The sequence below is a fragment of the Lepidochelys olivacea genome, assembly GCF_965140295.1.
Source record: "Lepidochelys olivacea isolate rLepOli2 genome assembly, chromosome: 28".
NCBI classification, from domain to species: domain Eukaryota; kingdom Metazoa; phylum Chordata; order Testudines; family Cheloniidae; genus Lepidochelys; species Lepidochelys olivacea.
Genome location: NC_140438.1, coordinates 4,385,854 through 4,457,566, shown reverse-complemented (window position 1 = coordinate 4,457,566; position 71,713 = coordinate 4,385,854). Strand labels below are relative to the sequence as shown.

The 71,713-nt window shown below is 48.4% G+C and overlaps 1 protein-coding gene across 1 annotated transcript; it reads right to left on the bottom strand.

Annotated features, from left to right (window-relative positions):
* Window positions 1-35,029: 35,029 nt before the first annotated feature.
* LOC311514002 (uncharacterized protein) lies at window positions 35,030-70,317 on the bottom strand. Its single transcript, XM_084616258.1, has 6 exons — window positions 70,156-70,317; window positions 46,932-47,013; window positions 43,990-44,116; window positions 41,797-41,910; window positions 36,416-41,389; window positions 35,030-35,712 (listed from the first exon to the last, which is right to left on the bottom strand). Exons 2-5 carry the CDS (start codon window positions 46,953-46,955, stop codon window positions 40,314-40,316), a joined length of 1,341 nt encoding a protein of 446 aa, XP_084472384.1. The 5' UTR covers window positions 46,956-47,013; window positions 70,156-70,317; the 3' UTR covers window positions 35,030-35,712; window positions 36,416-40,313.
* Between the last annotated feature and the right edge of the window lie 1,396 nt (window positions 70,318-71,713).

The following is a 71,713-nucleotide window of genomic DNA, read 5'->3' as shown; positions in this document are numbered from 1 at the left end:
GACTCTTCTGACACCAGCCATGGTCATACAGTGTTTAGAACTCTGTGTTGTGGCTTCAACATCCACAGATGCAAGTTCAGTTATGGGGACATTTTTCTTGTCTCCACATTTGTCTAGTGCCTCCCTTCAATACTTGTCACCAAAAAGACTGTTTCTTTTGCAAGCAATGTACAGCTAGACAAAGGCAGTCTTCTCCGTTTCCTTAAATGATCACCAAGCTGTGGGGAAAGGAGACACATTCAGCCAGGCATCACTGGGTGCTGGATCCTGAATCTCCTCTTTACTTAGCAGGTGTCTGCTTTCCTTTCACCTCCTCTCCTGGTTCTTGTCATGCAGGCAGATCATGAGACCAGAAGTCTGAAGTGCAGGCAATGTAATGTTTATTGGGTTAGTTTCAAGCAAGCATATCCATAGCTCCACATGCCAGCAGAGTCTGTTTCCCAGTGTTCTGTTCACAGCTCTGACACCGCAGAGCCTTTACCCATGTCCCCGTTCCCCCCTACCTCTTTCTTAGCAGGCGCAAATATACCTGCAGTGCATGCCCCTGGTCCCACCACTTACAATTTATGGTCATGTTCCACTTTGGAGGGTCACGAGTCTGGGGGCTCAGTGTCACCTCTTTTGGGAGAGGTAAGAAGTGAGGTTGTGTACCGGTCAAGGCCAGGCTGTTCTTTGGCTTTTAGTGTGTCTTATGCCTCCCCTATCCCCCCTCCTTGCCCCTCCCAACTGGTTGCTTGACCTTGGCTTGAGAGAGGAGCCAGGCAGCCTTCCAGCGTATGCTCGTATATTACATTCCCACCATACCTAGTAACACTTTAGCTCTATCACTTAACTTTTCCATTATGACAACAAACACATCTGGCTGGGCAGAAGCAACATACAATTTCTTTGTTCTTTTTTCACATATATTAGTATGGCTATCAGAGTAACAGAAATCAAATGCAAAATTCTATCTCCGGGTAACAAACAGGCCTGCATATTAACAGGGCCTTGGCCAGATTAGCCACATTGCCGGTCTCTGGGACTTTTCTTCTAACTGCTCCATTTTTCATCTATGGGTATGTCTACACTTCGAAATTAGGTTTAATTTATAGAAGTCGGTTTTGTAGAAAGCGGTTTTATACAGTTGATTGTGTGTGTCCCCACACAAATGCTCTAAGTGCATGTAATCGGCGGAGTGTGTCCACAGTACTGAGGCAACTGTCAACTTCCGGAGCGTTGCACTGTGGGTGGCTATCCCATAGTTCCCGCAGTCTCCGCCGCCCATTTGAATTCTGGGTAGAAATCCCAGTGCCTGATGGGGCTAAAACATTGTCGCGGGTGGTTCTGGATACATATTGTCAGGCCCCGTTCCCTCCCTCCCTCCCTCCATGAAAGCAAGGGCAGACAATCGTTTTGCTCCTTTTTTCTTGAGTTACCTGTGCAGACGCCATACCGCGGCAAGCATGGAGCCCGCTCAGCTCACCGTCACCGTATGTCTCCTGGGTGCTGGCAGACGTGTCACTGCATTGTTACACAGCAGCAGTTAATTGCCTTTTGGCAGCAGACAGTGCAGTATGACTGGTAGCCGTCATCGACGTAGTCCTGGGTGCTCTTTTAACTGGGCGCCTGGGCAAACATGGGAGTGACTCAGCCAGGTCATTTCCCTTGTTTCGTCTCATGGCGATTGGGTCCTACCGGCAGTGCAGTCTTTTAACCTGCAGCTAGCAGAAGATGATGGCTAGTTGTCATACTGCACCATCTTCTGCCGAGCACCCAGGAGATGACGATGGCTAGCGGTCGTACTGCAGTCTGCTGCCAGCAAGATGTATAAAGATAGATGAAGTGACTCAAAACAAGAAATAGACCAGATTTGTTTTGTATTCATTTTCTCCTCCCTCCCTCCTTCCCTCTGTGAAATCAACAGCCTGCTAAACCCAGTTTTGAGTTCTATCCTTGAGGTTTTGAGTTCTATCCTTGCGGGGGCCATTCAGTTTCTTGCAAAGCCACCCCCTTTGTTGATTTTAATTCCCTATAAGCCAACCCTGTAAGCCATGTCGTCAGTCGCCCCTCCCTCCGTCAGGGCAACGGCAGACAATCGTTCTGCGCCTTTTTTCTGTGCAGACGCCATGCCACAGCAAGCATGGAGCCCGCTCAGATCACTTTGGCAATTAGGAGCACATTAAACACCACGCACATTATCCAGCAGTATATGCAGCACCAGAATCTGGCAAAGCTATACCGGGTGAGTAGGCAACGTCAACGCGGTGACATGAGTGATGAGGACATGGACACAGACTTCTCTCAAAGAACGGGCCCTGGCAGTGTGGGCATCATGGTACTAATGGGGCAGGTTCATGTGGTGGAACGCTGATTCTGGGCTCGGGAAAGAAGCAGAGACTGGTGGGACCGCATAGTGTTGCAGGTCTGGGACGATTCCCAGTGGCTGCGAAACTTTCGCATGCATAAGGGCACTTCATGGAACTTTGTGACTTGCTTTCCCCTGCCCTGAGGTGCAAGAATACTAAGATGAGAGCAGCCCTCACAGTTGAGAAGTGAGTGGCAATAACTCTGTGGAAGCTTGCAACGCCAGACAGCTACCGGTCAGTTGGGAATCAATTTGGAGTGGGCAAATCTACTGTGGGGGCTGCTGTGATGCAAGTAGCCCACACAATCAAAGATCTGCTGATATCAAGGGTAGTGACCCTGGGAAATGTGCAGGTCATAGTGGATGGCTTTGCTGCAATGGGATTCCCTAACTGTGGTGGGGCCATAGACGGAACCCATATCGCTATCTTGGCACCGGAGCACCAAGCCGGCAAGTACATAAACCGCAAGGGGTACTTTTCAATAGTGCGGCAAGCGCTGGTGGATCACAAGGGGCGTTTCACCAACGTCAACGTGGGATAGCTGGGAAAGGTGCATGACGCTCGCATCTTCAGGAACTCTGGTCTGTTTCAACAGCTACCACAAGGGACTTTCTTCCCAGACCAGAAAATAACCATTGGGGATGTTGAAATGCCTATAGTTATCCTTGGGGACCCAGCCTACCCCTTAATGCCATGGCTCATGAAGCCGTACACAGGCAGCCTGGACAGTGGTCAGGAGCTGTTCAACTACAGGCTGAGCAAGTGCAGAATGGTGGTAGAATGTGCATTTGGACGTTTAAAGGCGCGCTGGCGCAGTTTACTGACTCGGTTAGACCTCAGCAAAACCAATATTCCCACTGTTATTACTGCTTGCTGTGTGCTCCACAATATCTGTGAGAGTAAGGGGGAGACGTTTATGGCAGGGTGGAAGGTTGAGGCAAATTGCCTGGCTGCTGGTTACGTACAGCCAGACACCAGGGCAGTTAGAAGAGCACAGGAGGGCACGGTGCGCATCAGAGAAACTTTGAAAACCAGTTTCATGACTGGACAGGCTACGGTGTGAAAGTTCTGTTTGTTTCTCCTTGATGAAACCCCCCGCCCCTTGGTTCACTCTACTTCCCTGTAAGCTAACCATATTCCCCTCCTCCCTTCGATCACCACTTGCAGAGGCAATAAAGTCATTGTTGCTTCACATTCATGCATTCTTTATTCATTCATCACACAAATAGGGGGATAACTACCAAGGTAGCCCAGGAGGGGTGGTGGAGGAGGGAAGGACAAGGCCACACAGCACTTTAAAAGTTTAAAACTTTAAAACTTATTGAATGCCAGCCTTCTGTTGCTTGGACAATCCTCTGTGGTGGAGTGGCCGGGTGGCCGGAGGCCCCCCCACCACTTTCTTGGGCGTCTGGGTGAGGAGGCTATGGAACTTGGGGAGGAGGGCGGTTAGTTACACAGAGGCTGTAGCGGCAGTCTGTGCTCCAGCTGCCTTTCCTGCAGCTCAACCATACGCTGGAGCATATTGGTTTCATCCTCCAGCAGCCTCAGCATTGAATCCTGCCTCCTCTCATCACGCTGCCGCCACCTTTCAGCTTCAGTCCTCTCTTCAACCCACCACTTACTCTCTTCAGCCCCCCACCTCTCCTCCCGGTCATATTGTGCTTTTCTGCATTCTGACATTGTCTGCCTCCACGCATTCGTCTGTGCTCTGTCAGTGTGGGAGGACAGCATGAACTCAGAGAACATTCCATCACAAGTGCGTTTTTTTTCGCCTTCTAATCTTCACTAGCCTCTGCGAAGGAGAAGATCCTGTGATCCTTGAAACACATGCAGCTGGTGGAGAAAAAAAAAGAGACAGTGGTATTTAAAAAGACACATTTTATAGAACAATGGGTACACTCTTTCATGGTAAACCTTGCTGTTAACATTACATACATAGCACATGTGCTTTCATTACAAGGTCACATTTTGCCTCCCCCCACCGCATGCCTAGCCCCTCAATCCCCCCTCCCCCCCATGGCTAACAGTTCAGCAAACATTTCTGTTCAGCCACAGGCAAACAGCCTAGCAGGAATGGGCACCTCTGAATGTCCCCTTAAGAAAAGCACCCTATTTCAACCAGGTGACCATGAATGATATCTTTCTCCTGAGGTTTCAGAGTAACAGCCGTGTTAGTCTGTATTCGCAAAAAGAAAAGGAGTACTTGTGGCACCTTAGAGACTAACCAATTTATTAGAGCATAAGCTTTCGTGAGCTACAGCTCATGAAAGCTTATACTCTAATAAATTGGTTAGTCTCTAAGGTGCCACAAGTACTCCTTTTCTTTCTCCTGAGGATAACACAGAGAGATAAAGAACGGATGTTGTTTGAATGCCAGCAAACGTACACTGCAATACTTTGTTCTACAATGATTCCCAAGTACGTGCTACTGGTCTGGTTGTGGTAAAGCGTCCTACCATGGTGGACAGATTAAGACTGCCCTCCCCAGAAACCTTTTGCAAAGGCTTTGGGAGTACATCCAGGAGAGCTGCATATGCCAGGGCAAATTAATCATTAAACATGCTTGCTTTTAAACCATGTGTAGTATTTTAAAAGGTACACTCACCAGAGGTCCCTTCTCCAGCTGGCGGGTCCGGGAGGCAGCCTTGCGTGGGTTCGGGGCGTACTGGCTCCAGGTCTACGGTGAAGAAACTGGACCTGGCTGTCGGGAAAACTGGTTTCTCCGCTTGCTTGCTGTGAGCTGTCTACAACTTCATCATTATCATCATCATCTTCCTCATCCCCAAAACCTGCTTCCATGTTGCCTCCATCTCCATTGAAGGAGTCAAACAACACGGCTGGGGTAGTGGTGGCTGAACCCCCTAAAATGGCATGCAGCTCATCATAGAAGCTGCATGTTTGGGGCTGTGACCTGGAGCGGCCATTTGCCTCTCTGGTTTTCTGGTAGGCTTGCCTCAGCTCCTTAAGTTTCACATGGCATTGCTTCAGGTCCCTGTTATGGCCTCTGTCCTTCATCCCCTGGTAGATTTTGACAAATGTTTTGGCATTTCGAAAACTGGAACTGAGTTCTGATAGCACGGATTCCTCTCCCCATACAGCGATCAGATCCCGTACCTCCTGTTCGGTCCATGCTGGAGCTCTTTTGCGATTCTGGAACTCCATCATGGTCACCTCTGCTGATGAGCTCTGGCCAGCGTGGCAAGCTGCAGGCGACCATGCAAACAGGAAATTAAATTCAAAAGTTTGCGGGCCTTTTCCTGTCTACCTGGCCAGTGCATCTGAGTTGAGAGTGCTGTCCAGAGCGGTCACAATAGAGCACTCTGGGATAGCTCCCGGAGGCCAATACCGTCTAATTGCATCCACAGTACCCCAAATTCGACCCAGCAAGGCCGATTTAAGCGCTAATCCCCTTGTCGGGGGTGGAGTAAGGAAATAGATTTTAAGAGCCCTTTAAGTAGAAAAAAAGGGCTTCGTCGTGTGGACGGGTGCAGGGTTAAATCGATTTAACGCTGCTAAATTCGACCTCAACCCCTAGTGTAGACCAGGGCTATGACAATTAAAGGGAAAGTGAAAGGAGAGGAACTCTCCATTTCCTGCAAGACTTACAGAGATTGCACTATCAGGGTCTCTGTGTGCAGACACACCCAGCGAATCACAAGGACGTGCAGCACAGGCTTTTGTGTTGCAGCAATTGCAGTCCAAGCAACCGCCTTGCCAATGCCCATCACAGCAGCCTTTTCATCAACTCCAGGCTCCTGGTTTGACTTTTTTCCAATGCTTCTCTGCAAAGAAACCTTTTCCTTAACAATCTATTAATTAGATTACCGATGGAAGTCTCTTGTATTTTCTAGAAAGATATAGGAAAATGTGAGCAGAGGTGGTCACAGAATGATAGACCACAAAAGTCATCTAGTCAAACCTCCTCTTCTCGGTCTGATTTTGTTTAACATCTTCATTAATTACCTGGATGTAGGAATAGAGAGCATACTGATCAAATTTGCAGATGACTTTGCCTACTATTTCTCTGAGCTGGTTGAAATCCAACTATCTGAAAACCAGTGCTCTTGTTTTGCTGTTCTCATGTCCTCCTTTCCACGGGATCTTGAATTCTATCAGATCATGATCACTTCCCTCCCACATTCCCAACCACTTTCACATTCTGAATTCATTTACCCCTGTTGGTCAAAACCAGATCCAAAATGGATAACCCCCTGTTTTTTCCCTCAACTTTGTGAATCAGAAAGTTGTCCTCTACACATGCTAAGAATTTTCAGGACATATTACATTTTGTTGTAATAATCTTCCAACAGATATGTATCCCAGTATATTCCGATATTCTTGTCCCACATACTCATAAAAAATTTGCAGTGTTTCCACACAAACAGTGAATATATGAAAATATCCAAAAATGTTAATTAGAATGCTCTCAGTGTCTACCAGGATAGTATCCCCTGTAATTCAGTATACTTGTGCACGATGTGAGCAGGACATCCAAGGCCTATCACTTCACTTTTTAAGCTCGTCTTTCACTTTGGTGTGCAAATGTTTTCTTCCATGTCTGTATCGACCACCAAAGTTTGTCTTTGTATTATCTGCTTCCATACTTATTCAGAACATTTATTATCTCAGCTGTAATAAGTTCTGATGTTTCTTCTTTAAGTTTGACAAAATATGCAGGTTTAGTTTGCAGACACAAACTACCTTCATAAGCCTTGAAATTGCGATCCAAGAGAGGAAACTATTTCACATATCTGTGATTCAGTGCACCAACAGTGACACATATACAACATTTTCCAGGTTGTCATTACCCATGGAGCAAAAACATTTGCAACTGTTCCTTCACACTTTGTATTTACACATCAGCATGAGCACTAAAGGCACTCACTTTTCATTTCTGCTTTGTAGTCCCTCTGTCTATAGCTTGGTACCAAAAGCTTGATCTGAAGTCTTGATATGAGCGCTCTTCTCATGAGATACTTAGGCTATGTCTACACTGATAAATTACGTCGATTTTTTAGAAATCGATTTTATACAGTCGATTGTGTGTGTCCCCACTTAAGACCATTAAGACCATTAAGTCGGCGGAGTGCATCCACAGTACCGAGGCTAGCATCGACTTCTGGAGCGTTGCACTGTGGGTAGCTATCGCACAGTTCCCGCAGTCTCCGCCACCCATTGGAATTCTGAGTTGAGATCCCAACGCCAGATGGGGCAAAAAACATTGTCACAGGTGGTTCTGGGTACATGTCGTCAGGCCCCCCCCTCCCTCCGTGAAAGCAATGGCCGACAATCGTTTCATGCCTTTTTCCGTGCGGGCGCCATATTGCTGTCAGCATTCTCATCCACCCACCACTTCTGCTGCCACTCTGCTGTCCTGCAGATGCCACACCACGGCAAGCATGGAGCCCACTCACATCTCTGCGGCAGTTATGACCGTTCTAAACACCACACGTATTATCCAGTAGTATATGCAGAACCAGAATCATAGAATATCAGGGTTGGAAGGGACCCCAGAAGGTCATCTAGTCCAACCCCCAACCAGAACCAGAACCTGCAAAAGCAGGCGAGTAGGTGACGGCAGCATAGTGAGGAGAGTGATGAGGACATGGTCACAGATGTCTCTCAAAGTACGGGCTCTGGCATGGTGGTAATGGGGCAGGTTCATGCCATGGAACATTGATTCTGGGACCGGGAAACAAGCACGGACTGGTGGGACTACATAGTGTTGCAGGTCTGGGATGATTCCCAATGGCTGCAAAACTTTTGCATGTGTAAGGGCACTTTCATGGAACTTTGTGACTTGCTTTCCCCTGCCCTGAAGTGCAAGAATACCAAGATGAGAGCAACCCTCACACTTCACAAGCGAGTGGTGATAGCCCTCTGGAAGCTTGCAAAGCCAGACAGCTACTGGTCAGCTGGGAATCAATTTGGAGTGGGCAAATCTACTGTGGGGGCTGCTGTGATCCAAGAATCCAATGCAATCACTGAGCGGCTGCTACCAAGGGTAGTGACTCTGGAAAATGTGCAGGGCATAGTGGATGGCTTTACTACAATGGGATTGTAGAAAATAATCGTTGGGGATGTTGAAATGCCTAATTATCCTTGGGGACCCAGCCTACCCCTTAATGCCATGGCTCATGAAGCCGTACACAGGCAGCCTGGACAGTAGTCAGGAGCTGTTCAACTATAGGCTGAGCAAGTACAGAATGGTGGTAGAATGTGCATTTGGATGTTTAAAAGCACGCTGGAGCAGCTTACTGAGTCGGTTAGACCTCAGCAAAACCAATATTCCCACTGTTATTACTGCTTGCTGTGTGCTCCACAATATCTGTGAGAGTAAGGGGGAGACGTTTATGGTGGGGTGGGAGGTTGAGGCAAATCACCTGGCCACTGATTACATGCAGCTAGACATCAGGGTGGTTAGAAGAGCACAGCAGGGAGTGCTGCGCATCAGAGAAGCTTTGAAAACTAGTTTCATGACTAGCCAGGCTACGGTGTGAAAGTTCTGTTTGTTTCTCCTTGATGAAAACCCACCCCCTTGGTTCACTCTACTTCCCTGTAAGCCAACAGCTGCCCGCTCCTTGGATCACCACTTACAGAGGCAATAAAGTCATTGTTGTTTCAAATTCATGAATTCTTTATTAATTCATCACACAAATGGGGGGATAACTGCCAAGGAAGCCCAGGAGGGGTGGTGGAGGAGGGAAGCACCAGGTGGGGTAGGGGAGGGGGGAAGGACAAGGCCACACTGCACTCTAAAATGTATTGAATGCCAGCTTTCTGTTGCTTGGGCATTCCTCTGGGGTAGAGTGGTTGGCTGCCTGGAGGCCTCCACACTGCATTCTTGGGCATCTGGGTGAGGAGACGATGGAACTTGGGGAGGAGGGCGGTTGGTTACACAGGGCTGCAGCGGCGGTCTGTGCTCCTGTTGCCTTTCCTGCACCTCAACCATATGCTGGAGTATATTAGTTTGATCCTCCAGTAGTCTCAGTATTACATCCTGCCTCCTCTCATCACGCTGACGCCACCTCTCCTCTTGTTCATCCCTCCTGTCCTCATGTTCATTTTGTGCTTTCCTGGACTCTGACATTGTCTCCCTCCATGCATTGTGCTGGGCTCTTTCAGCATGGGAGGGCCTGCATGAGCTCAGAGAGCATTTAATCGCGAGTGCAATTTTTCCAGCTTCTAATCTTTGATAGCCTCTGGGACGGAGATGATATGTGGAGTGATGAAACATTTCATAGAACATCAGGGTTGGAAGGGACCTCAGGAGGGCATCTAGTCTGACCGTTTGCTTGTTTGAAAGTGTGAATTGGGAGTGCTTTGTTCCAGGTGTTCGAAGATTTAACTGGGAATTGGTCCTGCTTCGAGCAGGGGGTTGGACTAGATGACCTTCTGGGGTCCCTTCCAACCCTGATATTCTATGATTCTAGGTGAGTCTTGAGTGTTATAAAAAGCCAGTCAGCTGTGAACCAGCTGAGCGGCAAATAGCAGAGAGGCTAACAGAGGGAGTTTGCCTGGGAATTTGCCTGGGGAGAGCCCACTGAGGCTTACATCTTGCCAGCTTCTCTGAGTAGTTACTACAACTCCTGAGGAAGCTAGTAGAAGAAAGGTAATATGGATGGGGAGCGTTCAGCTGTTGTGACCTGCACTGGATGTGCCATGTTTGTCTTTCTTCCACAGAACAGAAGCGACTTTGTCTGTACAAAGTGCAAGCTGGTCTCCATATTGGAAGAGAGGGTTCAAGGTCTGGAGCAACAGGTATCAACCCTGCGTTGCATAAGAGAAACTGAAGATTTCCTGGACAGACGTCAGGATATGCTTCTATGGACACAACATTCTGAAGATTCAGAGCAGGCTCCACTGCGGGGACAGGAGGACAGTGAAGAAATTTAGCAGCATGTGACCTCCAGAAGAAGAAAGGGGAACGTCCATGTACCAGCAACGCAGATACAGGTAAGTAACCATTTTCATGTTCTCTCCACAGGTACTAATGCAGAGAATGGACTAGATGACCAGTGGAGTTACCAGTGGAGTTCCTCAAGGATCAGTTTTGGGACCAATCTTATTTAATCTTTTTATTACTGACCTGGGCACAAAAAGTGGGAGTGTGCTAATAAAGTTTGCAGATGATACAAAGCTGGGAGGTATTGCTAATTTAGAGAAGGACAGGGATACCCTACAGGAGGATCTGGATGACCTTGTAAACTGGAGTAATAGGAATAGGATGAAATTTAATAGTGAGAAGTGTAAGGTCATGCATTTAGGGATTAATAACAAGAATTTTAGTTATAAGCTAGGGACGCATCAACTAGAAGTAATGGAGGAGGAAAAGGACCTTGGAGTATTGGTTGATCATAGGATGACTATGAGCTGCCAATGTGATATGGCTGTGAAAAAAGCTAATGTCGTCTTGGGATGCATCAGGAGAGGTATTTCCAGTAGGGATAAGGAGGTTTTAGTACCGTTATATAAGGCACTGGTGAGACCTCACCTGGAATACTGTGTGCAGTTCTGGTCTCCCATGTTTAAGAAGGATGAATTCAAACTGGAACAGGTACAGAGAAGGGCTACTAGGATGATCCGAGGAATGGAAAACTTGTCTTATGAAAGGAGACTCAGGGAGCTTGGCTTGTTTAGCCTAACTAAAAGAAGGTTGAGGGGAGATATGATTGCTCTCTATAAATATATCAGAGGGATAAATACCAGAGAGGGAGAGGAATTATTTAAACTCAGTACCAATGTGGACACAAGAACAAATGGATATAAACTGGCCACTAGGAAATTTAGATTAGAAATTAGACGAAGGTTTCTAACCATCAGAGGAGTGAAGTTTTGGAATAGCCTTCCGAGGGAAGTAGTGGGGGCAAAAGATCTATCTTGCTTTAAGATTAAACTCGATAAGTTTATGGAGGAGATGGTATGATTGGATAACATGGTTTTGGTAATTAAATATTCATGGTAAATAGGCCCAATGGCCTGTGATGGGTTTTTAGATGGGGTAAGATCCAAGTTACCCGGGAAAGAATTTTCTGTAGTATCTGGCTGATGAATCTTGCCCATATGCTCAGGGTTTAGCTGATCGCCATATTTGGGGTCGGGAAGGAATTTTCCTCCAGGGCAGATTGGAAGGCCCTGGAGGTTTTTCGCCTTCCTCTGTAGCATGGGGCACGGGTCACTTGCTGGAGGATTCTCTGCTCCTTGAGGTCTTCAAACTACAATTTGAGGACTTCAATAGCACAGATATAGGTGTGAGGTCTTTTTTAGGAGTGGTGGGTGAAATTCTGTGGCCTGCATTGTGCAGGAGGTCAGACTAGATGATCATAATGGTCCCTTCTGACCTAAATATCTATGAATCTATGAATCTATGATACATCCGAGGGAAGGGAACAGAAGGAGACTCCGCCGATTGGAAGGTATGAGATGCACTATCCTAGGGATGGGGGTTCCACGACCACCGCTCCCAAGAGAAGGAGGCGGGTGGTGGTGGTGGTTGGGGACTTTCTCCTCAGGGGGACTGAGTCATCTATCTGCTGCCCTGACCAGGAAAACCGGGACGTCTGCTGCTTGCAAGGAGCTAGGAGTCATGATGTGACGGAGAGACTGCCGAGACTCATCAAGCCCTCGGATCGCTACCCCTTCCTGCTTCTCCACGTGGGCACCAATGATACTGCCAAGAATGACCTTGAGTGGATCACTGCAGACTACATGGCTCTGGGAAGAAGGATAAAGGAGTTTGAGGTGCAAGTGGTGTTCTTGTCCATCTTCCCCGTGGAAGGAAAAGGCCTGGGTAGAGACTGTCGAATTGTGGAAGTCAGCCAATGGCTATGCAGGTGGTGTTGGAGAGAAGGCTTTGGATTCTTTGACCATGGGATGGTGTTCCAAGAAGGAGGAGTGCTAGGCAGAGATGGGCTCCACCTAACGAAGAGTGGGAAGAGCATCTTCGTAAGCAGGCTGGCTAACCTAGTGAGGAGGACTTTAAACTAGGTTCACTGGGGGAAGGAGACCAAAGCCCTGAGGTAACTGGGGAAGTGGGATACCTGGAGGAAGCACAAGCAGGAGCGTGTGAGAGGGGAGGGCTCCTACCTCATACTGAGAAAGAGGAATGATCAGCGAGTTATTTCAAGTGCCTATACACAAATGGAAGAAGCCTGGGAAACAAGCAGGGAGAACTGGAAGTCCTTGCACAGTCAAGGAATTATGATGTGATTGGAATAACAGAGCTTGGTGGGATAACTCACATGACTGGAGTACTGTGATCGATGGATATAAACTGTTCAGGAAGGAGAGGCAGGGCAGAAAAGGTGGGGGAGTTGCACTGTATGTAAGGGAGCAGTATGACTGCTCAGAGCTCCTGTATGAAACTGCAGAAAAACCTGAGAGTCATAGAATCACAGAATCATAGAATATCAGAATTGGAAGGGACCTCTGGAGGTCATCTAGTTCAACCCCCTGCCCAGAGCAGGAGCAATCTCCAACTAAATCATCCCAGCCAGGGCTTTGTCAAGCCTGACCTTAAAAACTTCTAAGGAAGGGGATTCCACCACCTCGCTAGGTAACGCATTCCAGTGTTTCACCACCCTCCTTGTGAAAAAGTTTTTCCTAATATCCAACCTAAATCTCCCCCACTGCAACTTGAGACCATTACTTCTTGTCCTGTCATCTGCTATCACTGAGAATAGTTTAGATCCATCCTCTTTGGATCCACCTTTCAGGTAGTTAAAAGCAGCTATCAAATCCCCCCCTCATTCTTCTCTTCCGTAGATTAAACAATCCCAGTTCCCTCAGCCTCTCCTCATAAGTCATGTGTTCCAGACCCCTAATCATTTTTGTTGCCCTTCGCTGGACTCTCTCCAATTTATCCACATCCTTCTTATAGTGTGGGACCCAAAACTGGACACAGTACTCCAGAGGAGGCCTCACCAATGTCGAATAGAGGGGAACGATCACGTCCCTCGATCTGCTGGCTATGCCCCTACTTATACATCCCAAAATGCCATTGGCCTTCTTGGCAACAAGGGCACACTGTTGACTCATATCCAGCTTCTCATCCACTGTCGCCCCTAGGTCCTTCTCTGCAGAACTGCTGCCGAGCCATTCTGTCCCTAGTCTGTAGCGGTGCATGGGATTCTTCTGTCCTAAGTGCAGGACTCTGCACTTGTCCTTGTTGAACCTCATCAGATTTCTTTTGGCCCAATCCTCTAATTTTTCCAGGTCCCTCTGTATCCTATCCCTACCCTCCAGCGTATCTACCACTCCTCCCAATTTAGCGTCATCCACAAACTTGCTGAGGGTGCAATCCACACCATCCTCCAGATCATTAATGAAGATATTGAACAAAACCGGCCCCGGGACTGACCCTTGGGGCACTCCGCTAGATACTGTCTGCCAACTAGACATGGAGCCATTGATCACTACCCGTTCAGCCTGACAATCTAGTCAACTTTCTTCCCACCTTGTAGTGCATCCATCCAGCCCATACTTCTTTAACTTGCTGACAAGAATACTGTGGGAGACTATGTCAAAAGCTTTGCTAAAGTCAAGATACAATACATCCACTGCTTTCCCTTCATCCACAGAACCAATTATCTCATCATAGAAGGCAATTAGATTAGTCAGGCATGACTTGCCCTTGGTGAATCCATGCTGACTGTTCCTGATCACTTTCCTCTCCTCTAAGTGCTTCAGAATTGATTCCTTGAGGACCTGCTCCATGATTTTTCCGGGGACTGAGGTGAGGCTGACTGGCCTGTAGTTTCCAGGATCCTCCTTCTTCCCTTTTTTAAAGATTGGCACTACATTAGCCTTTTTCCAGTCTTCTGGGACTTCCCCCGAATCGCCATGAGTTTTCAAAGATAATGGCCAATGACTCTGCAATCACATCCACCAATTTCTTTAGCACTCTTGGATGCAACACATCCGGCCCCATGGACTTGTGCACGTCCAGCTTTTCTAAATAGTCCCTAACCACCTCTTTCTTCACAGAGGGCTGGCCACCTCCTCCCCATGCTGGGCTGCCCAGTGCAGTAGTCTGGGAGCTGACCTTGTTCGTGAAGACAGAGGCAAAAAAAGCATTGAGTACATTAGCTTTTTCCACATCCTCTGTCACTAGGTTGCCTCCCTCATTCAGTAAGGGGCCCACACTTTCCTTGGCTTTCTTCTTGTTGCCAACATACCTGAAGAAACCCTTCTTGTTACTCTTAACATCTTTTGCTAGCTGCAACTCCAGGTGTGATTTAGCCTTTCTGATTTCACTCCAACATGCCCAAGCAATATTTTTATACTCATACCTGGTCATTTGTCCAATCTTCCACTTCTTGTAAGCCTCTTTTTTGTGTTTAAGATCAGCAAGGATTTCACTGTTAAGCCAAGCTGGTCGCCTGCCATATTTACTATTCTTTCTACTCATCGGGATGGTTTGTCCCTGTAACCACAATAAGGATTCTTTAAAATACAGCCAGCTCTCCTGCACTCCTTGCCTCCTCATGTTATTCTCCCAGGGGATCCTGCCCATCAGTTCCCGGAGGGAGTCAAAGTCTGCTTTTCTGAAGTCCAGGGTCCGTATTCTGCTGCTTTCCTTTCTTCCTTGTGTCAGGATCCTGAACTCGACCATCTCATGGTCACTGCGTCCCAGGTTCCCATCCACTTTTGCTTTCCCTACTAATTCTTCCCAGTTTGTGAGCAGCAGGTCAAGAAGAGCTCTGCCCCAGTTGGTTCCTCCAGCACTTGCACCAGGAAATTGTCCCCTACATTTTCCAAAAACTTCCTGGATTGTCTGTGCACTGCTGTATTGCTCTCCCAGCAGATATCAGGGTGATTGAAGTCTTCCATGAGAACCAGGGCATGCGATCTAGTAGCTTCTGTGAGTTGCCGGAAGAAAGCTTCGTCCACTTCATCCGCCTGGTCTGGTGCTACTTGTGCTATGCTTCTGCCCCAGACAAGTTGGTGTCAGTTCTGCCTAGGCTGCTTGAGGGCCCATTAAGGACCATCAGCTATACAAGTCACCCATTGAGAGAAGGCAGATTCGCCTTATGACTCAGCAAGGTGTGCAGGGACCTGCCTATGGACAGAACTCTGAGGTTTTTCCAGGCCATGGGATGGACAGATTGTCTTTGGGACAAAGAAAGAAAGACCACATGGCAAGAGAATATAAAAAGCTGCTGAAGCTCCTCCATCTTGTCTTCAATCCTGCTTCATTCCTCTGGAGGGACTTTGCTGCACTGAAGCTTTGAACCAATGACTTAAAAATCCATCCCAGCTGTGGATGTTCTCCAGAGACTTGATGTGAACCTGCAGTTTATTCTATCACAGCTACAAACCTGAACCAAGAACTTTGCCATCACTGTATGTAATTGATTCCATTTAGCCAATTCTAGCTCTCATCTGTGTCTTTTTCCTCTTAGATTTAGATTTTAAAGGATTGGCAACAGCATGATTTGTGGGTAAGATCTGAATTGTATATTGACCTGGGTCTGGGGCTTGGTCCTTTGAGCGAGAGAACCTTTTTTCTTTTACTGGTGTATTGGTTTTCATGACCATTTGTCCCTATAACGAGTGGCACTGGTGGTGATACTGGGAAACTGGAGTGTCTAAGGGAATTGCTTGTGTGACTTGTGGTTAGCCAGTGGGGCAAAACCAAAGTCTTCTCTGTTTGGCTGGTTTGGTTTGCCTTGGTGTGCATAGAAACCCCAGCCATGGGCTGTAACTGCCCTGCTTGAAGCAATTTGTCCTGAATTGGCACTCTCAGTTGCGTCCCACCAGAACCAGGTTCATTACACTACGTGATACTTGATCCCAAGGGGAACCATGTCTTAGAGCTTCCCCATGTTCCGTGGAACTCAGGACAGTGAGAAACTCGTAAGTCATCCATAAGGTGAAAATTTATGTAAAACATGACAACATGTCATCTTTATTTGTGGTAGAAGGAAGCCTCAAAGTTCCTATAAGGCCAAATATTGATATTTCTATGTATGTCTGCTTATACAGGGAAATTGACAGTTAATATTGATATCAGCAATTTCTGAGTATCATTTATATGAAGATGTGCTCTTTAATAGTCTGTCAAATTTATCATATTCAGCAACATAGTATCTGCTCAATTTTATCAATGTGTATGGAGAGTGCATATCAATTACTCTCTGAATTCACATGTGGGCATGGCCCTCCCCTCCTCTTGCCCTGCCCTTGGTTGCTCTGTGGCATTTAAGCATTCCCTTAGAGCTGTCAGCAAGAGCTGCCTCTGCTCTAGGGCCCAGAGGAAGAAAGGTGTGCTGGGCTCCAGTCTGGGACTCTCTCCCTCCTGCCTTTCCCTGGCTAGTAAGCCTGGCCTGGGACTGCTTCCCTTAAGTGCCATGTGGGCAAGGGGAAGCGCGTGGTAGCTGCAGGTACAAGGACCAAACTTGTGGGGATCAGGTGAAGCAGCAAGAAACAACACAAATTCTGGCAGGAATCTCTTGCCAGACTGTTAAATTCTAGGGCCCCAACCTATTGGAGCCAGCCTGTTGAACCAGCCAGACCAAAGCCCTAGCTCCAGTGGGCATCAGGAAGGAAGGAAAAACCTTGCTCTGGTGCACCTAGGAACAGGGAAGTCAAGCACATTGAGCGCCAAGGCTTTACAGCAAACCAACACAGCACCAGGAGGTCCCACTGGCATTTAACTCTGATGACAGGAGTCAGAGTCCAGAGGGCTGATCATTAGACCACAGGACCTGCAGCTACTGTTATTTCAGGACTGCTGGGTGACCCCCAACTGGTTGGTTTGTACTCTGCACTCATTGCTTCCCTCCAGCTGCTTCCTCTCTCGGGACTCTCTCTCCTCATCCATTTCCACTGCTCTCCTCCCCTAGACATTGAACCCAGCCCTCGTTGCTGCTGACACCAACTGGCAGAAGGACCTATAAGTTCCCTGCCTGAGGTGAGGCGAATGCATGTTGTGGGCCATAAGCACCACAGGATTTAACCCTGTCTGCTTCCTTCCACAGGTCTCTTGCTTAAATTATATGGAAGTACACCTATGGCTTGGGATATGAATTTGTGGGCACAGCATTGTACAGTGGGTTTCCAAGACAGCCTGTAATTCAGCAAGGGGTTTTCAGCTGGCCCTTGGCCTGGAGGCAATTTTCTTTCCACACAACAGATGGGGGATGCACTGGGACCAGCTCCTGGCTCTTTTTTGTGAACTGGTTACCTGTGAGGACACACCAGAGATCACTGTAATCTACATAGAGGACAACCACCTGGAAATATTCTCCAGGGCCCAGCTGATTTGGAAAGCTAAACACGATATTGCAGAACATAAAGCTGTGGGGCCAGGTCCCATAGAAAACAAAGGGGAGTAGGGAAAGAGAGAGCACAGAAGAGAAGAGGAGAGATGGAATAGAAAAAAGTCTCTAGAGAGGGAGCAGCTGGAGAGAACCAAGGAGTGCAGTGGACAACGGGGCAGCAGTTTTGTAGAAATTTTGGTGGTGCCCAGAATGCCCAGAGCCTGCCCTATAAACTCCACCCCTCACCTGCCTAAGGCTCTGGGAGGGACTTTGGGTGGTGGGGAGGAAGTCTGGGGTGCAGGCCTTGGGCTGGGGCAGAGGCTGGGGCATATGCACCGACTCCATGCCCTGGTCTACACTAGGAGTTGAGGTCAAATTTAGGAGCATTAAATCGATTTAACCCTGTACCCATCCACATGACCAAGCCCTTTTCTTCAACTTAAAAGGCTCTTAAAATCGATTTCCTTACTCCACCCCCGACAAGGGGATTAGCACTGAAATCGGCCTTGCCGGGTCGAATTTGGGGTACTGTGGACACAATTAGATGGTATTGGCCTTTGGGAGATATCCCAGAGTGCTTCATTGTGACCTCTCTGGACAGCACTCTCAACTCAGATGCACTGGCCAGGTAGACAGGAAAAGGCCTGCAAACTTTTGAATTTCATTTCCTGTTTGGCCAGCATGGCAAGCTGCAGGTGAGTGCAGAGCTCATCAGCAGAGGTGACCATGATGGAGTCCCAGAATCGCAAAAGAGCTCCAGCATGAACTGAACGGGAGGTACGGGATCTGATCGCTATATGGGGAGAGGAATCCGTGCTATCAAAACTCCGTTACAGTTTTTGAAATGCCAAAACATTGGTCAAAATCTACCAGGGGATGAAGGACAGAGGCCATAACAGGGACCCGAAGCAATGCCGCGTGAGACTTAAGGAGCTGAGGCAAGCCTACCAGAAAACCAGAGAGGCAAACAGCTGCTCTGGGTCAGAGCCCAAAACATGCCACTTCTATGATGAGCTGCATGCCATTTTAGGGGGTTCAGCCACCACTATCTCAGCCGTGTTGTTTGACTCCTTTAATGGAAATGGAGGCAACACGGAAGCAGGTTTTGTGGATGAGGAAGATGAGGTTATAGATAGCTCATAGCAAGCAAGCGGAGAAACCAGTTTTCCCGACAGCCAGGAACTGTTTCTCACCCTGGACCTGGAGACAGTACCCCCCGAACCCACCCAAGGCTGCCTCCCAGACCCGCCAGGTGGAGAAGGGACCTCTGGTGAGTGTACCTTTTAAAATACTATACATGGTTTAAAAGCAAGCATGTTTAATGATTAATTTGCCCTGGCATTCACGGTTCTCCTGGATGTACTCCCAAAGCCTTTGCAAAAGGTTTCTGGGGAGGGCAGCCTTATTCCGTCCACCATGGTAGGACACTTTACCACTCCAGGCCAGTAGCACGTACTCGGGAATTATTGTAGAACAAAGCATTGTAGTGTATGTTTGCTGGCATTCACACAACATCCGTTCTTTATCTCTCTGTGTTATCCTCAGGAGAGTGATATCATTCATGGTCACCTGGTTGAAATAGGGTGTTTTTCTTAAGGGGACATTCAGAGGTGCCCATTCCTGCTAGGCTGTTTGCCTGTGGCTGAACAGAAATGTTTGCTGAACTGTTAGCCACGGGGGGGAGGGGGGGGTTGAGGGGCTAGGCATGCGGTGGGGGGAGGCAAAATGTGACCTTGTAATGAAAGCACATGTGCTATGTATGTAATGTTAACAGCAAGGTTTACTATGAAAGAATGTACCCATTGTTCTACAAAATGTGTCCTTTTAAATACCACTGTCCCCCTTTTTTTTCCCTCCACCAGCTGCATGTGTTTCAAGGATCACAGGATCTTCTCCTTCCCAGAGGCTAGTGAAGATTAGAAGGTGAAAAAAACGCACTCGTGATGAAATGTTCTCTGAGTTCATGCTGTCCTCCCACACTGACAGAGCACAGACGAATGCGTGGAGGCAGACAATATCAGAGTGCAGGAAACCACAAAACGACCAGGAGGAGAGGTGGCGGGCTGAGGAGAGTAAGTGGTGGGCTGAAGCTGAAAGGTGGTGGCAGCGTGATGAGAGGAGGCAGATTCAATGCTGAGGCTGCTGGAGTATCAAACGAATATACTCCGGCATATGGTTGAGCTGCAGGAAAGGCAGCTGGAGCACAGACTGCCACTACAGCCCCTGTGTAACCAACCGCCCTCCTCCCCAAGTTCCATAGCCTCCACACCCAGACGCCCAAGAACGCAGTGGGGGGCCTGCGGCCAACCAGTCACTCCACCACAGAGGATTGCCCAAGGAACAGAAGGCTGGCATTCAGTAAGTTTTAAAGTTTTAAACTTTTAAAGTGCTGTGTGGCCTTGTCCTTCCTTCCCTCCTCCACCACCCCTCCCGGGCTACCTTGGCAGTTATCCCCCTATTTGTGTGATGAATGAATAAAGAATGCATGAATGTGAAGCAACAATGACTTTATTGCCTGTGCAAGTGGTGATCGAAGGAAGGAGGGGAATATGGTTAGCTTACAGGGAAGTAGAGTGAACCAAGGGGCGGGGGGTTTCAAACAAGGAGAAACAAACAGAACTTCACACCGTAGCCTGTCCAGTCATGAAACTGGTTTTCAAAGCTTCTCTGATGCGCACCGCGCCCTCCTGTGCTCTTCTAACCGCCCCGGTGTCTGTCTGTGCTTAACCAGAGGCCAGGCAATTTGCCTCAACCTCCCACCCCGCCATAAACATCTCCCCCTTACTCTCACAGATATTATGGAGCGCACAGCAAGCAGTAATAACAGTGGGAATATTGGTTTCACTGAAATCTGAGTCCATAAATTGTGCCAGCGTGTTTTTAAACGTCCAAATGCACATTCTTCCACCATTCTGCACTTGCTCAGCCTGCAGTTGAACAGCTTCTGACTACTGTCCAGGCTGCCTGTGTATGGCTTCATGAGCCATGGCATTAAGGGGTAGGCTGGGTCCCCAAGGATAACTATAGGCATTTCAACATCCCCAATGGTTATTTTCTGGTCTGGGAAGAAAGTCCCTTCCTGCAGCTTTTGAAACAGACCAGAGTTCCTGGAGATGCGAGCATCATGTATCTTTCCCGGCCATCCCACGTTGATGTTGGTGAGACATCCCTTGTGATCCACCAGTGCTTGCAGCACTATTGAAAAGTACCCCTTGTGGTTTATGTACTCGCTGGCTTGGTGCTCCGGTGCCAAGATAGCGATATGGGTTCCATCTATGGCCCCACCACAGTTAGGGAATCCCATTGTAGCAAAGCCATCCACTATGACCTGCACAGTTCCCAGGGTCACTACCCTTGATAGCAGCAGATCTTTGATTGCATTGGCTACTTGCATCACAGCAGCCCCCACAGTAGATTTGCCCACTCCAAATTGATTCCTGACTGACCGGTAGCTATCTATCCATCTACTCCATCTATCTTTTACATCTTTGGCTGGCGGCAGCAGACAGTGCAGTAGGACTGCTAGCCATCCTCATCTCCTGGCTGCTCAGGACTGCCTGTAGGGCTAAAGAGAATGACCTGGTTGAGTCACTCCTAATTTATTAGTCCCTGCGCCCATGTCTGCCCAGGCGTTCCTGACCGATGTTACTGAGGCGGCCAGGAGCACCTCAAACATGATGATGATGGTTTTCAGGCCTATTGCACCGTCTGCTGTCACAAGGCAATGGATTGCTGCTGCTGTGTAGCAATGCAGGATCATGTCTGCCAGCACCCAGGAGACATATGGTGACGGTGAGCTGAGCGGGCTCCATGCTTGCCATGGTATGGTGTCTGCACAGGTAACTCAGGAAAAAAGGCGCAAAACGATTGTCTGCCATTGCTTTCACAGAGGGAGGGATGGAGGGAGGGCCTGACAACATGTACCCAGAACCACCCGCGACAATGTTTTTTGCCCCATCAGGTATTGGGATCTCAACCCAGAATTCCAATGGGTGGCGGAGACTGCGGGAACTGTGGGATAGCTACCCACAGTGCAACGCTCCGGAAGTCGACGCTAGCCTCGGTACTGTGGAAGCTCTCCGACGAGTTAATGCACTTAGAGCATTTTGTGTGGGGGGACACACAATCAACTATACAAAAACAATTTCTAAAAAAACAACTTCTATAAATTCGACCTAATTTCGTAGTGTGGACATAGCCCATGGGTGCTCCAGGGCTGGAGCACCCATGGGGAAAAATTGGTGGGTGGTCTACACCCACCAGCAGCTCCTCACCCCACCCCCCACCCCAGCTCACCTCTGCCTCTGCTCTGAGCACTCCCCTGAGTGCGCTGCAGCTCCGCTTCTTTCCCTCGCTCCCAGAGCTTGTGCCGTGAAACAGCTGTTTTACGGCGGCAAGTGCTGGGAGGGAGGAGGAGGAGGGGGAATGCGGTGTGCTCTGGAAAGAGGCGGGGCCTGGGTGGGGATTTGGGGAAGGCTCCAATAGGGGCAGGGAGGGGGCGGAGTTGGGGCAGGGACTTTGGGGAAGTGGTTGGGATAGGGGTGGGGTGGGGGCAGGGCGGGGGTGGATTCAGGGCAGGGCTTGAGGCAAGCACCCACCGGTGCCTGGAAAAGTTGATGCTTATCGATTGGAGTGCAGGAGGGGTGCAGGGTGTAGGCACTGGGAGGGAGCTTGGGTGAAAGGGGGTCTGGGGTGCAGGCTCTGGGATGGAGTTTGAGTGCTGGGTGCAGGCTCTGGGTTGGGGCAGGGGTGCAGGATGGGGTGGGGTTACAGGCTCTGGGAGGGAGTTTGGGGGCTGGAGGGGGTGTGTGGGAAGGGGGAGTGGGAGCAGGCTCTGGGACAGAGTGTGGGTGCTGGGTGCAGGGTGCAGGCTCCGGGCTGGGACAGGGGGTGCAGGAGGGTGTGAGGGGTTTAGGCTTTGGGACTGAGTTTGGGTTCAGGCTCTGGGCTGGGGGTGCAGGCTCTGGGCTGGGGCAAGTGATGGGGTGTAGGAGGGGTGAGGGGTGTAGGGTCTGGGAGGGAATTTGGGTGCAGGCTCTGGGAGGGAATTTGGGTGCTGGGTGCAGGCTCTGGGCTGGGACAGGGGCTGGGGGGGGGGGTCAGGAGGGATAAGGAGCATGCATTCAGTCATTTCATAGGGCAGAATTTTCAGGCTATTAAGATTTGGGGAACGATTCTTCCTAACATCTTCCCTGTGTAGATTTCAGAGGTGTTCACACACTCACCCCCACTGAGCCACACGGTTACACCCCAATTTAATAGAAGGCTGGGAGGTCTCCAAGTTCATAAAAAGAAAGAAAAAAAATAGAAAACGAAACAAAACCTTTCTAAGGTTATAAGGGGTTGGATCTCTGCACCTCTCGGCCTTTGGATTCCCCTGGAGCAGGAACTGTACCTGCAGTTGAGGAACCAGGTGCTGGCGTAGATGGTCCAGCACGTTGGGCTAGCAGGGTTTACAGGTGCAGGAGACGAGTGAAGGCTGCATAGCCTGTCGCCATTGTGCTTCATTCCCCAGAGGGGATCAGTCCTGGGATCCTGGCAGCCTGTCTCTCTGAGGCTATGTCTACACTGGCAGTTACAGCACCAGGAGTTACAGTGCTGCTCAGAGAGCGCTGAAGGGAAACCGCTGTTGTGTGTTCACACTGTCAGCTGCCTGCAGAATAGCGTGTTCACACTTGTGGCACTTGCAGCGGTATTTGGAGCTGTGCACTCAATATCCCACTGAGCATCTCTTCCTCTTACGCCGCTAAGACTTGCGGGAAGGCAGAGAGGCTTGTGGGGCATCCCGGGTCCTGTCCCAATGCCCTGTGATGCCTTGCTTCGCATCCCAGCAATCCCTGTGATTCCGTTCATATTTGGCGCCATCTTTCAATGGTTTGTGTACTGCGCGCTCTGCCTCTTCGGGCTGCAGGAATGGATCCCGCGCTGTTGACCCATATGCTGCTTGCTCTTACTAACACATCACAAGTGGCAGTGGAGTTATTCCTTAAACTACAAAAGCAAGAGGAGTTCAACATTGATCTCACCATACGTACTAGCTATGACATGAGATTGCTTGTGTCATTCATGGAGGTGCTGACCACAGTGGAATGCTGCTTTTGGGCTCGTGAAACAAGCACTGAGTGGAGGGATCACATCGTCATGCACATCTGGGATGACGAGTAGCGGCTGCAGAGCTTTTGGATGAGGAAAGCCACATTTATGGGATTGTGTGATGAGCTCACCACAGCCTTGCAGCACAAGGACAATGAGAATGAGAGCTGCCCTCTCGTTGGAGAAGCGCATGGCAATTGCACTGTGGAAGCTAGCTACTCCAGACTGCTACGAATCAGTCACCAACCAGTTTGGAGTGGGAAAGTTGACAGTTGGACGCATGTTGACAAAAGTGTGCAGGGCATTATTTGCATCCTGCTCCGAAAGACTGTGATTCTGGGCAACGTTGTTGCCATTGTGGATGGCTTTGCACAAATGGGCTTCCCTAACTCTGGAGGGGGATAGATGGCACACATATTCCAAAAAGAAAAGGAGTACTTGTGGCACCTTAGAGACTAACCAATTTATTTGAGCATAAGCTTTCATCAGCTACAGCTCACTTCATCGGATGCATATCGTGGAAACTGCAGCAGACTTTATATACACACAGAGAATATGAAACAATACCTCCTCCCACCCCACTGTCCTGCTGGTAATAGCTTATCTAAAGTGATCATCAAGTTGGGCCATTTCCAGCACAAATCCAGGTTTTCTCACTCTCCACCCCCCCACACACAAATTCACTCTCCTGCTGGTAATAGCCCATCCAAAGTGACAACTCTTTACACAATGTGCATGATAATCAAGTTGGGCCATTTCCTGCACAAATCCAGGTTCTCTCACCCCCTCACCCCCCTCCAAAACACACACACACAAACTCACTCTCCTGCTGGTAATAGCTCATCCTAGTTTGTGTGTGTATGGGGGTGGGGGGGGGGTGAGAAAACCTGAATTTGTGCTGGAAATGGCCCACCTTGACTATCATGCACATTGTAGGGAGAGTGGTCACTTTGGATGAGCTATTACCAGCAGGACAGTGAGTTTGTGTGTGTGTTTTTTGGAGGGGGGTGAGGGGGTGAGAGAACCTGGATTTGTGCAGGAAATGGTCCAACTTGATGATCATGCACATTGTGTAGAGAGTTGACACTTTGGATGGGCTATTACCAGCAGGAGAGTGAATTTGTGTGTGGGGGGATGGAGGGTGAGAAAACCTGGATTTGTGCTGGAAATGGCCCAACTTGATGATCACTTTAGATAAGCTATTACCAGCAGGACAGTGGGGTGGGAGGAGGTATTGTTTCATATTCTCTGTGTATATATAAAGTCTGCTGCAGTTTCCACGATATGCATCCGATGAAGTGAGCTGTAGCTCACGAAAGCTCATGCTCAAATAAATTGGTTAGTCTCTAAGGTGCCACAAGTACTCCTTTTCTTTTTGCGAATACAGACTAACACGGCTGTTACTCTGAAACAACACATATTCCAATTATGGCACCAGACTACCGAGCCACCGAGTACATTAATCGCAAGTGGTATTTTTCTATGATTCTCCAGGCACTTGTGGATCACTGTCATAAATATAAAGGGAAGGGTAAACCCCTTTGAAATCCCTCCTGGCCAGGGGAAAGCTCCTCTCACCTGTAAAGGTTTAAGAAGCTAAAGGTAACCTCGCTGGCACCTGACCAAAATGACCAATGAGGAGACAAGATACTTTCAAAAGCTGGGAGGAGGGAGAGAAACAAAGGGTCTGTGTCTGTCTATATGCTGGTTTCTGCCGGGGATAGACCAGGAATGGAGTCTTAGAACTTTTAGTAAGTAATCTAGCTAGGTATGTGTTAGATTATGATTTCTTTAAATGGCTGAGAAAAGAACTGTGCTGAATAGAATAACTATTTCTGCTTGTGTATCTTTTTTGTAACTTAAGGTTTTGCCTAGAGGGGTTCTCTATGTTTTTTAAATCTAATTACCCTGTAAGATATCTATCATCCTGATTTTACAGGGGGGATTTCTTTATTTCTATTTACTTCTATTTTTATTAAAAGTCTTCTTGTAAGAAAACTGAATGCTTTTTCATTGTTCTCAGATCCAAGGGTTTGGGTCTGTGGTCACCTGTGCAAATTGGTGACGCTTTTTATCCAACATCCCCCAGGAAAGGGGGGGTGCAAGTGTTGGGAGGATTGGTTCTTAAGATCCAAGGGTCTGGGTCTGTAGTCACCTAGGCAAATTGGTGAGGCTTTTTACCAAACCTTGTCCAGGAAGTGGGGTGCAAGGTTTTGGGAAGTATTTTGGGGGGAAAGATGCGTCCAAACAGCTCTTCCCCAGTAACCAGTATTAGTTTGGTGGTGGTAGTGGCCAATCCAAGGACGACGGGTGGAATATTTTGTACCTTGGGGAAGTTTTGACCTAAGCTGGTAAAGATAAGCTTAGGAGGTTTTTCATGCAGGTCCCCACATCTGTACCCTAGAGTTCAGAGTGGAGGAGGAACCTTGACAATCACCGTGAGCATTTCACAGACATTAATGCAGGCTGGCCCAAAAAGGGGCATGATGTATGCACCTTTCAGAACACTGGCCTATTCAGGAAGCTGCAAACAGGGACTTCCTTCCTGACCCAGAAGATCACCATAGGGGAAGTCGAAATGCCCATTGTGATCCTGGGAGATCCTGCTGACCCCTTAATGCTGTGGCTTATGAAGCCATACACAGGGCACCTTGACAGCAGCAAGGAGTGGTTCAACAGGCTGAGCAAGTGAAGAATGACTGTTGAGTGTGCTTTTGGCCCTTTAAAGGCACGCTAGCGCTGCCTATATGGAAGGCTGGACCTGGCCGATGACAATATTTCTATGTTTATAGCCACATGCTGTACACTCCATAATATTTGTGAAGGGAAGGGTGAAAGCTTCACTCAGAGCTGGACCACTGAGGATCAGCGCCTGGAGGCTGAATTTGAACAGCCAGAGACCAGGGCTATTAGACGGGCACAGAGCATGGCCATAAGGATCAGGAATGCCTTGAGGTAGCAATTTGAAGCTGAAAGCCACTAATATTTGTTGCTATGCACGGGAGTGCAGTGCTTTATGGCAAATAGCTGGCACTACTTTGATGGGTCTCCTGCTTTCTCTTCTTGGGGAGGGTTCAGGGCACCATTTCTGGCCCCTGAACTGGGGTATTAACTGCCCCACTAGTGTCCTAGAGGAGGGGAGTGGAGACAGAGGGACCCAGGCCCGCCCTCTACTCCGGGTCCCAGCCTAGGCACCCTATTGGATAGCGGTAAACCACTTGAACTAGTGGTTCCTTCCCCTGGGCTACTTCCCTCTCCTGCCCTTCAGCTTGTGGGGGTTCCTGCCCTCCCCCTGCACAAACTAGGTGTCCCTTTACCTAGGATCTTGGTCTTCTTAGCCCACCACAGCACTTCTCCAATTCTCCTCTGCTTCCCTCCAAACTGCTCTCTGCTCCCACACCAACCCACTCTGTTTTAACTCCTTTCCTTGTCTGATTGAAGCAGGGGGGGTTTATCAGGTGACTGGCTTCAGGTGCTCTAATTGGCTTCAGGTGCTTTAATTAATCTATAGCAAACTTTCTTCCCTCTACAGGGAAGAAAGCTCCCTTCTAGTGCTCTACTGCTGCCCTCTGGCCTGGGCTTTCCTTGCTTTTTGCCCCTGCTTTCAGCTTCCCCACCGACTAGGCCAGACGCTCTCCCCCCTTTCTTTTCCTTTTGTTTTTTTTTTCTCCGCTGTTGCTAGAGTGCTGGCCGGCTGCCGGCCAGCTGTTAACCCCCCCACACCTGCCCTCGGACGCTGCTGCTGCTCCAGCTGATCCCCTCCCCAAGAGAGGGGGGGCCTGCTGGCCCGCTTCCCCAGAGGGGGGGAGTGGAAGGACCCAGCCCCTAGAGCCAGCCGCTTGCTGTTTGTCTGCGGACCTGTCTCTGGTTGAGAGGAATCTTATCACTTGCTCCGGCATTTCTGGAATGCAAAAAAGAAAACCTGGAACAGACAAACAGCTGTCTACCAGAACTTACAAATCGCCGTGGAGGGGGCCCAAGACTGAGTAACTTTCGAACTGTGCTCTCGTGTGGGGGGAGGCCTTGATTGTGTCATGATTGTGTTTGTAGGGACATAGGGGATGTGGCACGCAGCTGCCCCCGATCCATCTGTGTCCTCCCAACCCCCACACTACGATCTTCACAACTGCCTCCTCCACCGTCATTGCTGGCTGTTTAACATCTGCCTCTGGACTTAGCTGCTCGCCCTGATTCCACCATGTGGGCCAGAAGCACCAGCCAACCAAACAGGACTCTCTGGACAAGCGTACGGTGGTTCATGTGCCGCCCCCCCCCACGAACTGCCCATCCCACAGCCTGTCCATTTTTACCTGACCCCAACTCCTGTTAACCACCTGCCACTGCCCCAGCTGGGGCATCGGCAATGGAGGGCACCGGGGTGACCTCCGCCGCTGCCATGCCCCAGACTCTAGGGGAGCCCCCCCAGCCGGCGGGAAAGGCCAGGGAAAGAAGAAGGGGAAGGGCCCCGCTAAAACCACCGGGCCCTCCATGGCAGGGGCCACACCCATTGCTGTGGTCCCGCCACTGACCATGGTGTCCCTCCCCGTTGCCCCCTTCACCAGCTCTGCGAGTGTCCCTCCCTGACCCCCCAGGCCATATGCCCGGGTGGTAGCAGCCCTGCCGCCTCATCATCTCTCCCGCCCACTGCCTCCATCAACAGCAGCCACGGCCCCTTCCCTACCATGACAAGGAAGCACAGTGTCTGATGCCTCCTGGTGCCCGCCTCGCCCCACGTGGAGACCTATGTGCGGGCGTTGGCGAGGGTGGTGGGGCCCTTGGCCATTGTGGCGGCCTCCAAAATGTATAGGAAGGTCATCTTCTTAGCATTGGACGCTGCCGCCCAGGAGGCAGTGGAGAGGGGCCTGGCAGTGGGGCGGGTGTTTGTCCCCCTAGAGCCACTAGAGGATCTGGGCATCTGCCTGGTCCTGACCCTCTGTCCCTCCTTTTCTCCCCAATGCTGCCCTGTTAGCCGCCCTTTCCACCCTTGGGAAACCTGTTTCTGTCATCAGCCCTCTCCTGTGGGGCTGCAAGGACCCCACCCTCTGTCACATCTTTTCCTTCTGCCGGCAAGTGCAGCTTCTCCTGCCGTCAGCGGTGCGTGATGGAGAGGCGCTAGAAGGGTCCTTCCTAGTCCCCCACCAGGGGGCCCGTTACCAGGTGTATTTCTCCATGGGGGAAGCCCGGTGCTACCTCTGCCGGGCGTCAGGGCATGTCTGGAGGGACTGACCCTTAGCTCAGCACAGAGGGACATCTGGGATCCCCGAGACCCGGCAGGACATCGGCCCATCATTGCCAACGCTTCTGGCAGCCCAATACCCGAACACGCTCCCCCTCCTCTTCGGACCACCACTTCTCCCACTCAGGCCCAAGGGGCACCTCCCCTACAACGCCCAGACGAGCGGGAGAGCCCCACCCTCACTGCTGACAATCTGACAGGGCCGATGAAGGAGAGTGTGGCAGAGTTACCACCAAGCATGGGAGAGAGCTTCCCCCAGGGAGCATCCTCCCTCCCTTATGCTGCCCCACCATCCCCCCCCAGTCCCTGAGCCATCGCCTTTACCCCCTGACACGACCCCTGCTAACCAGCCCCCAGATGATGCCATGGAGGGCTGGGCCCTAGTCCAGGGGAAGCGAGGAAAGCGGAAGGCTCGAGCTCCGCTTCATCTACCCGAGGCAGAGGCCCCCCGGAAGACCAGGAAGGGGGAAACCGATGCCGAACCTTCCACTTTGCCCACGAGTGCGTCCCATCCACCGGTGTCAGCCGGGAAAGACGTGGTAGCACCAGAAGGTAGTGTCTCCCCTCCACGGGAGACCCTCCCCTCCGAGACTCTCGAGAAAGCCCCCATGAACCCCGAGGCAACTGTCATGGCGGGTGCAAGCGGGGAGAACCCCAGGGCGACGGAAAGTGTCCTCTCCTCCATGTTCAAGGAGATCGAGGCCCTAGATCCGACCCCGGTCACCCAAGGGGAGGATGACCTTTTGCCAGCAAACCTCGATTTGGGCGACCTCGCTCCACCCCTCTTTTCCCCATGCTCCCTCCCCCTAACTGCTGCTTCTGCTCCCACCTCCGAGGCACCCCTGGACTCCTCCATCAACCCAGCCGCTGATGGCACCCCCCTGAAGACCACCGAGCCTGCTCAGGTGACAGCCGGTGCCACGTGGCCGGGACACGAGTCACCAGGGGCATCCCTCGTTGGTGCGGAGCAAGTGACTTCCTTCCCAGGTGGGGGCCCTGCAGAAGATAATCCACCTCCTGATGCTGTGGCCGCTAAATCCACCATAGAGCCCGTGCCCGGTATCACTGATAGCTCCCTCCCCACCCCCTTAACCCTCGAGCCTGATCGGGAGGCGCCTTCATCCAGCTGCTTGCCTCCCGAAACCCAGAACCTCGTCTCTGCCCCTATCCAGTTTACCTCCTGCAATGTTATTGCCGCCCCCGGGACTGTCTCCTTCCCTTTTCCAACTGATGACCTCCCAGGGAGTGGCCTTTGTGTTCTCCTGCCCCGACTCATTAGGGGCTATTATTTTCCCTCCACCGCCCCCTATCGCCCCAGGGCTTGAGGCGGGCCTAGAAGCTCCAGCCCATCAGGTACCCCGTCGGGGGTCCGCACTCTGCTTGCCCATTTTAGTGGGCCACAGGGCTGCACCAAGGGTGCACCAGGAAACCGTAACCCCACCCTCCCCCATGAGCTGCGAGGAGAGCTGAGGAAGTTTTTAGAGGATGTCTGTGGCTCCCACAACAAGGTACAGCTTGCTCTCCAGCGATGGGGGGACTTTTCTCAAATCCTCCGGGCCACAAGGGCCTCATGGGGGAAGGTAAAGGGACAGGGAAGCGGGATGCTGCGGCCTACTGGCAGGTCCGCGTCTTCCGTGACCAATTACTTATCTACGGGATGGGTCAAAGACTGTTGCGCGGCCCGCTGGTGGATGTGAGCGTCCCTGCCAGTGAGGATCCCCCTGGACCCCCCCCATGAAACCACTTACCATTGCAACATTGAACACCCGGGGTTGTAGGATGGCTCTCCGCAGGTCCCAGGTGCTCTCCTTTCTTCGGGAGAGAGGGTACGCTGTGGTTTTCTTGCAGGAGACCCATACGGATCCGACCGCCGAAGACAATTGGCGGCTGGAGTAGAGGGACAGGGTCTACTTTAGACATTCCACGGTTCGACAGGATGGAGTGGCAACCCTGTTCTCCCCCAACCTACGGCCCGAGGTGCTAGGGGTCGCCGAGGCCGTGCCAGGTCGCCTGCTGCATCTCCGGGTCCGTATGGAGGGGCTCGTGGTTAACCTCATTAACGTCTATGCCCCGATATCGGGCCCGGAGCGGCTGCAATTTTATCAGCGGGCATCTGCCTTCCTCGGCACCTTAGATTCTCATGAGTGCCTGGTCCTGAGAGGGGATTTTAATACAACCCCCGAGGAGCGGAATCGCTCGGGGACCGAGCGGAATCGCTCGGGGACCGAGCAGAGCCCAGCCACCGCGGACACCCTCTGGGAGATAGTCAGACATCACTCCCTAGTGGACATCTGGTGTGACCACCACCTGGATAACATTTCCACATTCACCTTTGTCTCGGTGGAAGCCCATCGGTCGAGCCAATCCCGGTTGGACCGCATTTATTTATCACGCTTCCATCTCTCACGAGGCAACTCCTCCAGCATTCGGCTGGCCCCATTTTCTGACCATCACCTAGCCACCGTGACAGCCTCCCTCTGTGCGGAGAGGCCGGGGCTGGCCAATTGGTATTTTAACAACAGCCTGTTGGAGGATGAGGGCTTTGTGATGTCCTTCCGGGAATTCTGGCTGGCCTGGCGAGGGCAGCGGCATGGCTTTCCCTCGTCGCGGCGATGGTGGGACCTGGGGAAGGTGCGCGCCTGGCTTTTCTGCCGCGACTACACCCGGGGCACCAGCTGACGGAGAAATGCGGTGATGGAGCAGTTGGAACAGGAGGTCTTAGAGCTGGAGAGATGTTTGGCCGCCAGCCCCGAGGACCCGCTCCTCTACGGAGCATGCCGGGAGAAGCGGGAGGAGCTCCGGGCCCTCAAGGACCAGCGGGGCCGGGGCGCCTTTGTTCGATCCCGCATCCGCCTCCTTCGGGAGATGGATCGCGGCTCCCGCTACTTCTATGACCTGGAGAAAATGAGGTGGGCTAAGAAACACATCACCTGCCTCCTGGCAGAGGATGGCCCCCCCTTTACGGAACTGGTGGAGATGTACGGGAGGGCCCGAGCCTTCTATGCAAGTCTTTTCTCCCTGGATCCGACCGACCCTAGTGCTTGCAGAGTGCTCTGGGAGGAGCTCCCTACGGTCAGCATGAGCGACCGAGACCGGCTAGAGTTGCCTCTCACTCTGGCTGAGTTCTCGGAAGCCCTCCGTTGTATGCTCACTAATAAGTCTCCTGGTATGGACGGGCTGATTGTGGAGTTCTACTGCGTGTTTTGGGATGTCCTCGGCCCAGACCTAGTCACCATCTGGGCTGAGTCTCTGCAGAGCAGGGTCCTCCCTCTTTCGTGCAGGTGAGCTGTGCTTGCCTTATTGCCGAAGAAGGGGGACCTCCGCAATTTACGAAATTGGAGCCTCGTCTCGCTCCTCAGCACGGACTACAAAATTGTAGCGAAAGCAATCTTGCTGTAGCTAGAGTCTGTGCTGGCGGACGTGATCCACCCAGACCAGACCTACAGCGTCCTGGACCGCAGTATCTTTGATAACCTATTTATGGTTCGGGACCTTTTGGAACTCGGAAGTGGAGACGGTCTGTCGTTCGCCCTCCTGTGCCTAGATCAAGAGAAGGCTTTCAATAGTGTGGACCACGGGTACCTCCTGAGCACTCTGCAGGCGTTTGGCTTCGGACCCCAGTTTGTGGGTTTTCTCCGGGTGCTGTATGCTTCCACAGAGAGTCTGTTTAAGCTCAACTGGACCCTGACTGAACCGGTCAGCTTCAGGCGAGGAGTACGGCAGAGGTGCCCCCTCTCGGGCTAGCTGTACGCTTTGGTGTTTGAGCCCTTCCTCTGTCTCCTCCGCAGGAGGTTGACAGGGTTGGTGCTGCAGGAGCCGGAGCTGCGGCTGGTCCTGTCAGCGTATGCTGATGACATGATCCTCGTGATCCAGGACCCGGGTGACTTGGCGTGGGTGGAGGCTTGCCAGGCCATCGATTCGGCAGCCTCCTCCGCCTGGGTCAACTGGGTCAAGAGCTCTGGCTTGGCGATAGGAGACTGGCGGCAGGCGAGCTCCCTCCCACCCGCGCTTCAGACTATCCGGTGGAGCGCGGGTCTGCTACTCTACCTCAGCGTTTACCTTTCTGCCACACATCCCTCTCCGCCGGAGAACTGGGAAAATTTAGAGGGCGGGGTGATAGAGCGGCTCCGGAAATGGACTGGACTACTCCAATGTCTCTCCCTCCGAGGGAGAGCACTGGTGCTTAATCAACTAGTCCTGTCCATGCTCTGGTACCGGCTCAACACCCTGATCCCAGCCCCAGGTTTCCTGACCAACCTCCGGACATCAATTCTAGGGTTCTTTTGGTCAGGAATGCACTGGGCCCCTGTAGGGGTTCTTCATCTACCCCTGAAGGAAGGAGCACAGGGCTTGAAGTGTCTGCACACTCAGGTCCGCGTCTTCCGCCTCCAGGCCCTACAGAAGCTCCTCTATGGTGCAGGCAGTTCGGCGTGGAGCATACTGGCGGACGCCATCCTATGCCACATCCGAGGGCTCCCATATGATCGTCAGCTCTTTTATCTCCGTCCGGGAGGTCTTCCGCAAGACCTCTCTGGGCTGCCGGTCTTCTACCAGGACCTCCTCTGGACTTGGAAACTGTTTTTAATGACCAGATCCATGGCGGCCACCAAGGGGGCAGATCTCCTCGCAGAACCCCTGCTACACAACCCCCAGCTCCGTGTGCAGGTGGCGGCGTCCCGCTCGGTGCTCCAGAGCTTGATCCTGTCAGAAGTCACGAGAGTTGGAGACCTCCTGGACTACGACCGGGGAGACTGGCTGGATCCCCTGATGCTTGCTCGGCCCATGGGGCTCCCCAGACCTCGTTCCTCGCATGACCTACAGCCGGTATGCTTCCAAACTGCGCTAAGGAAACATCTACACATGCTCGTGCGCCACTCCCTTCACGCCCTCACCCTAGTGTCCCGCCCCGACACAAAGTGGCAAGACCTTCTGCCACCTTTGGAGGGTGAGCATCCTTAGTGGGCCAGCCTATATTCCACCTTGGTTCCGAGGCCCATCGGGGACATCAGCTGGCGGCTCCTTCACGGAGCTGTAGGCACGGGCACGTACTTGGGGCGGTTCACCCCCATCCCAGATACTTGTCCCTTTTGCAGTGTGAGGGAAACCCTGGCGCACATATATTTGGAGTGCGCCAGGCTTCAGCCCCTGTTCCGGCTCCTCACAAATCTTCTATTATGTTTTTGGTTGCATTTTTCCCCTCAGCTTTTTATTTATGCACTCCCCATCTGTGGCCTCACAAAGTCGCAGGATCTCCTAGTTAACCTCCTCCTGGCCCTCGCTAAAACAGCCATCTATAAAACCAGAGAGAGGAGGCTGGCCGATGGAGTTTCCTGTGACTGTGGGGCTGTTTTCCGATCCTCGGTCCATTCACGTATCCAGGCGGAGTTCCTCTGGGCAGCGTCCAACTCCCTTGATGCTTTTGAGGAGTGGTGCGTGCTGTCCGAGGTTCTCTGCTCGGTGTCCCCATCTGGTTCCCTTTGTTTGACCCTTTGATTGGGGGAGAGAGTAAGGGACCCCAGCCCCAGCCATTGCTGCTGTGGACACCACTACTTTAGAGGGGTCCTTTCACACGTGGGTGCATGTGCTCGCCCCTCGGATTGTCCACCCCACAGCCTGCCCCTCTTGTTGGGTGCTTTCAAAGGAGGCAATTGTTGGTGACACTGGGTGTGGCGCCAGTAACTCGACGGGGTGGCAGACCTTGAGAGTCGATGAAGCCCCCTCGCTCTGGGCCACCAGGTAACTCGGAAGGGTGGAAGACGAGAGTCAAGGAAGCCCCCCACTCTGGGCCCAGGCAAGCTTGAACACTTCCCTCCCCTGAAGCTAATGAGAAAACAATTGTGTTTGGCTGCTGTGTTACACATTGCATATGCTGTTGGTTTAGTTTTTTAAGTGTGTTATGCAAATAAAAACACCTTTTTTTGGCTACAAAAAAAAAAACACTCTCCTGCTTGCTGCCCTCTGGCCATGTTGTATCACAGCTTGTGATGTTAGGAGGTGATTGGTGCAGATGATGCACTATGAAGACTTAAGAAAACTGCTTGTTGCTTTGCAGGGCTCTGTTTGCTTTCAATTAATGGAATATAGATTGCTTTCAAACCAAAACTATTCTTTTATTAAAAAGCAACCACCAGAGGAGAGAGACAAACAAACAAAAAAGAAAAATGAATCAGCACTGTGGGGGATGGGGGAAGGGACGGTCCCATAAGGAGGTGAGGTCCCGGGATGGTTAAAGATTTGTGTATGTCCAGGTATTATATGCAACGTTATCCTTTGGAGTACAGTGCAGCGGGTACTGTACTTCAGCACGAATAAACTGCAGAGGGACAGGTGTGGAGTGCAGTGGGTAATGGGAGTCCACAGGGCTGGACTGTGATGGGGCAGGGGTGGAATGCAGCAGGTACAGACTGGAGGCAGGAGGTTGAGAAGAGTGTGTTGACGGTGTCAGGGAGGCGCAAGGGAAAGAGTTTTGCGATAGTGTCTGCAAGGGAGGGTGGGCATGGACCTGCTTGGTTGGCAGTGCGAGTAGCGCCTGGACTGTGTCCGCTTGGCACTCCATAACGTTTAAGAGCCCATACGTGGCTTTGTTCTGGCGCACCTCATTCTCCTTTCAGTCCCTCTTCTCGCTGTCCCGACACTCCTTCAATTCTTGTCTTTTGGCCATGGAGTGCATCATGATATCATGCAGAAAATTCTCTTTAGTTCTTCATGGCCACTTTCTAATTCTGAACAGCCGTCAATAACAAAGAGGGAGACTGGGCTCTCAAGGTCATATCTGAAAGTAAAAATGCAACATTTTACACAAGCAGTATTGTTTGCAACACACAGACCACTGATGCAGTGATTTAAAATACAACCACTATTCACATACCTATCACTAACTGGCTGTCCCCAGCCAAGCACACATGAGCCCCATGACCGCCAAAATGGTAACAGCGGGGGTAGGGGAAATCACTGTCCAGGACGGTACTATACAGCGGACACGTGGCTCTTGGGGAGAGACAGCACTGTAGGCAGGGGGCCTTATAATCATTTGTGTGCCCACATTTTCCCACAGGCTGTTTCCATTACGGAAGATATCTTGCTCCTGAGGGTGAGCAGGGAATCAAAGGATGGTCTTCTCCAAGACTGTGGTGTCCGCCCTGGCCCTTACGTGGCTCACCTGTGTGCAGCAATGGTCTCTGCCCCTCCTCCCCCCGGTGACTCCAGAGTGGCACAGGAAAATTACCCTTAATGGGGCAAGAAACAAAGCAACTCTGCCAAAGATCCTGCAGCAGCGGATTGCCCAGTATCATGAGAGTTTCATGGAGATCTCTGAGGCAGATTCCCATGAAGTGAGGGAGTCAATCATCACCCTGTTCCGCCACTCAGACTAGGCACGTGGTGGTATGCACATCATACAGACACAAGCCTGCTTTCTGCAACCCTCCTATCCCCAACAACTCGCTTCAGTGATTACCCAGATCAAAGCCACTTACCAAAGGCCTCCTCTCCTGTTTGTGCTTCACCAACTCTGACTGCTGTGACTGGCTAGCCTCCTCCGGGGTAGAGAAGAACTCCGGGCTCCATGCATCTTTGACCTCCGAGTTGTCCTCTGCCTCTGGGTCCTCCTCCACATCCTCGTCCAAGATTTCCTCCTCCTGGCTCAGTCCACTCTCGACTGGCATATGAGCCACTGAAGTATCCACAGCAGCCTTCACAGTGGAGGTGGGATCACCAGTGAGTATCGCTCCCAGCTCTTTGTAGAAGTGAGAGCTTGTGGGTGCAGCACTGGAGTGGCAGTTTGCTTCCTCTGCCTTGTGGTGGGTGTTCCGCAGCTCCTTCACTTTGACCCCGCACTGCAGTGTGTCCTGGTCATGGCCCTTTTCTCTCATACATCGTGAAATCTGTCTGTAGGTATCATAATTTCCACATCTGGAGCACAGCTGGGAGTGGAAAACCTCCTCTCCCCAAATGCTATGAGGTTCAGCAGGTTGGCATTGCTCCAAGGGGAGGGATCACCTGGTGCGTGGAGCAGGCATGGTCACCTGGAAAGATGCGCTGAGACCACTGCATGCATCACCGAGCGAACAGGAAGGGGACTTTCAAAATTCCCAAGGAATTTAAGGGTGGGGTTCGTGGTCGGTCACCTGAGGGCAGTGCAGTAGAGTTCAAACTGATGACCAGAGAGACGAGAACAGGGATTGTGGGGCACCTCCCGGAGGCCAATCACAAGCCCTGTAATCCACCAGAGTGTCTACACCGGCCCCGCGGTGCTGTACCCCCGGTGCAGAGAGCTGTACAACACTTGTTGAGGTGGGTTTTTTACAGTGCTATAGCTGCGCAGTTTCTGCGCACTAAGTGGCTTGGCCGTGCGTACACCTCAGACGTTACACCACAGAAAGCTGCTTTCCTGTGCAGAAGCTTGCCAGTGTAGACAAGGCTGTAGATGGTTTACATAAAAATGAAAGACTGGTAATACAGGGTCAGACCAATGGTCCATCTCGCCCAGCGTGCTGCCTGAGAATGACCAGTGACAGATGTGTCAGAGGGAATGAAAATAACAGGTTTGTTGACCTGCTCACCCTTACCTTTAACTTCATTGTTGTCAATTCCTACTTATCCTATCTTACCACACCTCCCCCGAGGTCTCTGGGAAAATCAGGAGTGAACCACTCCTTTGATACAGACATGTTCCAATCCAGCTGAATTGAGGCAGACTTTGGGCTAATGTCAGTTTGGAAAAGGCCCACTTAACCCAGCAGGCTTCTCATAGTATCTGTTGCTGTGAACTCCATGTCGTGTGGGTGTGTGAACCCCAAAGACATCAAACATGAAGAAACACAAGGCCAGTTCTGAGGAGGTTTTCAGAGCCAGGCCTGGGGGTTAAATAGGTGTGATCAAAAGGAAAAGGGGCCTCAGCACGTATAAAAATGACTGATTGCAAAAACAAAACAAAAAGTAAATTAAAAAACCAAACCAAACCAAAAAAACAACCCAGAAAAGCTACCATCACACATTCATCACCGTGTTAGATTTTGATATCTCCTGCCTGATGTGACACCTTTAATTTGCGAGAAGGGACCTGGGGAACTCTCTGGCTGTTCTCCTCTCACTGAATAAAAGGTTCACATCTTGTCTCAAATAATTTTCCTCTTAACAGAAGATTTTAAAATTTATCAAAATAAATTCCATTTGAAATACAAATAATTACAGCTATACTGGGTCTCTATTCTCGTACATGCTATTTCTCTCACATATTCCCCCACTCTAATTCCTTTAGAGTGAGGTTTTAATTTCAGGATTAGCCACCATTTCCTATATAGTAGGAGGGGGCAGGGAGAGAACTAGAAGAAAAGCTGAATTATATTGTAACACTGAAAGTTATCACAGAATCAGCCTCTTTCATTACATTAATTAACTTCATGTTTAATTTCATTGTTGCTGGTAACAACTTACTCAAAGATTACAAAATATAAACCTATAGGGCAGTTTTCTCTCGATTCCCATTTCCACCCAGTGAGCTTTGTGTGAAGTCACATTCTATAATAACCTAGGAGCCTTCCATTTCTGTGAGTTCATTTCTCCCTGGGTCTTCTCCCGTAAGTGTGGGTGGAAAGGGGTCTCACACTATGTGGGAAAGTTGCATGATGAGAAAAACCACCTGTGCTCTATTTTCACACTTTCTAATCTTTCAAAGTAGCAGGAGGTGGAGAAATGATACAAATGCATAAGACTCAAGACCAAAACTAAGAGACAAAACCACAGAGTCAGGACTCAGCATCCAAGTATCCTGTGAACTTGGAATCTGATACATTCCCTCATTGGCTACCATCATTTGTCCAGCATGGAAGTGCTTCTTGTCCAACAAGGCAGCCAGATTGGGACCCATAGGCATGGAATGGCTCTGAAGGAATCGGCTGTTTCTCTCTGTGCTTCATCTAACTTTGGATCCAAATGGTAAAAGACAGTTGTTCCCAATTTAATCATGGCATTCTTTAGGAGTGTGATCAATGCCACTTAACTAGGGAGCAGCGTTCTAAAAACAGTTTACCTGGGCCACAGGTCACCACAGCGTCCATCTCTTTGGGTGAAAATCAACCACTTGTACCTGCAATTTCTACCTGAGTTCTTGTCAAATCATTGACCTTACTTGGAGTAATTTTACACTTCTCGGGGGTAGAATTCTTCACCAACCACACAACATATCAGTCGCGATAATGAGGTATAAATCCCCCAAATATGCCCTTTTATTTCTTTCATCTGGTGGCACAGATTTAAAATTAGGGACTAAATTCAGGTGCATTTTAGAATCCCTGTAAGACACTAAACGTCAGGTAGCTATTAAAAATAGGTATCTTTCTGCAGCTCTATCACATTCAACACAGATTCTATTTTCTACACATTTGCAGCATCTCCCAGGGGTGAGCTGAACAGAAACGTCACTTCCATTTTTCCCATCTCTACCTAAAAAGGGATTGTATTTCCCAAATAATAGGCAACATGCACCTGATTAGGAAGGAGATATCTTCAAGAGCCATCTCCTGCAGGGCCTGGGCCAGAACTGCAGTGGGAGCCAAATGTATGAGTATTTTGCCTATTTACATGTCATTTACTAAGGAATCCTCTTTCCAGCCCTTTAGAAAAAATATTGACCTAAGCAATTGAACAATAGAGGATTGGGATGGTGATGGGGAATCCTTCTGACTTACCCTATCTTCTTCTGTTGTTACAGAGGGTGAAATGACATTTTTCCCTATCCCTGCCCTGTTCCTGCTCTTTGTTATAGTTCAATATATTTTAAGTGAGGAAAATGGTAGCAAAAATATCTGCTCTCCAGCACAACCTGAAGTAACATCAGAGCAATTGGGAAAGAAACAATTTGTTCCCAAAGGGGAAACTTGATGACTAACAATTGCTTTGAAATGGGGGAACAGTATAACCGGGATGCTCAGAGTTTGTTTAGACTAGGAAAAGTGATGGAGTTTAGGTAAGGCCAAGGGGAAAGCTAATGTCAACCACTGCACCTGGGCTGTATCTGCTCTACAACTATAACTGTCTTTTTACACCAAGATCACTAACTTGAGCAGCCAATGCCATGTACAGTCCTAGTGGATGTAAGGCACAGGTAGTTTTTTCCTCAGTGTAGCTTGTTGGGATCAAACCATCTCTCTGGAGCTGATGAACATTCCTGGCTGGAGGGGGACACACTCTTATGACTAAAAAAGAAAGGAGTTGATAGAAAAGATCACAGGACTGACCCCAAAGAAGGGTGAGCTGCAAAAGGCAGAAGCAGGCAACTCATCTAGGGGAGCTGAGAGACCATGGTGAAGATGGTGCAAAGATCACTATACATTAGTAAATGTAATACTTTTAAAAACAAATCTTTGGCCAGCCCTAGTCCAGGCATTTCTTACAGTTCTCTCCCATGTGGATTTCCTGATGTCTAATAGGGAATGACCGCTGATTGAAGCTTTTCCCACACGCAGAGCATGTGTAGGGTCTCTCTCCACTGTGGATTCTACGATGTCTGACAAGGTCTGAGCGCTCAATGAAGCTTTTCCCGCACTCAGAGCATGTGTAGGGTCTCTCTCCTGTGTGGATTCTCTGATGTCTGCTCAGGGTAGAGCTCTGTTTGAAGCTTTTCCCGCACTCAGAGCACGTGAAAGGCATCTCTCCTGTGTGGATTCTACGATGTGTGATAAGGTTTGAGCTCTGATTGAAGCTTTTCCCACATTCAGAGCATGTGTAGGGCATCTCTCCTGTGTGGATTCTCCGATGTGTGATAAGGGCAGACCTCCGACTGAAGCATTTCCCACATTCAGAGCACGTGTAGGGTTTCTCTCCTGTGTGGATTCTATGATGTGTAATAAGCTGTGAGTGCCGATTAAAGCTTTTCCCACACTCAGAGCATGTGTAGGGCGTCTCTCCTGTGTGGATTCTCCGATGTGCGATAAGGGCATAGCTCCAACTGAAGCGTTTTCCACACTCACAGCATCCATAAGGTTTCTCACCCGTATGGATTCTCCGATGTATGATAAGGTATGAGCTCCGATTGAAGCGTTTCCCACAATCAGAGCATCCATAAGGTTTCTCACCCGTGTGGATTGTCTGATGTGTGATAAGGTGTGAGCTCCGATTGAAGCGTTTCCCACACTCAGAGCACATGTAGCGTCTCTCTCCTCTGTGGATTCCCTGATGTGTGAAAAAGTCTGAGCTTCCATTGAAGGTTTTCCCACATTCATGACATATGTAGCATGCCTCTTCCAAATTGATTCTCCCGTGTGTAATAAGGTCTGAGTGGCTACTGAAGTTTTCCTCTGGCATCTGCTGAGTCTCACAGGCTTTTGCTGGGAGTGCACAACTCCCGGAATCATTCCCTTTGGATCTTCCTGATAACGTCCCATATGGTTCTACTTGCTCAGCATCTTCCTTCTGGGGATTCTCCTTATTCTCACTCACCATTCCAACAGCTGATGGGAGACAGAGAGAATCCAGACATAGGTCACTCCCTGTGCCTGAGAGAAAGGAAATCTCAGAGACAGGAATGGAAAAAGGGATGAACAAACCAAAATATGTGCGGGAGAGAACAAACCTATCAGGAGCTGATTTTCCCCAAACCCTTCCCCAGAGGAGAGAGGAAGGGATCAGTTTTGGTCTGCATCTCACCAGAACACTCAGGGGAAAGCGAGATCAGGGAGGGACCTGCTGCCAGTTGTCAGTCAGGATAGGTGTGAGGCCATGAGTGACATCTGCCTAATGATTCCACATCTGCAGGGAACAATCCTGAACTTGGAGAGCTCACAAGGTCTTTGTAGGGCATCCCAAATGTTTCCTGTATTCATGGACAGTTTTTGAGTTGCTTTAACCAATTCCTCACCTGTGCAGGCAGCTCTCGGGAGCACTTTTTTCTCAGAGCCGTGGAAGTCTGGGACCCACGGCTCTTCCCCTCGTTCCAGCTGCGAGATCACATCAGGCTTGGAAACTGGAAACCCTGCTCAAGGCAAAGAAAACAAGGAAGATCAGTAGAATTTGTGGGATACTTGTCACAAAGAATATTCCATGATTTTAAGCCCAGCTCATTTTTATGCAGTAACATCTCAAGGCCAACTTCCTTTGCTCAACCTAGGAGAGTTGTTATTATTCTAAATCATATTCATTACCTTAGTGCCTAAGGACCAACTAACACTGGGTCCCCATTGTGCTAGGACAAGTACAAACACAAAACAGTGGATGGCCCATGCCCTGAACAATTTACAATCTAAATAGACAAGACCGACACAAAATGGGGGAAGGGGTACAACCCACTGTGAGAATATAGATATTCTGGGCCTGCCTGTAAAGCGTATACTTTAAGAACTTAGGTGTATTTTTATCACTTAGCTAGTTACAGGGGTATAAAAACAGAGAATCAAAATCTCAGTCTGCCTGTGTATGGACCTTCTCTCACTAGGATAGTCTGAGGCCATGTTCTTAGGCTAAGGAAGTGGTCCCCAACCTTTCTTGTGGGAATACCATATTGCTATTCCCAGAAGACTGTGGCGGGAGCCGGACACCCCGCCGCCGAAATGCCAAGTAGAAGAACCAGACACCAAAATGCCGCCGAGAAGCGGTGGTGGCAGCAAGAAGAACCACCGCCGAAATACCACCGAGAACCAGTGGGGTGTCCTGGGGATGCACAAAAATGCCCCGGCAGGTGCCATGGCGCCCATGGGCACCATGTTGGGGACCACTGGGCTAAGGCCTTTGGCTAAGCAGCAGGGGCAGCCATAAGCCGGGAAGCGAACGATCACATTGTCATATCCCAAACCAGTCACATAAGGTGCTATTGGGTTGTTTGGAAGACAATCCTGTCCAGATAGTGCCCATCACCACCAGACAAAGAAACAGATCTTAAGATGCTTAAAGAAAATTTAGTTTGATATCATCCTGTCTGGCAAGAAAACACTTATCAATGGTCGTCGTACCCTCATTTCTGTATTGTTTTATCTTTATGGCCACCACAATTGTTAATCTGTCTGGTTCTCTAATTGTTTCTGTCTGCTGTATAATTAATTTTGTTAGGTGTAAGTTAATTAGGGTAGTAGGATATAATTGGTTAGAGAATTATGTTACAATATGTGAGGATTGGTTAGTTAAATTTCAGTAAAATGATTGGTTAAGGTATAGCTGAGAATATAACTATATAAACTGGGGTTAAACAGGGTGGAAGGAAAATTGGAATCAGATTTATTAAGGGGGAGAATGGGAACAGGGACACAGGCAAGGCAAGGGAAGGGGGACGTGGGGGAAACACTCTGCGGCATCAGATCTGGGAACGGAACATTGGGGAACAGACTCTATGGGTGTATAGTGATAAGCCCGATTGGTGTGAATGGTTTTGGAATATGCTTAGGTTAGGGACCCCCCACAGCTCTAGATCCCCAAACCTCTCCTCCCTCCCACGCACCCACCCAGCCCACTTCCTGTGTGCCCTTCCTCCCTTTCTTCCCATTACTTTCAGCCGGCACCACCTCCCGGCACCTTGGGAGCTTCTGGTGTTCCCTCCTCGTCTCTCACTACCTCATCCCTCCCTGCTGCTTCTTAGCTCTAACCCTGCACACCCCCTCGCTATTTCCTGGCATCTCAGAATTATCTACTCCCCCTTCTCCTCCCGTCCCACGGCTCTGTTATCCCTTCACCTGTGGGGTCCTGAATGGCAACATTATGAACTCTCCTATCAAAAGAGGAGCTCATCTGATGGTCACACAAGCCATGCATCAGTCATCGACCTATTTACTCAATTTAGAATTCTACAGATGGCATATTTTCTTCTTAAAATGAGGAAAAGGCATGAAAGCTGTAGTTATGAATGTATCCAATAAGGATACATTAAATGCAATTTTTAAATGACTGACGGCACCAAAAAGGCACATGTCCAAAAATTATTCTAGTGGGTGGGAGATAAGGAAAAAAAAGGAGGGCAAGGAAACTTGTCAAAACTTGTATGACGAATAAAGATATAAAGTTATTACTACTCAAGTTCTTTAGAGACCCCACAGCTTCTAATAACCCAGGGGACAGGACTCCTTACCCAGCAATAACACCGTTTCATAGTTCTCCTGCATGACATCCCTGTAGAGGGCTCTCTGAGTGGGGTCCAGCAGAGCCCCCTCTTCTCTGGTGAAATACACAGCCACTTCCTCGAAAGTCACCGGCCCCTGAAAGAGCAAGAGTCCAACACTCAGTACCTGCTGCCCCAGTCATAACCTCACTATTCAAGGAACAGCAGCACCAGGTAAATGGAAGCTCTGGGAGGCACATGTTAACGGATTCCCACCCCAACCTTGCCTAGAGCAGCCAGGAGGCATCAGAGGGTAGAAAGAGAGAACCTTTGTGTCTCCCAGCTGACAGACGGAGGCAGGATCTTCACATTTATCACATACCTACCAGCAAGAGCTTGATAAAAGAGATGGGACTGTCTCTGTACCTTGCTGGTGCTCCTTGGTAGGAATCCCAACACTCTCCAAATAAAATATAGGGAAGAAAGGGGAAGTAAAGAATATAAGTTAGATCAGAATTGTAGAAAATTGGTAAGGGAAGCTATCAGAAATCAATGACCAATCAATGAAAATAAGAAGGAAGTTTTTAAAAGTATATTAAGTACAAATATAATCCTAAAAATGGTAGTGGTAAATTACTAAACAGAAATGGCAGAATTATCAAAAAATAATGCAGAAGAGGTAAAAGTCTTCAATATTTCTCTCCTGGGTTTGGAAAAAAACAAATGATGTAGTCATATCAAAAGATGTTGATTATGACACTCTTTCCATTCCAACAATAGCTCACAAGGACGTTAAACAGCAGCTATTAAAGTTAGAAATGTTTAAATAAGCAGGTCCAGATAACTTGTATCCAAGAGTTTTAAAAGACCTAGTGGAGGAGCATGGTGGACTGTTAATATTGATTTTAATTAGGACTTGGAACACTGGGGATATTCCAGAAGATTGGAATAAAGCTAATGATGTGCCAATATTTAAAAAGTGTAAAAGAGATGACCCTGCTAATTACAAGAGTGTCAGTCTGACATTGATACTGGGCAAGATAATGGAGCAGCTGATACTGAAGTTCATTAACAAAGAATTAAAGAGGGTAATATAATTAGTACCCATTAACAAAGGTTTAGAGAAAATAGATCCTATCAAACTAACTGGACATCCTTATTGGATGAGATCAAAAGTTTGGCTGCAGCTAATAGTACTGATGTAATATACCTAGACTTCTGCAAGGCCTATGAATTGGTTCAGCACAATATTTTGACTAAAAAACTAGAATGATACAAAATAAACACGGCATACATTAAATAGATTAAAAACCGTGATTGTAAATGGGGAACGATGGTTGAGTGGATTTATTTCTAGTGGGTTCCCACAAGCATTGGTTCTTAGCCCTGTGCTATTGAACAGTCTTATCAATAACCTAGAAGAGAATATAAAATCACTGATAAAGTTTGCAGTTGCCACAAAGATTAAGGGTGGTGGTAACTAATGAAGTGTCAGTAGATTCAGGCTGCAGCACTGGGTGTCTGGGAAGTTTTCCCAGCTCTGGCTGGGGGGTTATTTCCTGTTCCACAAGGAGGGGAAGTTCCATTCCCAACTCCTGTGCCTTGAAATTAGGCCCTATCTGACACTATGGCCCATATTCAGCATAGCAGTATGATTATAATAGGATTGGGACATAATTATGATGCATTTTGTGCAAGATGCAGCATGTACGGTGTCATTCGAGAAGTTATGATTTGCTGAATATGATTATCCTATTTGTGTGCATGGATCATGTTTGTATCTGAAGTTATGGATATTGACTATGTATCTGCATTTCCAATGTGCTTACTCTGGGTAACACCCACAACTACCCTTTCAAGTAAACAATGAACAAGCTAGACAGTGCTGATGGCTCATTGGCACAGGCAATGGACCCCGTGGAAGAGCTGAGCCTTCCTGTGAATGTTTCAGGGCATGCAACAAGACCACATGACACTGAACTCCATTTTCGTACCTGTATTTTTCCACACACTGGACTGGAAACTGAGTTTGGAAGAAAGGGTTCCCACCATATGGAAAAGCTACCTAAGATGGGGTGTGACATCATCTCTTGGCCTCATTCCCCACACAAGAGAATTCCTGGAAACACCTGAGGAACAAAGACTGAACTGGGGGAAATGCTGGTCCCAGGGTAAAGGGATTTCTAGCTTGTGTATGGAAACTTGCAGGACTGCTTGTATCATCACTCAGGGTGAGAAATTGCTCATTCAAATTCTATCCATTTAGTATGTTAGCAAATAAGCAAAAACTCAAACTAAGCCTAAGTAATTTGCTTTGACCTGTTGGCTATCACTTATAATCACTTAAAATCTATCTTTCTGTAGTTAATAAACTTGTTTTATGCTTTATCTTAACCAGTGTATTTTGAGTGAAGTGTCTGGGGAAAATCTCAGCTTGGTTAGCTTGTTGTGTATATCTTTCCTATATTGAGGGGAAGGCGAATTATACATTATACAGCTCCCAGTGCACTGTAAGATGGTATAATTCTGGATTTATACAACAGCCGGTGTGCGAGGTTGGGGAGCTGGGAAATTGGCTGTTGTCTTCTATCTGTCCTTGAGTGGCTTAGGTAAAGCACTCAGGTAGCTTAGTTGGGCGCATGATGCCAGTTGCTGTTGTGTTGGGTGATAAGAGGGCCTGGAGAGTCTGGCTGAATCTCCAGCAGAGCAGTGTGAGAAGGGCCAGACCAGCCTGAGGGTTAGAGAGCATAACAATTCCCAGAAGTCCGCCCAAACTGCGCCCCGGGGGTGAAAACCCATCACACCCTAGATTACACAAGTCTCAGCAGGTTTGTCACATCCTGTCCCCTCCCTTTCTCCACCCTAGATATTTCCTGCCTCCCACCACCTCCAGCAGCTCCCATCCTCCTATGCATTTACTGCTCCCCTCCCTCCAAGCAGAGCCCACCACCAGCTCCCTGATGATCCCTTACCTGAGCCAGCTCCATTGCAGCCATTTCCTTCCCCCGGGAGGATGGGATGATCTGGAGCAAAACGTGGACGCTATTCTGTAGCCTGCCAGGGCGAGAAGGGAATGTGAGAGAATTCAGACAGGGATTTTGTCCATTCCACAAGCCGATTCACCCCAGGATTTTTCCCTGCTAATGGACATTCTAGGTTCTGCCACGCTGTGAAGCACAGAGTGACCTTATTCCAGTACAGGCCTTGCCCCCTCCCACCAGGGTGGAACCCTCTGAGACATGGTGAAACCCTTCCAGTAACAGAGTCTCTCTGTTACATTTATCAAGTTTGCGGACTATGCCAAGCCCAGAGGGTTGCAAGTGCTTTGGAGGGTAGAATTCAAATTCAAAATGATTTGAACAAACTGGAGAAATGTTCTGAAGTAAATAGGATGAAATTCAAAAAGGACAAATGCAAAGTACTCCACTTAGGAAGGAACAATCAATTGCACACATTTAAAACAGGAAATGACTGTCTCGGAAGGAGTACTGTGGAAAGGGACCAGGGGGTCATAGTGGATCACAAGCTAAATATAAGTCAATAGTGTAACGCTGTTGCAAAAAAAGCAAACCTCGTTCTGGGATGTATTAGCAGAAGTATTTTAAGCAAGACACGAAAAGTAATTCTTCCTCTCTGTTCTGTGGTGATTAGGCCTCTACTGGTGTATTGTGTACAGTTCTGGGTACCACATTTCAGGAAAGATGTGGACAAATTGGTGAAAGTCCAAAGAAGAGAAACAAAAATGATGAAAGGTCTAGAAAACATGACCTATGAGGAAAGATTGAAAAACTTGGGTTTGTTTAGTCTGGAGAAGAGAAGACAGAGAGAACATGATCACAGTTTTCAATTACATAAAAGGTTGTTAAAAGGAGAAGGGAGAAAAATTGTTCTTCTTAACCTCTGAGGATAGGACAAGAAGCAAGGGGCTTAAATTGAAGCAAGGGCAGTTTAGGTTGGACATTAGGAAAAACTTCCTAACGGTCAGAGTGGTTAAGGACTGGAATAAATTGCCTAGGGAGGTTGTAGAATCTCCATCCTTGGGGATTTTTAAGAGCAGGCTGAACAAATACCTGTCACGGATGATCTAGATAAAACTTAGTCCTGCCTTGAGTGCAGGGAACTGGACTAGATGACCTCTTGAGGTCACTTCCAGTTCTGTGATTCTATGAACCAAAGGCCAGAGAAGAGCAGAATGAAGTCGTCACTTTGTGGGATTCTCCTGGTCATTTTTCCCAATGCAGCTGTCTCAAGTTTACAAAGTTGTTTGATACTCCAGCCTTTATACAGTCTCTCCTGGGAGTGCCCCCTTTCGTGGGTTGGGCCTAGTTTTAGCTTTTCGCAAGTGTGATCCTGGGGGCTCTGAGACTGGGCCTTCTTGCCTCAGCACACCTTGTTTCTTTCTGTGGCTCCCCAGTGAGTCCAAATGAGTAGATACTCCTGATAGAGACTGTGAACATAAGAACGGCCCACTGCGTCAGACCAATGGTCTATCTAGTTCAGTGGTCAATGCCAGGTGCTTCAGAGGAAATGAACAGAACAGGTCATCATCAAGTGATCCATCCCCTGTCACCAATTCCCAGCTTCTGGCAAACAGAGGTTAGAGACGCCATCCCCACCCATCCTGCCTGTGACACTGGCAGATGAGGTGTTGGCTCTTGCAAAAGCCCCCATGTCTTAATTGAACATGGACAAACGCAGAGCTAGAATCAGTTTGGCTCACCTATGTTAGTATTGTTAGAACAGGTATGAGAATTATAAGAATGTGTTTAGGCTTTATTGAATGCTTGTGAGTTGCCACCTGGGTTAATATCTGACTCGCTGCATTGTGAGCCTCTGTAGCTCTGTAAATCAGCGAACAGGAGAGAGACTTTACCTGTGTGAAGTGCTGACTGTCAACAGAATGTATTATATGTTGCCAGGCAGGAAAGGTCCATCAACACCAGATAGACTATTATGGGATGTTAAAAAAGGCAAAAGACTCTTGTTGTGCTCTTGACTTCCCATTAGCTGAGTTTTCAGCTCAGAGCACATGGCAGGAAGGGGATAAAAAACCCCATACGGAAGGAACTGATTATCTGTATGCTGCTTGGGCTCTGCGGGGCAAAGTTTCTAGGCATAAGCAAGCGATCCCCAGCTACTTAGCCTGGGTTAGTCCTAAAGAATAAGTAGAGCTTGCTTATTATAGAAGCTTCTATTATCTTTTGAAATTTAAGACTGTAACTTGTCTGCATCTATAGGATTACCTGCTTTAACTTTGTAAACAACTCGTTTCCTTTTAAATAATCTTAATATAGGTAATTACATGAATGGTTACAAGTGTTCTCTTTGTTGTGAGATTGAAGATTCAATTGACCAAGTAAGTGCCTGGTCCTTTGGGACTGGCAATAACCTGAAAATTGCTGTGATTCGTGGTGTAAGGCAGTGGTTCTAAACCAGGGGTCTGGAGCTATGTGGGGGACCATGAGCAGGTTTCAGGGGGGACACCAAGGAAGGCTAGCATTAGATTCAGAGGCCCAGGACAGAAAGCTGAAGTCCCAGTGTATGGGGCTGAAATCTGGGGCCCTGAACCCCACCACCTGGGGCTGAAGACAAAGCCTAAGGAATGCAACTTTGGGGGGGCCTGTGTCATGGGGCCCCAGGCAGCTGCCCTGCTTGCTAGCCCCTTACGTCAGCCCTGGCTTTCATATGCAGAAAACCAGTTATTTTGGCCCACATGGTCAAAACATGCGTATTTTATAGCATGTTGGGGGGGCCTCAGAAAGTAAAAGGTTGAAAACTCCTGGTGGAAGGGACCATCTGTCACAAAGGTGAGCTCAGCTGCGTGGTGAGATCTATGGGATGATCCAAGGGGACTGTCCGTGATTCCATGTTAATGCTGTTACAGTGCCTGAAGCATTTCCACTTGATACTTAATTGGTGAAATCTACATATCGACCTCAACCAATCTGGGGTTTGTGCCCTGGTTCTTACCAGTCTGCCTGAGGCTGGTGCTCATGCTCTCGAGACACCGAAGACAGCGTTACAGAGACTTATGGGAGCAACGCCATCAGCAGCAATTTGCAGGAATGCAGAGCAGGCTTTACAGTGGCACAGTGTGGGCCAAATGGTCCATAGACTCAGTCAAGCCCCAGTTCTCCTCCAGTGCACATCAGCATCCCGGCAACCTTCAAGGAGGGTCAAGGCTGCCACTCCCTCAGTGATGATGGATGTCCAGCATAGCATCACCCGCACCCCATGACCCACCTTAACTCCTGAGACAGAGTGTGCACAACTGATCCTGGGGTGGGGGAGGAAGAGGGAGGGAGGGAAAGGAATAACAAAACACACCTTCTGGGGGTCACCCCTCAGGAAGTGAAGGTGACAGGCATTGTGGTGGCAGTAAAGGGGGAGGGGAGGGAGTGGGAGCAGCACCCTCAAAGGCAATACTGCCAGTGGGTCGTCCCACCACATCAGGCATGGGGCTGATAGGGGGCCATTCCCTGGGCCTGGGTGCCTGTTAAGGGCTATATAAACCCCAAGCTAGCACAGAAGCGGTTAAACTGCTGCTTTAGTCTGGACTGGCCCAGCCCCTCCAAACCTGCAAACCATGCCAGGACTGGAGCAGGAGTTAAAAGGAGAGATCTACTCTACGCAAAGGGGAGCAACCCTGGGAAGGGAAGAGTCTGTGGAGCATCTCCAGCCCAAGAGAGAGGGCTGACACCATTCGGGGCTTTGGCCTGCACCAAGGGAGGGTGGGGATCCCCAGAACTCAAAGGAGGAGTAGGCTGCAACTTGCACTGGAGACCCAGTAAACTCTGAAGGTAACTGAGACACTCCCACAGCCCCCAGAAGTAAGAGAGGCCCACATCCTGATGGGATCTGTTCACAGTGTTTTCTCCTCTATTTTCTTTCATTCCTTTATTTATCCTTGTTTGCTGACAGTTGGCTCTTTTGCTGTTTCACCTGGTACCCAAGAGAAGAAGAAAGTGCCCCTAGGCCTCAACGAGAGGGTGGAGCCCTGATGCACTAGAAGGACATGCTCCTGTAGCACCCCTAGGACAGGGGCAATTGGACTCACAGAGGTGCACCCCAGAAGGCCTGAGGCCTAGCACTTTGGCACCAGTTTGATGGGCTGGATGGCCTCTCACTGGGGTCTGCAAAAAGCCTGGCACATGGAGTAGATACGGGGTGGCCTGGGGAGCAGGAAGCAGGGCAGCACCCCAGACAGCACACCGAGAAGGGAAATGGAGAGGGGACGAGGGGCACTGCAGTGAACTCAGCACCCGTCCTGAAGGCCATTGGCAGAAAGTATTCCTCTCCCTGGCTTGGTCATTTCCAGCAGCTCTCACCTGAAACATGACAAACCCATTACACCAAACATCTCTTAGAGGGTATTTCATAAACTCATAGAATATCAGGGTTGGAAGGGACCTCAGGAGGTCATCTAGTCCAACCCCCTGCTCAAAGCAGGACCGATCCCCAATTAAATCATCCCAGCCAGGACTTCGTCAAGTCTGACCTTAAAAACTTCTAAGGAAGGAGATTCCACCACCTCCCAAGCTAACGCGTTCCAGTCTTTCACCACCCTCCTAGTGAAAAAGTTTTTCTAATATCCAACCTAAATCTCCCCCACTGCAACTAGAGACCATTACTCCTTGTTCTGTCATCTGCTACCACTGAGAACAGTCTAGAGCCATCCTCTTTGGATCCACCTTTCAGGTAGTTGAAAGCAGCTATCAAATCCCCCCTCATTCTTCTCTTCCGTAGACTAAACATTCCCAGTTCCCTCAGCCTCTCCTCATAAGTCATGTGTTACAGTCCCCTAATCACTTTTGTTGCCCTCCGCTGGACTCTTTCCAATTTTTCCATATCCTTCTTGTGGTGTGGGACCCAAAACTGGACACAGTACTCCAGATGAGGCCTCACCATGTCGAATAGAGGGGAACGATCACGTCCCTCAATCTGCTGGCTATGCCCCTACTTATACATCCCAAAATGCCATTGGCCTTCTTGGCAACAAGGGCACACTGTTGACTCTTATCCAGCTTCTCGTCCACTGTAACCCCTAGGTCCTTTTCTACAGAACTGCTGCCTAGCCATTCGGTCCCTAGCCTGTAGCGGTGCATGGGATTCTTCCATCTTAAGTGCAGGACTCTGCATTTGTCCTTGTTGAACCTCATCAGATTTCTTTTGGCCCAATCCTCCAATTTGTCTAGGTCCCTCTGTATCCTATCCCTACCCTCCAGCGTATCTACCTCTCCTCCCAGTTTAGTGTCATCTGCAAACTTGCTGAGGGTGCAATCCACACCATCCTCCAGATCATTTATGAAGATATTGAACAAAACTGGCCCCAGGACCGACCCTTGGGGCACTCCCCTTGATACCGGCTGCCAACTAGACATGGAGCCACGGATCACTAGTCCATTCATCCAGCCCATACTTCAACTTGCTGACAAGAATACTGTGGGAGACCGTGTCAAAAGCTTTGCTAAAGTCAAGGAACAACACGTCCACTGCTTTCCCCTCATCCACAGAGCCAGTTATCTCATCATAGAAGGCAATTAGATTAGTCAGGCATGACTTGCCCTTGGTGAATCCATGCTGACTGTTCCTGATCACTTTCCTCTCTAAGTGCTTCAGAATTGATTCCTTGAGGACATGCTCCATGATTTTTCCGGGGACTGAGGTGAGGCTGACCGGCCTGTAGTTCCCAGGATCCTCCTTCTTCCCTTTTTTAAAGATTGGCACTACATTAGCCTTTTTCCAGCCTTCTGGGACTTCCCCCGATCGCCATGAGTTTTCAAAGATAATGGCCAATGGCTCTGCAATCACATCCGCCAACTCCTTTAACACTCTCGGATGCAACTCATCCGGCCCCATGGACTTGTGCATGTCCAGCTTTTCTAAATAGTCCCTAACCACTTCTTTCTCCACAAAGGGCTGGGCACCTCCTCCCCACGCTGTGCTGCCCAGTGCAGCAGTCTGGGAGCTGACCTTGTTCGTGAAGATAGAGGCAAAAAAAAAGCATTGAGTACATTAGCTTTTCCCATATCCTCTGTCACTAGGTTGCCTCCCTCATTCAGTAAGGGGCCCACACTTTCCTTGGCTTTCTTCTTGTTGCTAACATACCTGAAGAAACCCTTCTTGGTACTCTTAACATCTCTTGCTAGCTGCAACTCCAGGTGTGATTTGGCCTTCCTGATTTCACTCCTGCATGCCCGAGCAATATTTTTATACTGCTCCCTGGTCATTTGTCCAATCTTCCACTTCTTGTAAGCCTCTTTTTTGTATTTAAGATCAGCAAGGATTTCACTGTTAAGCTAAGCTGGTCGCCTGCCATATTTACTATTCTTTCTACACATCGGGATGGTTTGTCCCTGTAGCCTCAATAAGGATTCTTTAAAATACAGCCAGCTCTCCTGGACTCCTTTCCCCCTCATATTATTCTCCCAGGGGATCTTGCCCATCAGTTCCCTGAGGGAGTCAAAGTCTGCTTTTCTGAAGTCCAGGGTCCGTATTCTGCTGCTTTCCTTTCCTCCTTGTGTCAGGATACTGAACTCGACCATCTCATGGTCACTGCCTCCCAGGTTCCCATCCACTTTTGCTTCCCCCACTAATTCTTCCCGGTTTGTGAGCAGCAGGTCAAGAAGAGCTCTGCCCCTAGTTGGTTCCTCCAGCACTTGCACCAGGAAATTGTCCCCTACATTTTCCAAAAACTTCCTGGATTGTCTGTGCACTGCTGTATTGCTCTCCCAGCAGATATCAGGGTGATTGAAGTCTCCCATCAGAACCAGGGCCTGCAATCTAGTAACTTCTGCAAGTTGCCAGAAGAAAGCCTCGTCCACGTCATCCCCCTGGTCCGGTGGTCTATAGTAGACTCCCACCACGACACCACTCTTGTTGCTCATACTTCTAAACTTAATCCAGAGACTCAGGTTTTTCTGCAGTTTCATACTTGAGCTCTGAGCAGTCATACTGATCTCTTACATACAGTGCAACTCCCCCACCTTTTCTGCCCTACCTGTCCTTCCTGAACAGCTTATATCCATCCATGACAGTACTCCAGTCATGTGAGTTATCCCACCAAGTCTCTGTTATTCCAATCACATCAAAATTCCTTGACTGTGCCAGGCCTTCCAGTTCTCCCTGCTTGTTTCCTAGGCTTCGTGCATTTGTATATAGGCACTTGAGATAACCCGCTGATCGCCCCTCGTTCTCAGTATGAGGTAGGAGCCCTCCCCTCTCGCGCACTCCTGCTCGTGCTTCCTCCCGGTATCCCGCTTCCCCACTTACCTCAGGGCTTTGGTCTCCTTCCCCCAGTGAACCTAGTTTAAAGTCCTCCTCACTAGGTTAGCCAGCCTGCTTGCGAAGATGCTCTTCCCTCTCTTCGTTAGGTGGAGCCCGTCTCTGCCTAGCACTCCTCCTCCTTGGAAAATCATCCCGTAGTCAAAGAATCCAAAGCCTTCTCTCCGACACCACCTGCATAGCCATTCGTTGACTTCCACGATTTGACGGTCTCTATCCAGGCCTTTTCCTTCCACGGGGAGGACGGCGAGAACACCACTTGCGCCTCAAACTCCTTTATCCTTCTTCCCAGAGCCACGTAGTCTGCAGTGATCCACTCAAGGTCATTCTTGGCAGTATCATTGGTGCCCACGTGGAGAAGCAGGAAGGGGTAGCGATCTGAGGGCTTGATGTGTCTCGGCAGTCTCTCCATCACATTGTGAATCTTAGCTCCTGGCAAGCAGCAGACTTCTCCGTTTTCCCCGTCGGGGCGGCAGATAGATGGACAGATTTATCCATAAGGGAGAGCATGTGAGGCTGTAACAAAGTGGGTGTTGCCTGTGAGTCTTACTGTCCTATACTAAAATTGTGTGTACCTCAGTTTCCCAGTGTACTGCACCCAAAACTTCAGTGGTAGGAACTGGGTGTATAATTTTTGCTGAGCCCTCGGGGCAGGTGAAGCGTCCAGCTGCCTGCACTTATGTAACCTGAGACCCAGGAGAGGGGTGAGACCAGGTGACACCTTTTGCCCAGGAAGTGAGACACGGAGATGGAGGAGGAGCAACAGGGGGGGTCGGAGGTCGGGTCATTGAAAGTGGGCAGTCTGCACGGGGGGACTAGAAAAGGGGGAGTCCAAGGCATCTGTCCCAGGACTCCCAAGCTGGACTTGCCTGAAAGTCACTGATTTCTGTGATAGCAAGCTCTGTTCTACACTGTGTTCCTGTCACCTAATAAACCTTGTGTTTTACTGAGAATCATGTCCGACTGCAGAGTTGGGGTGCAGGACCCTCTGGTTTCCCCAGGAACCCCATCTGGGCGGACTCGCTGCAGGAAGCACACACTGTGGAAGGGGGATGCTGAATGCTCTGAGGTCAGACCCAGGAAGCTTCTGCCCTGGAGACAGTCTGCTCAGAGAGAGGAGGCTTCCCCAGAGTCCTGACTGGCTTCATACAGAGTAGTTCTAGAGCATTGATGTGGTGACTCTGTGACAAAGGCATCTACAAAAAGCTCATAACTGGTCAAGACTCATAATGACTGAGAGATCAACATATGGGTCGTATGTAAGGAACAAAGTATTTATATTGAAAATCTACTTTATGGACTTGGAATGGAAATCAAATCACCAAGAGATAATGGGCCCCAGGATTGGCCCATCCACCCAAGAGGGAGCAGCCACCAATGTTCCCTCTAATTTTTTCCATCCACGTGCGGAATGAATTTTGTTATGTGCTCCACCAATATTGAGGTAATGTGTGGATGTAAGCCACCAGTACAAACAAAAACCCTAGATATAATATATATTTTTAAACAGTTCATAGGTATGGAAGAAGAAGAAAGAATATTAAAACAAGGGATAATTAATAAGGTGCACTGCTCAAGATATGTATTTAGTATGAAATCAAATAAAAAGAAAATTGACACTGCCCTTGGAGTACATGTACTGGATACTGGAAAGGAGAGCAGAAGGTATTCACTCAGGCTTATACCATTTCTATGGGATGTCAATTCTTAATTTGATGAATACTTCACACACATAGAACAGTAAAAAGAAGTAATAAAGCTACACAGACAGCAAACAAATCCCCAAACAAACAAGTGACAACACTGAAAACACAAAGGGAAGTAAAACATCAACTGGTCAGTTATAGGTATTTTAAATGAGTGTTTAGGACCCATGCTGTGCAAGTTCAACAGAGCCCTGTAGAAACAGGCAAAGTTCTCCTGTTTTCACATGGACACACACACGTTAGGATATAGATATTCAGGCCTGTCTGTAAAGGCCTATACTCTAAGAATTTAGGTGTATTCTTATCACTTGGCTAGTGATAGAGGTATAAAAGAAAGAATCAAAACCACTGTCTGCCAGTGTAAGGGCCTTCTCTTACTGTGACAGTTTGTGGCCCTGTGCTTAGGGCTAAGGCCTTTGGCTAAGCAGCAGAGGCAGCCATAAGCTGGGAAGCCAACGTTCCATTCCAAACAAGTCACATTGAAATAAGGTGCTATTGGGCTGTTAGGCACTATCAGGACAGGATTGAATTCCTATCACCTCCAGAGAAAGGGAAGTGCCTAGAAAATGTAAAAGGAAACTTAGTTTGATAGCATCCTGTCTGGCAAGAACTCACTTATCAATAGCTGGGATGTGAAATCCTCACTTCTGTATTCTCTTGTCATTATAGTTCCCGCTTTGCTATTGTTTGTCTGTATAATCTCTGTCTCGTTCTGTGATGGTTCCTGTCTGCTGTATAATTAATTTTGCTGGGTGTAAACTAATTAAGGTGGTGGGATATAATTGGTTACATAATCATGTTACAATATGTTAGGATTGGTTAGTTAAATTTCAGGAAAATGATTGGTTAAGGTATAGAGCTCAAGTTTTACTATATAATCTGTAGTCAATGAGGGTGTGGGTGGGGGTGGGTGTGTGAGATAGGAACAGAGAATGGGGGTAAGAAAATTGGAATCATGTTTGGCTAAGGGTAGGAATGGGAACAGGGACACAGGTGTAAGGCTCTGTGGTGTCAGAGCTGGGAAGGAGGATACTAAGGAAGGAAACTGGAATCATGCTTGCTGGAAGTTCACCCCAATAAACATCGAATTGTTTGCACCTTTGGACTTCGGGTATTGTTGCTCTCTGTTCATGCGAGAAGGACCAGGGAAGTAAGTGGGTGAAGGAATAAGCCCTCTAACAACACACAAACTCAAAAACTCAGAGTAGAAGCCCTGGAGCACATTAACACATGGTTTTGGAGTTTGCAGACAGATCCCTGCTTCAAAGAGCTTGCAAATAAGGTCTTCATCCTACAAAACACCTAGCACCACACCTTGTGCTTTCTACTTCTGAGTCAATGGAGTACTCGGAAGAGCCAGACCTCTACCAGACAGCAAAGATCTGGCCTTAATGGTTTCCAATACCTCTCCCCAGACAAATTCTAAAACTTAATGGAAATCACTTGTCTGGAATCCAACTCTAATCGCCAAACAAATAAAACTGGAAGAACTTTACCATGGATACTGTTTAACTACTTACCATGTATTAATTAGTAACAGGATATTTTTTTTAAAAAATCATTAAGATCACAGTTTTCAGACACCTAAAACACGCTAAAAAATGATGTTGTTAAAAGAATCCTTGCCTCTCTTACCTTAAGCCATCAACACCTATATAAACTTTGTTTGAAATGTAACTGTGCCAATGTCACGAGCTAAGCCTAGCCACATGCTTTTGCTCCAGTATTCATTCACTAAAGCCCCAATCCTGCAAATGCCTATGCATGGATGCCCTCCAGGGGCATAACTGTTTGCAGGATCAGTATCTAAGAGAAAGTAAATAGCAAGAAACCAGCTTCTTACAGCCACAACAATCAAAATAAAATCACAGATGTATTTCTTTTAACCTTGGATTGCTGTAATTTACCCATAAGATCACTACAACAGAAAGATCGAAGTGTTTTTTTCAGTTTGTTCAGTGTGTGGACTGGACAGCAGTTTAGAGCCTGATCCTGCACTTAAGACCTCACTGCAATCTAATCTGCAGTCTGCACTCTTTAAAAATACTCATATAACTTCCTCAGAACTCTAGGAAGAGGACAGATTATTAACACATATCTACAAAAGCAGCCTAAATGCTTTACAATAAAAAAAAAAACAAAAATACACCAACACAAGTCAGATTCTGCATTAAGATCTGCTAATGCAGAATCCCTCTGCCCTCTTTACCTCTCTGCTCTGGATCTGTCTCCCTCCAATCAAACTAAATCTTAGCCCAGTCTTTCTCACATCTCTGGCAGATGTCCACCAGCTGTCAACTGAAACGCAATGTGGCCCAAAGCAAGCTCTTCATCTTTTTCTGCTGATACTAGGTGAAAAATATTTTGGTATAGAACTGCAGAGGAGTCACTGTTTTGTGTTTGCTCTATAATTCTAAACAGTGGAAAATAGCAGGGGTGCCACATTATTCCTTCCCCATCAGATTATTCCTGGCATATTTCAGATCTTGTAATTATATCAATAATCAGGTGGTAATTAATACCAGCTCCTCACCCCAGACTCATAGTTACCACAACAACAAGAAAAGGCAAGATGTGCTTGGACTGACCTTGCTCTGATGCACTAATCAGACAATGGAGTTTCCCCAGCACCCCACCCCCCATGTAGCCACATCCCCCGCATGCCCCAAAATGCCAGCAACCTGCTCAAAATCTTGGCACCCCACCCCGTGCAGCCTGCTCTGACCAGTCCCTCCACCCCCCGTGCAGCCTGCTCCCCCAGCCCAGCCTGGGGCTGGAAGACAGTCCTTTCTCTCCCCGGCACCAGCAGCTGCAGCCCAGCTCGGGCTGCTGAGAGAGTCTGACTCTCTCCTCTCCCTGCAGCAGCCCAGCTGGAAGTCAGGACACCCCAAACTCCCCACCCCCAACTCACCCCACCTACCCCCTACTTCTCCCATCACCTCACCTTCTTCCACATCCTCTCCAGGGTCCAGGAGGCACCTAATTAGTGGACTCATATCTGCGCAGCTCCACTAATTAGGTACTGTCAAGGTTCCTTCCCCACTCTGAACTCTAGGGTACAGATGTGGGGACCTGCATGAAAGACCCCCCCAAGCTTATTTCTACCAGGTTAGGGTAAAAATTCCCCAAGGCACAAAGTCTTTGCCCTTGGATTAGGTAAACGCTGCCACCACCAAGTGCTTTAACAAACAATCAGGGAAAGGACCACTTGGAGTTCCTATTTCCCCAAAATATCTCCCCAAGCCCTTCCACCCCCTTTCCTGGGGAGGCTTGAGAATAAACAAGATGAGCACAGACCAGCCTTGGATTTTTAAGACCCCAAAAAACCCAGTCAGATTCTTAAAAACAGAACTTTATTAGAAGAACAAAAAAAGATAAGAGAACAACTCTGTAAGATCAGAATGGAAGATAATCTTACAGACAGTCAGATTCAAAACATAGAGAATCCCTCTAGGCAAAACCTTAAGTTACAAAAAGATATGAAAACAGGAATACACATTTCCTCCAGCACAGCGAATTTCACAAGCCAAAACAAAGAAAACCTAACGCATTTTCTAGCTAGATTACTTACTAACTTTACAGGAGTTTGAGGGCTTGCATCCTTGATCTGTTCCCAGCAAAGGTATCACACAGACAGACAAAAGCCTTTTTCCCCCACTCCAGATTTGCAAGTATCTTGTTCCCCCATTGGTCATTGTGGGTCAGGTGCCAGCCAGGTTACCTGACCTTAACCCTTTAGAGGTAAAAGAATTTTGCCTCTGGCCAGGAGGGATTTTATAGCACTGTATACAGAAAGGTGGTTATCCTTCCCTTTATATTTATGACAAGTATGCAGCCCTTCATTCCCTCGTGCGCGGCCGTCCAGGTGCGTACCTTAAAGGGAACTATGGTTGTCACTCCTCACTAGTCAGTTAGCAAGGTAATGCAACACTCAAGTGACCAACCTTGCTCCCTCCCACATGTGTAACTCACACCTTGCACTAACATAACCTGCTCACTCCCATCTCTTCTCCCTATAACTCCGAGTCCTAGAGCTGCTGCTGTCATTAATGCACACAGGCTTTCACTCCTGTTAATGCTGGAAAGACCTAATCCAGGGACAGGACTGAACCCTTATTTTCTCATCTCATAGGACAGTCTCAGCTGAGGGGGAGGTGAGAGGGGGAACAGGTATAAAGGGAAAAGAGTTGTTGTAGCCATGTTAGTCCCAGGATATCAAAGAGAGGGATTTTTAATTGGTTCTAAATGAAATTCCCTCACCCACCTTGTCTCTGCAAGAGATCTGAAAGTGTCAGAACAAAAACAGGAAGACAGAGCTCAGGACGCTAAAGCAACCACTTTCAATCCCCTGGAAGAAACTACATTTCCCATCTGCGCACAGTGTGTTTGTATCCTATATGAGGGACCACCCCATTCCTCTCACAGCAACAAGGGGAGACTGCAGCCAGCCCCAAAGAGTCGTTCCCCACCCTGGGATGTGAAAGATCCTTGTGCCTTCAGTTCCACACTGGCGAACTGCGTTTACGAGTACTCCCTCCCCAGACTCCCCAGGGCAGCCAGGGATAATTAGTGGGTTATGGGAATTAGAAAATGAAAATTCATTAAGAACAATATTTTTGTGTTTATTATTAAATTCCCAGACACCCACCAATCCCCGTCCTTCTTCCGATGAGCTATAAATATGTGAGGGACTCAGCTCCTGATCCTGCAGTGAGTTTCTGCCCCTCCCCACATTCTCTAGCAGCACTTTTAAGAACAGGCCAGGGAAACATGTAAATACTTTGAACAAAATTCCAGAAGCTGCTGAGCATGGACAAGTTAAAATGAAACCAAGGTTCTGCCTCTCCAAGGACCCGGCCACTAGTGCAAAATTATAGACACTCCCCAGAAATCTGAAATGGCCACTTCATAACTGATAGAATGGTATTTATCTGTTGACTTCTGGGAATTATCAATAAAAGAAACAACCCAGTGAAGGTGATACCCTGAGGGAAAGATCTCATGTGTCTTTACAAATCGGTATAATCTAGTTTGGGACTTTATACACTAAAATGCTTTATTCGTAGCCCTGTGGCGATTGCCTGGTGTCACTACACGGCAGAATTAAGGTTGGGTGCCTTAGCCATGAATTTCCATCCCGTAGCACAGGGGTAGGCAACCTGTGGCATGCATGCCAAGGTAGCTGATTTTCAGTGGCACTCAACACTGCCCAGGTCCTGGCCACCAGTCCGGGGGTGGGATCTGCATTAATTTTAAATTAAGCTTCTTAAACATTTTAAAAACCTTATTTACTTTAGTTATTGAATCATACAATCTCAGTGCTGGAAGGGACCTCAGGAGATTATCTTGTCCAACCCCCTGCTCAAAGCAAGACCAATCCCCAATTTTTTCCCCAGATCCCTAAACGGCCCCCTTGAGGATTGAAATCACAACCCTGGGTTTAGCAGGCCAATGCTCAAACCACTGAGTGATCCGTCCCCCATATATATATATATATATATATATATATATATATATATATTAAAGACATATAGAAAGATACCTTCTAAAAATGTTAAAAGGTATTATTGGCACATGAAACCTTAAATTAGAGTGAATAAATGAAGACTCGGCACACCACTTCCGAAAGGTTGCCGACCCCTGCCCTAGCATATTGCAACTGCTGTTAAGTGGGTTTAGCAAAATTCATTGTGTCTATTTCTTTTTTTAATTTCAATAGAGGATATCGATATTTAATACTAAGCCCTTTTTTTAATGTTTACATTTTCAATGTTCAGAGCTGTGGGAAGTTATGGGGCTCATTGGACAACAATTATTTGATTAGAGTAAATGTTGAGATTTGAAACACCAAATCTTTTTAACTGTTGAAATAGAAATTGTAAATGTCACATGCAAAATATACAGTGTAAATATCCTTAAATCAAAACTTGACTTTGTTCAGAAGCATTTCTATGTTTTACCTAATTTTACGTGTGTGTGTGTGTGTGTGAAGTGAAATCAACATTTACTGCAATTTGTTAATAAAAATCCAATCCTTTCAAGCATACTTTCAAATAATTAAGTACTTTTAATTATTTCCCTTCCTGGACTGTAATGCTTGCGTTGAGGATAATTACATTGTGATGTAGCTATGGTGAGGCCAGAAGGTGACACTCTGACACATGAGCGAGGGTGGAGGATGAGGTAACATGGAGGCTACCAGGTTGAACATGGCCCTACAGAGGGTGGGGAGAAAACTCCCTCTCAGCCTCTCCTCTCTCCCACCTCCCAGAGTCAGTAACTCTGATAAGTCATTCACTGAAATCTAAAGAGCCCCAGTATGTGAGACAGTGATTAACGCACATGCTTTAGGGGCTGCAGCGCCAACCCCCTGTCTCGACGAGGGGGATGAAGAACTGCAGTAGAAAAGGGTTAGGCTGGGAGAGGGCACAACTGATGTGGGACTGGGAGCTGAGTTGACCAAGAGGCCAGAACTCATGGGGGTTTGGGACAAGAAATCAAGAGGACTGGGAAGAGGCACTTCTGTGTATTTTCTCCCTGTTTACAATCCTGCCATGTATTTAATATAGAAACTTTTCATTCACATTTAAACACATTGGAGCTAAGCTGCTATTTCCACTTACATTGGTACCATTTTAATTAGGTGCTTAATCAGATGCTTATGCATCACAAAGCAATCAATAATTGGTGTGCTTTCATTAATTAACTTGACTGTGTGCTGTGCATTGCTTTTAAAAAAAATGACAGTGTGAGCAAGTGTCAATTTCAGGCATTAAGAAATGGAAATTAGGTGTCAGTTCATCTCTAATGCACTTATCTCAATTTTAATTTCAATTTTGAATCAGTATTAATACCATGTTGTTTAAACAGCATTAGGGTCTATTTGTATAATTGGTTGCAAGATTTCACTGGATATTGCGAACCAAAAGTCTTAACCTTTTATTTTGAGATCAGTAAATGCAATCCAGCGCACCACTCCTGAAAGTCTGCAACCCCTAGCCGGTGACATGCTCCTTAGAGAGCAAACACCTGGTGAGCCCTTTCACCCTAAAAAGCGCTTTTGGCTCTTTGACATTGCTTCATCCACCCCACCAGAAAATGCTATAGGTAACCAGGTAATTAAAGCATACCTTCACTAGGTATAGTTCTACCAGCTATGCGCCAAAATTCAAATGGTTGTTTCTTTTATCTTTCATTCAGCTTTGCAATTATTAGATCCCATTTAAAAACTGGAACTGAAATAACAAAAGCAAGTTAAGAAGAGAGTGGCATCAGGCATAGGTGGGGGTAAAACAATAAAGGGAAAGAACTGACTATGCAAAAAGGAACATCCCAAACTATCAGAGCCCCAGATCACCGTCCAACAGAATCTACCCCAGCCAGGCATATCAAGCTGGGCCCCTGAAAAATCACCCATCCCGTCTGGCAGTGAATGCTGCGTGTTCCAGATGGAGCTATTGTGTGCGTCTCCTCCGCTGACATGCTGCTTTGATACTGAATGCACCACGGCCACAGGGAGCAGAGACATGGACTCCTACAAAACAGAATCCCATATACCCCTCCAACATCACATCCCCTCCCCACACTGTCTGCCATCCCTTCCCCCACCTCCACATGGCCATTCGCAGCCTATTGCTAACAGTTCCTTCCAGCCTTCAACACTATAAATAAATAAAACACTGTTACAAAAGTTAGATTGTGCCAGAGAAACCCGATCTTGTTCTGTGAGGTGGTTTTCTTTTGGACAAAAGAAATGCAATAGCATCTGGATGACAGGAAGGCATATGATACAGTTCCACATGGGAACCTACTCGCTACATTGGAGAAGATGGGGATATGAGAAGTGAAAGGTCAGTAAGAAATTGGTTACAGGGGAGACTACAAGGAGTCATACTGAATGGTGAGTTGTCAGGCTGGAGGGAGGTTACTAGTGGAATTCCTCAGAGATCAGTCTTGGGGGACCAATGTTATTCAACATTTTTATTAGTGACCTTGGCACAAAAAGTGGGAGTATGACACAAAGCTGGGAGGTATTGCCAATATGGAGGAGGACCGGAATATATACAAGAAGATCTGCATGACCTTGAAATCTGCAGTAATTGAAATGGGATGAAAATTAATAGAGCAAAATTATGCACTTGGGGACTAATGACAAGAATTTTTGCAATAAGCTGGGGATTTATCAGTTGGAAGGGACAGAGAAGGAGAAAGACCTGGGAGTATTGGGTGATAACAGCATAATTATGAGCTGCCAATGTCCTGCGGCCATGACGTGGGTTAATGCAGTCCTAGGATGCAGGCGAGGTATTTCCAGTAGACACAGCGAAGGGTTAATATTGTTATACAAGGCACTGATGAGACGTCATCTGAAATACTGCGGGCCATTCTGGTCTCCCATGTTTAAGAAGGATGCATTCAAAGTGGAACAGGTGCAGAGAAGGGCTACTAGGATAATCCGAGGAATGGAAAATCTGCCTTATGAGAGGAGACTCCAAGAGCTTGGCTTCTTTAAGCTAGCCAAAAGAAGGCTGAGGGGAGATATGACTGCTCTCTATAAATACATCAGAAGGACAAATATCAGAAGGACAAATTTCCTTGGTATATGGGTAGGGGAAGAAGGTCCCTGCCCATGGGGACTGAATGCCTCCCAGGGAAAAGAGGCACTTCAGTCTGCTTGAGAGGTTTGAAGTAAGGGCAGCATTATGGGAAGCTGCCAGAAATCTTTCAAGTTTGGTGCTGCTTCAGCGAGGGCTGCTGAAGGGTTGTAAATTAGTTAGGGGTAGTGAAAGATGATTTGGCACAAAAGGGTTTAAGGTCAAAAGCAGAGTTAACAGACCACCTTTAGAGACTGGATCTGAGACTTGGTCCTGGGGGAGTGGAGGAAAAAAAAAAATAAAATAAAAGTTTCAAAGTGCAACCTGCCTTTCCACACTCTTTTGTTTTTCTGAAGTTTTAATGGAGGGTACTTTGGATACTTATGTGAGATGTCAAGAAGGAAGTTTTTGTTTAATGATAAAACCCAGTTATATACATGTAACTGTATGTGCAACTCTGTGCAGTCACATTGGATGGAAGCTTGGTAATTAAATTATCCAAGGGGGTCAGGTAGAGTGGCTACTATCACCACTATGCTTCTGTCCACAGAAGCCTTTATAGCTATTCTGAGGGAAAATGGGCCCTTTTCCCACAGAAATGGTCTATAGGGGACTGCTGCAGGCAGCAGGCAGAGAGAGAATCTGATCAAAATTATTTGACTTTTGGGTAATGTAATCAAAATCACTAAAGGATGGAAGGGGTTTCTACTGGAACTTAACTTGGCTGCCCCTGGTTGTGTCTAGTTGTACAAGATGGAAGTGTAATCGGGGTACAGTTGTGTAAAAAGAGTAATTACAGTGCAAGGGATGTTAGGCAAAACAGAATTTTGTGTGTGTGTGCGCACAGGTAAAAGAAAAGGAAAAGGGGAGGAATGATGGGAACACTGAGCCTTGGGATGGCTCTGGGGGATCAGATTGTTGCTTTGGTGGGTTCTGCATGAAAACTCTGTAGGCATGGGGGAGGCAGTTATACCTTGTGTAAAATTAATTTGGCTAATATGATGTTATGGAGGTTAAACTATATGGAAGGAATTTGCATTTTCCCAGGACATGTGCAGTGTATATTGGAAAAGGAGTAAAAGAAATGCAAATAAAACATGGTACTTCATTAAAATCCTAATAGGGCTCCAAAAGGAGCCACAATAGGTTGTGCTTTCTTTTTCAGATCGCTGTGTTTTGGAGCAGGAGATGAAAGTGGAAAGTAATCAGAACTCTGGTGGAAGTAAAATGCTTCCCTTTTAAGACAGTGTCTGAGCTGCTAACAGCTTTGGATCCAAAAGCAAGCTAGTAAGCCTCTGTGTGTAAATGCAAATTACCTAGCTGATGGGCACAAAGGAGCTGCAAATAACAAATACATCTGGTCAGCAAACAAGCTACTAGAAGACTCAGATTATGGCCCTTCAGGAAAGGGAGGTGAAAAAAACAAGTCAAGCCTGAAAATAAGGGGGACAGGTTAACCTTAAGGGGTGTGTGTGTGTGTGTACAGTGCTAAAATCTGAAGCTGTGTCTCAGCTATTACCGGAGAATAAACTTAAAGCTTGGTACAGCAGAGAAACTATTGCAAACTTGGTCTGTTGTACAAGAGGGGAAACTGAGGTACACCATCTCATGAATTTCATAAATGACCAGTGAGTGGGGTAATTCACTAGCCTGACTATAGAACAAAATAAGGACAGTCTGGAGGTAATTCTTCTGTTTTTCCTGCAAGTAGCAAGGACATTTGTAAAAGAAAGTGGTATTATTATTAAGCAATAATCTGTCCCCACCATGGGGAAGGAAATTGTTTCTTTTGTTTTTCAGACACTCTACAAGCAAGCTGGCGCCAGCGGAAAAATAACCCAGAATACCATGGATCTATGTTTTGTGTTGTTTGTCTGTGGTGTTTGTCTTGTTGCTAGCATTGTTGTGTTTTAATGAACAGAAAACCTCATGATGTGGGTGGGGGGTGGCTTCCAAAGGCTGGCCTTGGGGGGGAAGATGTGTATGGGAATGCAAATTCTCAACTAGGAGGCCAGCACCTGTGTAATAGCTACCATGGTACCTGGAAATGGAATGGCAACTAAGGTGGCCCCCACAAGCCCTATGGAAATAATGAGAAGGGGAGGAGCTCACTGGAAATCAATGGGGGTGTGTGTAAAATAGTGTAAATTAATAGAAGATGTTTGGATGTGCCCCTCTCCTATGACTATTGAGGAGCGGGATCAATGGCGTATGCAAGGGGTGGACAATTGGGTGTACTGTGTATAAGGTGTTTTGCTGGGAATGTACATATTACTGGGGGCACAATTACACCAGCCCATAACCAAACTACACCCATCTACATGCTGCTATGTGGACTTTGGTGCACAAATGGATCTGTGAATCTTATTGCTGTGAATAAGCCAGGGCTTACTGCCTGATTCCATACCAAGTGGTCAAGCTGGTTTGGACAATATCCCATTTCTCTGTGAACATTCAATGGACTTGTGATATGGACAAAAGCATACAAAACTTGAAGGAGCAGCTTGTTGCAACTGCCAGCAACTGGACACAAGATCGTGACCCCATCGAAGGAGGAGAGGAAGTGTTCTGGGGGTGTCTTGGATGTTGGACCATACTGCAGTGGTCAGAACTCGGTGTTGCTGTGGATTTTGTATTGTTAACGGTACTTGTGTTACGTTGCATAGGGAGATAACCTATTAGGAATGTAATAAGCCCTCCAAACCCTGCAGTGTACTAGACAACCCGGACCCAACCTTCTCAGGCCCACTCTAATGCGAAGTCTGGAACACTAATTGGAATAGGTGTGGTATGCCCGTATGAGAGAAGGTGCAGGGCACAATACTACACAAGGGGCAGTGGGACAAATGGAATATCGACACCTTCCACCTTGATGCCTGGCCCTATCAGGAAATGTGTCGCCATATGTCCTATGCTTTTCCAGGGATACCTGGGCAGGAGGATCCCAAAAGAAAAAGAAAAAAAAAGGGGTGGAGTGTTAGGATATAGATATTCAGGCCTGTCTGTAAAGGCCTATACTCTAAGAATTTAGGTGTATTCTTATCACTTGGCTAGTGATAGAGCTATAAAAGAAAGAATCAAAATCACTGTCTGCTAGTGTAAGGGCCTTCTCTTACTGTGACAGTTTGTGGCCCTGTGCTTAGGCTAAGGCCTTTGGCTAAGCAGCAGAGGCAGCCATAAGCTGGGAAGCGAACGGTCACATCCTCGCATTCCAAACTAGTCACATTGAAATAAGGTGCTATTGGGTTGTTAGGCACTATCAGGACAGGATTGTATTCCTATCACCTCCAGAGAAAGGGAAGTGCCTAGAAAATGTAAAAGGAAACTTAGTTTGATAGCATCCTGTCTGGCAAGAACTCACTTATCAATAGCTGGGATGTGAAATCCTCACTTCTGTATTGTTTTGTCATTATAGTTCCCACTTTGCTGTTGTTTGTCTGTATAATCTCTGTCTGGTTCTGTGATTGTTCCTGTCTGCTGTATAATTAATTTTGCTGGGTGTAAACTAATTGAGGTGGTGGGATATAATTGGTTACATAATCATGTTACAATATGTTAGGATTGGTTAGTTAAATTTCAGGAAAATGATTGGTTAAGGTATAGCTAAGCAGAACTCAAGTTTTACTATATAATCTGTAGTCAATGAGGAAGTGACTGGGTGTGGGTGTGGGTGGGGGTGGGCATGTGGGTGTGTGAGATGGGAACAGGGAATGGGGGTAAGAAAATTGGAATCATGTTTTGCTAAAGGGGGAGATGGGAACAGGGAATGGGGGTAAGAAAATTGGAATAATGTTTTGCTAAAGGGGGAAATGGGAACAGGGAATGGGAGTAAGGAAGTTGGAATCATGTTTGGCTAAGGGTAGGAATGGGAACAGGGACACAGGTGTAAGGCTCTGTGGTGTCAGAGCTGGGAAGGAGGATACTAAGGAAGGAAACTGGAATCATGCTTGCTGGAAGTTCACCCCAATAAACATCGAATTGTTTGCACCTTTGGACTTCGGGTATTGTTGCTCTCTGTTCATGCGAGAAGGACCAGGGAAGTAAGTGGGTGAAGGAATAAGCCCCCTAACAGAAAGAAAGGACTTATTTAGGTTAAGCACCAATGGTGTCACTGGAACAAATGGATATTGGCCATCAATAAGTTTTGGCTTGAACTTAGGCGAAGGTTTCTAACCATCAGAGTGAAGTTTTGGAACAGCCTCTCAAGGGAAGCAGTGGGGGCAAAAAACCTAACTGGCTTCAAGACTGAGCTTGATACATTTCTGGAGGGATTGGCATGATGGGACTGCCTACAATGGCAGGTAGCCGATTTGCAACTGCTAACAGCAAACATCTCCAGAGGCTGGTGATGGGACCCTAGATGGGCAGGGCTCTGAGCTACTACAGAGAATTCCTTCCTAGCTGTCTGGCTGCTGGGTCTTTGCCATATTTGGAATGGGAAGGAATTTTGCCCAGACTCAGATTGGCAGAGACCCTGTTTTTTTTGTTTTTTGTCTGCCTTCCTCTGCAGCATGGGGCATGGCATGGCTCGGCTCATTTACAGGTTTAAACAAGTGTAAATGATGGATTTTTTGGTAACTTGAAGTCTTTAAATAAATGATTTGAGGCCTTCATTAACTCAGCCCGATGGGTCTGTTCAGCACCACAATGAAGACCCTGATCTTATAGAATCATACTCTATCAGGGTTGGAAGGGACCTCAGGAGATCATCTAGTCCAACCCCCTGCTCAAAGCAGGGCCAATCCCCAATTTTTGCCAACTGTGTCCGTGCAGAGCCCTGCACGACAGGGGGCCTGACCTCAATCAGGGGCTCTGCAACTCCTGGTATTACAGGATCCCTGGTTTTGTTTAGGGTCCCTGCAGCACCTGACGAAATGTGGGGCCAGGATCTCTGTCAGGGTCTGTGCAGTGCCCAGTACAGCGGTGGGGCGCGATCTTCGCCAGGGTCCGTGCACTGCCAGGCCCAACGGGGACACAGATCTCACTCGGGGTCTCCGAGGCGCCCAGCACAATGGAGGCAGCAGTTAAGGCCGCAGTCGGGCACTGCCTGGCACAAGGGGGGCTGTGATCTCGGTCCATGTCTCAGTTTCACCTAAAACAGAGGTCTCCCCATCTCGGGGCTCGGCCCGCCTCTGCCCGTTCCAGAAATCACTCCGGGGAACGATTCCCCCCTAAACCGGGACAAGTCACTGCAGGTAAAGTGGGGGGGACACCCCCCCCCCAAGGCGGAGATTTGAACTGGCCACGGGCGAAGTGGGGAGGAAACGGGGTCCGGGCGGGGGGGCAGAGCCCGTCTCAGGGAGGTGGGGGAAGGGGGGGGTCACCCGGGCTGCTGCTCGTCGCTGCCGGGAGCGAAAGGGGGCAGGGCGGGAGCGGGGGGGGGCGGTAAATCCGAGGGGATCTCAGCCCCCCCCCTTTCCCTCCCCGCCCCTCGGGGGGCCCCGGCTCTTCTCCCCCGCCCCGGCCATGTCCGGGCTGCGCCGACATTTTCCCCCCGCCCCTTTCCCCAGGTCTCCCCCCGCCCGGCCCCACGCAGGGACCCCGGGGGGGCTGGTCCCCCCCCCGGACACTGGGGCAGCGTCACCGCCCGGCCCCGGGGCTCGCTCCGGTACCTGGAGGCTGCAGCTCCGCAGCGGGGCGGGCGGAGCCCGGGGCGGCCCCAGGGCGGCTCCGGCGAGGGGGGGGGTGGATGAAGGTCTCCCCGGCACAGACCCTTCGGCCTCGCCCGGCCCCACAGCCCCGGGGCGCAGCGGCAAGTGAGCTCTGCCTCTGCGCATGCCCGACTCTCTCCCGCGCTCTGCGCATGTCCGACTCTTTCCGCCCCCCCCCGATCTGCGCATGCCCAAAGCCGGGAGACACAAAACCCTCCTCCGGCTCCGGGAGAGGCTCCAACGGCCCCGCACGAGCCAGGCAGAGCCGCAGCGCCTCGCGCGTTCGCAGCCCCTCTCGTCCTCCCCCCGCCAAACGTCACTTCCGTTCCTGGGAGAGTCAGGAACTACATCTCCCAGCCTGCCCCGTGGGGCGCTTCCGCCCTCTCCAGCCCGGGTAAGGGAGGGTGGCAGAGGAGGGTTTGGAGTTAATTGAGAAACTGAAGAGTAACAGGTCAGGGGGACCAGATGGCCTCACCCAAGAGTTCTGAAAGAACTCAGATGTGAAATTGCTGAACTACTCAGGAGGGTTTGTAACCTGCCTTTTAAATCGGCTTCTGTACCCAGTGACTGGAAGACGGCTAATGTACGGCCAATATTTAAAAAGGGCTCTAGAGGGGATCCCGGCAATTACAGACCTGTAAGTCTAACGTCAGTACCGGGCAAATTCATTGAAACAATCGTAAAGAATAAAATTGTCAGACACACAGAAGAACAAATTGTTGGGCAAAAGTCAACATGGTTTCTGTAAAGGGAAATCATGTCTTACTGATCTCTTACAGCTCTTTGAAGGGAGGAACAAACATGTGGACAAGGGGGATCCAGTGGACACAGTGTACTTAGATTTCCAGAAAACCTTTGACAAGGTCCCTCACCGTAATTTAAGTTGTCCTGGGATAAGAGGGAAGATCCTTTCATGGATTGAGAACTGGTTAAAAGACAGGGAACAAAGGGTAGGAATAAATGGTAAATTTTCAGAATGGAGAGGGGTAACTAGTGGTGTTCCCCAAGGGTCAGTCCTAGGAACAATCCTATTCAACTTATTCATAAATGATCCAGAGAAAGGGCTAAACAGTGAGGTGGCAAAGTTTGCAGATGATACTAAACTGCTCAGGATAGTTAAGACCAAAGCAGACTGTGAAGAACTTCAAAAAGATCTCACAAAACTAAGTGATTGGGCAACAAAATGGCAAATGACATTTAATGTGGATAAATGTAAAGTAATGCACATTGGGAAAAATAACCCCAACTATACATACAATTTGATGGGGACTAATTTAGCTACAACTAATCAGGAAAAAGATCTTGGAAGTCATTGTGAATAGTTCTCTGAAGACGTCCACGCAGTGTGCAGCGGCAGTCTAAAGCAAACAGGATGTTAGGAATCATTAACAATGGGATAGAGAATAAGAAGGAGAATATCTTATTGCCCTTATATAAATCTATGGCACGCCCACATCTTGAATACTGTGTACAGGTGTGGTCTCCTCACCTCAAAAAAGATATACTGGCATTAGAAAAG

Excerpts from the sequence above, each read along its gene's own strand:
- LOC311514002 (XM_084616258.1), bottom strand. The coding sequence starts at position 46,955 with ATGGCTGCAATGGAGCTGGCTCAG. Across the intron at positions 41,911-43,989 it reads TGAAACGGTGTTATTGCTGG|GGTTTCCAGTTTCCAAGCCT; the intron begins GTAAGGAGTCCT and ends TGCCTTGAGCAG. Across the intron at positions 41,390-41,796 it reads CCCGAGAGCTGCCTGCACAG|CTGTTGGAATGGTGAGTGAG; the intron begins GTGAGGAATTGG and ends GTCTCCCATCAG.